Here is a 61,208-nt window from a genome sequence, read left to right on the forward strand (position 1 = left end):
TTAGACCATTTATGAGAAGACTTGTTCATGGCCGATGTTCTATGCCAGGTGTTCTACTCGTAGTTTCGAGGGTATTCACGTTTGGCATATACCTGCTTTGGCCGAAATCTTTGAAGATGATTCCATACTACAATTCGGTATAGAAGAACTTTAGAACACTCTTGGAAAAATGCATCAGGTGTCATAATTAATCGAGTAGCTTTAGAAGCATGTGTACAAGCTCGTAATGAGGGACGTGACCTTACTCGCGAGGGTAATAAAATTATCCACGAGGCTAACAAATGGAGCCCTGAACTAACTGCTGCTAAGAACTCATTGTTTATTTTAAAATTTAAATTCATTCTATACAAATTAACCCAACATGAATTCAATTTATACAATTAAATAATAATGTGTGTAATTGAAATTAGAAAAACTAACCCTAGACTACAACTCCTCACTTTCTAAAGGTTAAATCTTGACAATACCACAACACTAAACCCTTAATCCATCTGACAAATTGAAACGAATCAACTTCTTCATTCATAGTGATAAATGATTTTCCATTTTATGGTTGTGAATTATGCAACCAAAACTTTATTTTCTTTTAAAATGTTCATCACTAAGCTTGCACACGTAATTAGCATGGCCAGCAATGGAATCCGAGCCACGAAGGATGAAATTCTCTAAACCAATTTGGACTGAGCAGAAATTGCCCATGATTCTGGTGAATGAAAGATGAAACGAAATGTGAGTTTGGATGGGCGGTGTCTTTACCTGCGATTAATGTAAAAACAGCGGTGGAAGTAAGATTAAATACTGTAGCGATACTGTAGCATGAAACAAAAAAGTAAGTTAAATACACTGTACTACACCGCACCGCATCTAATCGTCCATCCAAACCCACCCGAAAGAAACTGAATGAGATGTGGATGCAAAGTGACTTGTGTTAAAAATAAAGTTAGGTAAAGTGGAAAAGTCAAAGAAAAATAAAGTTAAAATGAAGTTAGAGAAGATGGGGTTTCAACAGATTGAGGTTGTTGGCGGCTGTGGCACAGTTAAACTCCCATCATTTGCTGGCCCCGTACGAGGTAGGCGACCCCATCCGAAATCTACTTTTCTACAGAGGCAACCGCATTTAAATATTTTCAATGAATTTTAATTACACGTCTGCTAAAACCTACTCCCATCATTTGCTGGCCCCGTACGAGGTAGGCGACCCCATCCGAAATCTACTTTTCTACATAGGCAACCGCATTTAAATATTTTCAATGAATTTTAATTACACGTCGCTAAAACCTTACATGACTAGGCGCATGTTCTTTTTGTTTAAAAAAAATACTTCTGACTTTAAAAGAACTTTTAGAAGAAAAGTTATGTGGAACAAGTTATTTTTTGTTGAAATTTTTAGCATTTTAAAAGTACTTTTCAAAAGCATTTCTAAAAAAGAGAAGTTAAAAATTTTAATTTTTTCTCTCGTAAAAGCACTTTTGATGCTTAATTATTTTTTCACCCTCCAATAACGTAGTATTTTCTATTTTTTATTGGTGCTTAATTACAAATGTGTTAAAATCATTAATTAAAAATAAAAATATTTTTAAAATACTAATTACAAATATTTAATGATTATATTTAAATATTTAAAATATATTTTATATATTCTAATTAAATTTTATAAATAATTAATATTTATTGCTTAAAAATATTTAAAATTTATATTTCATATATTAAAATGTTAACAACAAGTTATAATAATTTTTTTTATATTCTTACTAAAATATAATAATATTAACTAATTTAAATATTATTTAAATGTATATTTGTTACTTGATAATAACATGTCTAAAATGGACATTTTATTTCTCAAAAGCACTTTTTGACAGCAATGCTAAACACTCACTTTTCAAAAGCACTTTTCAAAACTAGCCCTAAAGGTTTTCAATGACTTTAAATATTTTTGATGATTTTTAATATGCTTTGATATCTAATTTAATTTTTTTTAATGATTATGATGGATGTTAATAGATTAAATTTTACATTATATTTATTACCATTTTAACAAGTGATTTTTGTGTTTTCAGATTTAAAAGTTTACTTTGCTTTTTTCTTCTAAAATCAAACAAATATAAAGGGTGTTGTCATCTCAGCTTGTGCTTATGGTTTAAATAATGATTCATATCGTGTGGAAATTTTTAAAAGAAATTATAAGGAAAGTCATTTAGAATAGACTTCAATCTTCGATGTTACATAAATATTACAAAAGTGTGTTAATAGTTTGTGTATTAATTAAGTAATATTTTGTGTAATTAAATTCATATAAAATAGTACAAGATTTATAATAATTTGTGTAATTATATAAATGTTATGGATTTTATAATAATGTATTTAATTTGATAATGTTTTGTGTCATTTACACTTTTTCCGGATAAATAATTACACAAAACACTAAAAGATTTGCAATAATTTGTATAATTAGATCATGTCTGGTGTAAGTAAATAAAATATTACTAATATTGAAATAATTTATGTAATTATGTGATCAAACCAAACTTTACAAAAGTTGTAATAATTTGTGGAAGTGCATAATGTTGTGAAATTAGTATTCCACAAAATTACAAAATGATAATAATTTATGTAATTGGATAATATTTTTTGGTAATTTTGTAATTACACAAAATATTACAAATGTTGTAATAATTTATATAATTAAATAATAATTTGTGTAATTGAAACTTAGAAAAACTAATCCTAGAACGTCCCACTTTCAAAATGTTTAATCCAGCTTTAAACATGAGATCCAGGGGGAAAAAACTGCTTAAAGAAAGTCATATCAAAATGGGCAACCATTCAAAGTTTAGACTTTAGAACCGCAATGCCTGAGATTCAGATCAATACTACATCTTACCAACTAATAAATAAAAGAAGCATTTGGAAAATACGAAAAAAAAAACCAGAAATAAACATGGAAAAAGGATATAATTTTATAGTTATTAAGCAGATTCATCACTTACTCAGACCAACAGAAAAAGAAAAATAAACCATTTTTTTTAATTTTGTAACAGAAGCTAAAGCTGGATAAGAGAAAGAAGAGGGGAGGGAGACTTACTTTGAGTGTTGGCAGAAACAGATAAGAACAGAAAAGGAACTAATTAAAGAGAAGAAGAAGAAAAGAAACTCTCACCTGTGGAAGAGGAACAAAGAACAGGAAAGAGCTTTGAAAGTTTAAAATGGGAAAAAAAAAATATAGGTATACAGCTCCAAAGAACCAGCAGAGGGGAAAGAACGTTTGGGGGAGAAGAGAGGTTAATTTGGTCAATTATCAGCCAAAAGCACTTCATGCTAAGAAAAGGAGAAATTTTTAGCCTCTTCATATGAAGAAAAGCCCTTTTCTGATGGTGAAATTTTTATGTGAAAGGAGGCTGTTCTTTATTCCTTTTAAGAGAAAAGTACTTTTTATTGAAAAAGTCCTTCTAAAACGTACGGAAGAACGGGCCCTAATTGAAACAAATCAACTTCTTCATTCACGGTGATAAATGATTTTCCATTTTACGGTTATAAATTGTGGAACCAAAACTTTATTTTCTTTTAAAATGTTCATCTCTAATTTGTATTTTAGATATTGTAAAAAAAATATTATATTAAATATAAGGGTGAGAAAAACTCGATTCGATTAAAAAAATTTAATTTGAATAAATAATTTGAGTTTCGAGTTCTAATCGAGTTGAACTTTACAACTCGAATAATTTAAATAACATATTAATGTAAATACCCATCGATCTCTCTCTCAACAAAAATTACAAAATAAAATAAAATAATTTTAAAAATTCAAAATACTTATAAAAGTTCTAAAATTTATGCTTTTAAAAATTATAAGAAATTTTAAAATAATATAAAATAATAATTTAGGGACCTAAATAAGTTAATTAATGATGAAGTTTATCATACTAAAAATTTCAAATCGAGTTAGATAATAAAATAAGACTCGTCAACTCGACTAACTCGAAATTTTTTCACTCAATTCGATCGAACACTAACTTACCATCTACTCCGAATAATAGACTTTAATTCCCTAAAATATTTATATCCAAACACATAGTCGAATATTAAAAAGCTTAACCTACCATCTCATATACATATCATAGCAATGAACAAGTTCAGGAGACGACGACATAAACTAGACTGGATACCAAATAATGTTATTCAGCACTGCAATATACTGAAGAGCTTTCTTACAACAAAAATATACTCTTAGGGTTGGCGAAGAAATGCTCACCGTATGTTAGTTCGGATTTTGTTAAGTTGCCTCCGATTAGTGTTCCTAAAAATGCTGGAACTCCGGTAGATTTAGTTTGAAGTTTTTTCTTCACAATAAGGCATTTATTCCGAACCATCAACTTTAAGAGTTTCTTGCAGTGCTGTTTCTGTTTAAGAAACATAAAAGGTAAATGCATTAGTTATAAACTTAGGAGTAGGAGGTTATTACAAGAAAAAGCAAGCATAATTATGATTTTTAACTATATTGCTCTAACTCTTTTTTTTTTTTTTGGCGTTTTTTTTTAGCATTCTAATGCTGGACATCTATATTTGTTGAGTGTTGTTGTGTCTGTGTCCTTCAAATGGGGTTTATTTTTCTATTTATATGATACAGTTATTGTTCATGGATATGATGTCGTAGGTAGATCCCCATGCATACCAATACATACCCTATTCTAGAATTAACATGTGTTTTCTGGATGTGGGTACACCTACATGGTAGTACGAACTAGTGAGGAGATGCGAACACCCCACGTGCAAACCAGGATGCGAACTACGCAAGTCACGGGTCGGGACCCAACCGACCCAACCGGGCAGCTGGATAGCGGGTCTAAAGGGGGTACACCATAACAATATCAAATAGATACCTATATAAGAGTGTCGAAATTAGTTTCAAAAGATCCTTTAAATACATAGAAAAATTTAGAAAAAATTACGTATTTCCATCTCAGATACATTCTTATATCTAACACTCAAATTCGAATCTAAATCACATAAGTGTTTAGCTTGAAAATTTAGTAATGGGAAAAATTAAAGCCCCAACCAATCAATGCAAAAAAAAAAGGAGAGAATAAATATCTATGATTTTCTATTTGCTATTAACAAATATGGAATATGATCTAGGACCGACTCTCTAAATACATAGAAACCTTGAAAATACTTGTCCAACACTCGTGTCTAAATACTCATAACATTATACGTTCGCATCTACAGAAACAAGAATTATGAGCTACAGATTTGTATAAACTTATTATATATTTATGGCCTTAGTTAAATAAAACAAAATAAGAAGAGGTTAATGGATCTCTTGATTATAAATTGAATAGCACCTTACCTGGGAGTTTGACATTGGCAAGTCCATTTTATGAATAATATCATCCTGCATGAACAACGAGAAGAGAAATAATGAGAAATTCTGTTCACTACCAAACTCTCTAGATGGACATGAAGTGTTCGAACCTATGTTACCCAGACCATTCATATTTGGACATGAGTACGAGAGTATGATTTTTCAAAGATATTATAAAAAAAGGAAAAATATTGACCTACTTATGACAGATAAGTACACTTATTTGACACTCACCTCCGAGTTTAGGTAACAAAGGTCCAAACCTATCTAACTTGCCATTAGATACCAACCAAAAATAAGTTATCATTTATCAGTCACTTCAATTTTCCATTTCACACTCATTAAAACAGAAAGCGAAAGGTATGTTAACATGTATAAAACAATCGCTTAACTGGCTATATACCTGATTTTCCCAATGCAAACATACATAATATAAGATAAAAGATTGTGTACCTCCCGTATTCCTGGATTTTGCATGACAATACGAAGAACTTTACTAATGATCTTCTTAAGCATTTTCAGATGTGCAGCATGATCGACCATCAGTTCCGAAGGTGACTTGCAAGAATCCTTGAGTGTAGGAACTGTGTGTTCGAAATTGAGGTTTTCCTTAATAGTTTCAGAATGTGATGAATCGCTTTCAACTTCAAGAATTCCAGAATTATTTCCTAGATGATTTATATTACCAAAATGTTCCCCGTTCTTGAATGATGATCCAAGAGAAACAGCTCTCGGCGTTGGTGCTCGATGCACAGGTAACTTGATACCTGGAAAACCCTTTTCACGGCGATTATCAAAGGAGTCATCAACAAAAGGAGTGGATAAACCTTTGATAAATTCAGCTTCTCCAACACCTTCAACTGGAACAGAAGGAGAAATGAACAGTTCACCCGAAGAAACTAAGGCAAACAAATGAAAAGTTCCTCCACAATGTAAATCTAATGTGAGATCAAGCCCTCCTCTCATAAAATCTTTTTCATGTTCATCAAGCCACCTAGAAAATCTAGCAGCGCTACTTCCTGTGTGTGGCGGAAATTGAGAGCCACAAACATTTGCAGTTTTTGGGGCCTCCTCTATAGGCTCCTGCCTGCTCTGAAGAACTTCTTCCAAAGCAAATTTAATTTTTTCCATTGCTGTACCCTCAGGTTGTTTGCTAAGCATATTACAAAGGCTGTTTAAAGATTCCCTGAATCTTTTATTCTGCTTCAGGAAACGCATTCTTCTTCTACAAGCTCCTAGATGTGTGGGAAGGTTACCAAATGAGACCCTGTCTTCATCATATAGTTTTGCTCCAAGCCCCACAGTTTGTTTTACATATTGGATCACCAATTGCCTTAAAGAAAGACAAATATTCATGCAAAAATGAAGCAATTAGTAAATATACAAAGTGGAAAGAAAATTTCAAAAGGCAAAAAAGGCTACTATTTTTCCATTTTTTAAATTAGTAAAACATTTTTCAGCTAAGGTAGATACACTACTATTATTCGCATGCAATAATTAAATGCAAACTTCACCCAAAAGAAAATTCCCTTATACCATGGAGGCCCTTTATTAGGGGTTGGATTGCATTTTGCCCCCTCTACTCAAAAAATGGGCAAATTAGTCCCCATATATTAGATCAAAGAGTAAATCAGTCCTATTAAAATTTCCATCCATTTTTACCGTTATTAACTGGTCCACATATGTTTGCATGAAATACACTTGACGCGCCACATGTAACTGTTTGGTTATTCTGTCAATCACGCCAGTTTTTAATAGTAGAAATTGATGAATTTTTTTACAGAAAGGGCTAGCTTGCTCTTTGATCTAATGTACATAGACTAATTTTCTCATTATTTGAGTGAAGGGGCAAAATGCAATCAGGCTCCTAGAATATTTTACAGAAACTTCATTGGAAACATGGAACTGGCATTAATTAATTCATTTTCCTTACCTATCAGCGTTTTTTGTCCACTTAAAACTTCTTTGATGTGCCGACTTCAACTTGGAAAATGCCGAATCATTATTAGGGGAATGATACTTGTCAATATTTGCTCCAGGCCTTTCAGAATCCTTTGAATGATCTTCTTCTTGCTGTTCTTGCAACTGACTTTCATGCTCTCGAGGAAAGGCTAATGTAGAATTTTCTTCTCCTATGAAATCTTCATCACTGCCGGCTGATCTAGGAAGGTTTTGCTGAGAAAATGGTTCAGTTTCATTGTCAACTTTTCTATGCTTCAAAGCTCTACCTTTTGCAGATCTTTTCCTTTTTCGAGAAAAGGAACTAATGATCAGGGGTTGGCATTCTGCCCCCTGTGCATTTAATTTTTTAGCTCTTTGACGACGCCGGAGCTTAGAATAATACACACGAAGCACCTGCAACAATTTCAAGGGAGAAATTCTTTAAACAATAAAACAGGGAAGTGTTTTTTTTGTTTTTTTTTCTCAATAAAAATGAAGATTAGTTTTATCAAATTAATAAAAAACCATTGAGCAATGGAAAGTAAGACATCAACTAACCTGCTCCATGGTGAGATTTAGGTTCTTTGAAATCTCCTTACATTTTTTGTAAGGAAGTTTTTCATTGAATTTGACCTTGGCTAGAAGTTTCAGTACTGCTGCCTTCTGACCAACAGTCATTCTTCGAACTGAGGCCCATGAACTGTAACCAAAAATCTGTAAAACAATTATTAATAATTACCTTCCATATCTGGGATGTAAACTAAAGCAAGGAAATCATAAAGTCAAGGATAAAAGGGAAAAACATATAGAAGATTTCTATTTCCTTATTGATGAGGGTCTATATGAACATTTCTCATTTAAAAATTCCTGAGATACATCAGTCATATAAGTGCAAGAATAAAATGTATGCAAACCTCATGAACAGTAGATCCAGGGAATGCATGTGAAGCATCTTTTAAATCAATCCCAGCATAAGTATATTCCAAAAATTGCCAGTATTCATCAATGGCATCTCTGTTTGAGAGAACAAACTCATGTCTGATCATCTCATCCATAACATGTCTGTCTGGGCAAAGATCAAGAGATCCAAAATTTGAACATGCTATGAGTAATGTTGGTTCCTCTATATAAGGCTTAAGCTCCAGGGAATAAACAGGACTGGCATGCAAAGAAGTGACTCCATCATCAGAACTTCCGCTATTTACCCGCCGAATCAACTAGGCACAAGTATCAAAGTTTAGGCTTGATACTAGGAATATATATATATATATATAATATAAAAGAATATAAAGCAGTTGACTGAAAAAGAATTTGTAAATGAATGATAATTTATGCTTTCAAATCTAAGACAAGTGGTGTACAGCATGTAAAAATCTATTAATCATCATAGTATATATAGCTCTATAACAACCTACAGAATGTTTACTTTTCCATATATCTAGAAGTAGCACATCATTGAGTACTAGAATTGTCAAAAATGTTCATTTCATGAATCTAAAAGTAAACAGCATCAACATACATAATCATCTTAATGTTGCTGTCAACTAGATTTGATTCTGCTCTCTCCACAATTCAAGGGTAAGCACTCAGCAGTATGGTTTTGATGTTTACATAATCATCTCAAATTCTTTCATTGGTGAGTCAATCAAGCATGTGATGACCCAAACCATCTATTTAAGAGATTGGTTGGTATCTACACCTAGGCAATAGTATCAAATTCAGATATTCAGAAAGCTAAACCAAACAAGGTCCAATAATATGATACATGAAAAATATAGAAACAAAATATTAACATAATAAATATATTTTTAAACTTAAGCAAGGAGTTATACCTTCAGCCGCTGTAAAATAGATACAAGCAAAGACAGTCTCCTGATAGCTGAAGTATCATATAGTTCATTATACTCTTCATTAGAAAGATCACGTAAATATACTCCCTTCTCAACTATAACAGAAGATCCGACAACTTGAAAGAATAGCTCAAGTGGAATTCCCTTGATAGCTCCTTCAACATCAAACGTGACACAAAGATTATGTAGATCATGATCTTGTCTCCCATATGATAAAACATCATCCCTAGCAGATAAACTACATGCATAGTCCCAGAGAAAACCATGCAACAGCCTTGCTCGAACCATTTTTCCACGTATGTATCCATTAGCCCGCATGGCTTCCATTCTAAGAGTTAGGGAATTTGAACTATATCGAGTTTGAGTTCTTTGTGCATAATCAAATAGATGAACTGAGTTACTATTCTTGTTCTTGAATGGGTCATGAGTTCGCTTGTGAAAAGACTTGAGTTTATTACGAATTATACCAATTACTTCAGAAGATAAACTCAGAATAGATGGGTGCAGGACCACCTTAACTTTACGGTTAAAGTTAGTATTCATAATCCCATTTAAATCTAGGTGTATACATTTGCAGTGCCCTTCGTTTTCAAGTTTATACAGCATTTTGTCTACAGTTCTCCTGCCCATTGTAGTACCTTTGTCTTTCTCTAGATTCACAAGTAACTTATATAGCTCTGATCTCAAGACAATTTTTTCAACCTGCATTGGTTTACACACAAATGCACACAAGAATAGCAGTTAATTATATTAATCAAATTACAGGGAACAAAAACTTATTTCCCTCAGGTGGAGGAGATGAATACCTGTAATCGTTCGAGTATTCTCTGCTCTCTCCGTGTGCTATCAACTGTCGAAAACTGATAGAGTTTAAGCTTCTTCATAGAATGAATTGCTGTGCTTGAAAACGTTGATCTTGTTTCATGGATTAACTCTTGTGGTTTGCACGTATTGGAGATACTATAGCTTGCCTCACTATCTCTTGGAGAGGAAGAAGAGAGCTTTATTTCATTCTCATGGTTGTTTGTCTTCCAAAGCGTATCACTTTCAAAATTCCAGAGATGTGAGATTCGGGCTGATCCATCTAAAATACTAGGACTGCCACCCAAACTTGACTTTTTTCTTGGAATTGGATTAGAAGATTCACTGTTCCTGGATGTCCGAATTCTGTATTCATGGCTCTTATTATGAAGTTCCATCTGCATCGGCATCCCAAATCTACTGCTCACTGAAAAACAGTTTCTGTGATTCGTCTTCTTATTAATTCCAAACCTCTTGCCTACCTGTTTCACAACAAAATTTATGAAAAGGTCTTAGATTTAGAGTAAAACTTTGTACATTTGTAGGAATCTACATTGTGAGAATCTAAAAAGGAGCATAAATGTCACAGAACAGACTGACAAAGAGAAATTTCTGTTTAGGCAAATAGTTCAGAAAATATAGTAGATATAACTTATTGGGAGTATGCTTGCTAATTGAACTTTTCTATGATTCTTGAAATATAGAGAATATTAAATATAAGACTCTTTGGCAAACCTCTGTAATAAGCACGCCTTTGGATCCTGTAGCATCAATTGTGTCGTAAATCTGATGATCAATGGGAAGCTCCACAAGCTGGTTAGCTATTTGACATCTTCCAAATTTGAACTCTTTGCCTTCAACACATCTGGTTGTATTTCGCTCATAATCCAAAGGGCAAAACTTTTTTAGCAAATGTAAGCAAGGCTCATCCTGTAAGAACAAGCATGTTCATGCATAATTTTCAGAAACGGATATATCCATGAAATAGGAAAAAGTTTGTCGAAACATCGTAAGCAAAACCATCTCACAATTATATCATAGCATAATGAATGAAAAAATTATACTCTCGAAATAAAACAATCTATAAACTAAGCAACAAGAGTACTCTAAATCATAAAATGCAGAAGTTATCAAACTAACCTTCCCATTCACTTTTACAGTAGTCTCCTCTACTAAACCAGCATTTATCAATCTGCCATATATCTATAAGAAAAATTTGCAGATGAAGAAATAGATGAAAACCATTAAGAACAAATCACCAAGATAATTTTAAAACACACACAACATCAACAACAAAAACAACAACAAATGTACTTTCTTCCATTCATGCCTCGCGTTCCGTGACCCAAAATAGCCAAGGTCACGTTTAATACCTGAAATGAGAAGAGCCTAACATGAAAAAAAAAAGGAGAATGCAAACAACATCAGTATAATATATCAAAAAGAAAATAAAGCTATCTGTCAATGTTTTAAGCATAAAAGACCTTGCCATGAGTTTCTTCAAGTTTATCACAGATAGTTTTAATTGATGGTAAATAATCATTTATAAGCACATCCTCCGAATCCTCTTTGCCAATACTTCCTTCATCTTTGGTAACCTCGAATTTCTCTTGAGATCCCAAATGCTTTGCATAACGGTATAAATGAATTAACCTTGTAGCTAACTTTTGTTTGCTGCTTCCTCTTGTTTTCTCAACTGCTTCTTGTCTTACGATTAAGCCTCTTTTCTCAAGCTTCCTTACCACATAGAAAAATCTATTTCCTTTGATTCCAAATTCCTTGCTAAGCTGATTTTGAGTTATTCCACTTGCTCTACAAACACACAATTAAAATATTAATATAACAATAAAAGACATTCATCAGCAATGTCATATCATCCTTTTAATATACAAGATTTCAATCTACATTTGTTGTTTTTACTATCTGTTGTTAATATCACACCTATTTCAAATTTGGTATAGTTGGAATATATAACACAATGGAATATTCAACACAAACAGCTAAAAACGAGGATTTTATCATTCACAGACGCTAACTACTTCCAATTTTGAATTATTTTAAACATTAATAACTAAACTCTTTTTGTGATCTGTTTATATAGATTTTCAGCCTTTTATTTTTAAGAAAAATAAAAAAGAGTATCCAAACGGAATCACGGCTAATAAACACCAAAATTTAAAAAGAACCTGAAGTTAAAGCAAAATTTAAGAAGAATTAAAGGAACAATATTCAAATTAACCTTGCAGAGGCAATGCGTTGAAGAACGAATCTTTGTTGTTTAACCTCTTTTTCTCCATCTCCAAAAGAAAAATCATAAACTCCTAAAAAATTATCACATAATTTGTCCTTAGCAACAATAATTAAATCCAGCTTTTCCGCATCCTCAAAGCGTCGAACCAAAGGATCATTGTGATCGTAAACACGATCACGCTTTTGGAACTGAACCGCCGGAATTTCGAGTAGGTTAGCCCATAAGGCTCGTCTAATTTCGACGCTCAAACCGAGCTTCGAACAGAGAGAAGATAATGCAACGCCATCACGACCTTTTGAACAGATTTCTTCGAGAGCTGATGATATGATGGCATCCATCGATTGGAATTTTCGGCTGTGATCAACACAACAGTTTTTTTCTTTGAGGAAATTGAATTCAAAGGGCGAATGTAATGGAGAATTGGCGGGAAGTGACAGCGGCGTGGGAGAAAGCGGTTAAAAGGAGTGTAGAGTACAAGCTTTTTTTAGTACTTTACTCCAACGGGTACCCGAAATAAAAAATTAAATAACATTTTTATTTTTATATTAATTCTTATAATTAAAATTAAATAAAGGTTAAATCACTATTTGGGACCTGAACTTGGTAACTTTTTTCACAGTATGGCCTGAACTCTTTTTTTGTCTAAATTAAGCCCTAAACTTGGTAATTATTTCTATTTTGGGGTTTGAACTAGGCAACTATTTTCACATTATGGCTTGAACACTTTTTTGTCCAAATTAGTTCTTGAACTTAGCAATTGTTCCCATATTAGAGCCTTGAAATTGGCAATTGCTCGTCTGGACTTTAAGGTTTTCAAGGATTAACTTGAAAAAAAATATTCAAGCCCTAATGTGAGAACAATTGCCAAGTTCAAGGTTTAACTTAAATAAAAAAAGTTTAGTCGCAAAAAGTTATTTAACCCTTTACGTAATTCATTGGATAAAGAGCTGAAATTTTAAAAAAGTACACTCAAAATTCAAAAATTATAAAACATTAAAAAATAAAATGACTTCGAATTTCAAAAAGAAAATGAAAAGTTCGTAAAAATTAAAAATATATCATGTGAAAATTAAAAAAAAGTAATAAGGGTATTAGATTTTAGTTTATTTGAAATTTTGTGAAATTAGTAAATTATTAAAATTACATTTATTCAAACGGTGAAAAATATTAAAATTACGAAAAATAAAACATCTATAATGGTAATGTATCGCAAAGAAAATAAAGAACACATCGATTTTATGTAAAACCCTTTTGGGAAAAAAATCACTGGCATAGACTTGTAAAACCATATTCTAATACAATGAGTGTAGTAAGGTTGAAACACCTTATTCTAATCAATATTAAATAAATGGAGTGTAATAAGGTTGAAACATTATTCTAAAATAAAATAAAATAAAAGAAGTGTAGTTCTATATGAATTTTACTTTTATTTTACCACTGTATTTTATTTTAATAAGAACTCGGATCACTCAATTCTAACACAAACAAATCCATAAACTTTAAGGTAGAAAAATCTCAACTACTATTTCAAGAGAATATTATTTTATTTAGATAAAATCATAAATACATCTTTTTCTCTAAAAAATAATTTCACCCAACAAAAATATATGAGGTTTTGTGAAATCTACTAAGGGTGGGTTTGGATGGGCGGTTGGGTGCGGTGCGGTGCGTTTAGCGTATTTTTTGTCTCACGCTACTGTGTCGCTACAGTATCTAATCTCACCGCCACCGCTGTTTTTACACTAACCGCAGGTAAACGCACCGCCCATCCAAACTCACCCTAAAGTGGGTTAACCCAAATCACTTTAAATACAAGAAGCCAAATGGGCGAATTGATCCAAGTGAAGAGAAAAAGAAAAAGGATTGAATTGGTAATATCTATTTTTTTGGAGAATGAGATAAGATATTTCAACACAATGACATCTTGATACTAGGAGGAACAAGCAAAATAAACTCTAAAGAATAAAAAAAAATGAAAATTTGAATCTATGTCCAATGGATCACACCTACCAAGAAAAAAGATTTTATTTTGGTTCGACATGTAATCTCGTATGAAATATCGGACAGTCTAAACTTAACAACACTCTTCCCCCAAGATCCATTTCGAGAAAAAGATAATATGCAACTTCAAGCTGTCAATTATATCCTTTACGAAAATGGCAAATCGATTTGAAGAATTTTTGATACAATGGTTCAACTAGTGCGGACTTGTTTAGTGTTGAGTTGAGACCAAGACAACAAAAGTTCTTCTACCGAAGAGGTCTATACTTCCTTTGTTGAAGTAAGGACAAATGATCTAATTCGGTATTTTCTAATAATCAACTTAGTGAAAATTCTTTTTTTTTAAATCATAAAAGAAGTGATCCGTCAAGTTCAAAACTGTAAGAATTGTCTGTTTGTGGTGTGTGTTTAACTGTAATTCGTTTTTTGTTAAAGATATGTGATTTGTATAAAAAAATAAGCACTCAAAATAAATAAATCATCTTTTATAATTCGGTTCAACCAAGTCAATTTAATTAAAATATATAATATAAAAATAGTTTTATTTAACTATAAAACAAGGGTAAATTACACATAAGTCTCTAAACTATTAGTAATTTTAACTAAACTTTAAAAGGTTACAAAATGGTCATTGAATTATTTAAAATTTTGTTTGAGTAATTAGGCTATAAAATTGCCATGGTCTTATCCATAGAGGTGTTCAAACAATCGATTCGGTTATTAACCAAATCAAATTAGTATTAATCGAATTAATCGAACGGTATAATCCTTTAATAGTTAATCGAAATTTATATGTTTTGTTTTTTATTAAAACAAATATAAAACATATAAAAAAATACATTGATAATGTTCATTTGTCTTGAAAGTTAGCCGAATTAACCGAAAATTTAAGCCTTAAAACACTACATAATTATTAAGTTTGGTTAATTATCCGATTTCGAACAGAACTAACTGATTACAAAATTCCAAAAAATCATTGACCAACCTTCGATCAAACTAAGTTTGACCACCGACCGATTAACCGAATTAGATCGGTTCGGTCGATTAATTCGATTTAAACCGAAATATAAACACACCTACTTCTCCATTCGCACCACCAGTACCAATTGAAAACTTTCATTTCCCTCTTCTTCTATGATTTAGTTTTTTTTTTAATAGAATAACTTTGAATATCATGAATTGTGAACCAAAATTTGAATAGTTTTCTTATCCAATCTCCAACATTGACCGTAAGATCAACTTAAATTTAAATTATGTTTGTTTATTCATTAATAAGTGTCGTTTGTTGAATCGTCGCTTGAAACTCACCGATTAGGCTTTTAAGAAAAAAACTTAACAACCCAATAACTTAAATGAAAATTTTCAAATAATTTAATGATTATTTTATAAAATTATGAAATTAAGTAACCAAAATATAAACTTACACCCTTTAATTTAATTTACTTAAAAATTATATTTTATAAATATAAAATTTCAATGCAAAACTGGAAAGCAATTGGAATAGATGAATACTATCATAAAAATTTTAATTTAATTTGATGTGACTAATCAATTTAAAAATTAAAAATTATTAGGTATTTAATTTTGTATGTAACCATAAGATTAATTATATTTTTTTTTCTCTCAAAACAAACAGAAAAGCAATTAAAAAATTAGGTGACGTCAGATCCCTCGTGCCGCCAAACCCTAAATCTTCCCACTTTTTTTTTCTTCCTACCTAACCAAATAAAATTTAAAAAGAAAAAAAAACAAATTTCTATTTTTCTTGCTCTCTCTTCATCAATTTAGAACATAATTTATTTTCCTTCTTTTTTTTTTTCCTTTTTTATTTTCCATTGCTTTGAATAAATTTGCTGTGATCTTAGAAAATCATGGCTTACGCATCTCGTATCATCAATCACTCCAAAAAGGTACCCAATTCACGATTCGTTACTTGTATGTATGGATAATGGATATGTATGGATGACTTTGAGTCATTCCTAGATTCAAATTCGTTTATAGATCATGGTCGAATTATAGCTTTTTATTTATGTTTTTTTTTTTAGCTTTGTTATTTGTTCTGAATTTCTGTTATTACAGTTAAGGAATGTTCCTAACTTATTGCGGCATGATCATGCGGTTTTGGTTCGTTGCTTTTCCAATGGAGCACAATCCTCTGTTTGTAAAAGTGAAGGTACATAATGCTATCAAGATGGTTTTCTTACTTGTTTCTCATGTATGTTGGGGTGGAAAACTTAAAAGAATTGAACAGATGAATGTTGGGCATGTACCTGTATCTGATTCTCACACTTGAGTCCGAGTAGCATAAATATCAAGCTTCTACAATCATTAAGCATGAGAGCTATTTTGTGTTTTATTCAGCTATGTAGGCAATCAAAAGCCTCCCAGTTAGATGGTTTTATTGAAGGTTTTATCATATCTTGTAAGGTTTGCTTATATTTCTTGCTAGGTTCACTCGTGCCAACCGGCTGGTTTACTAATTTTTACTTTGAACTTGTAATTGTATTTAGTGAGAGGTAATAGTTTGTCAGTTTTCTGAAAGCATAATGGAGTGGATAAAATTTTGGTTATGCAGCTGCAGAAAGAGAGAGGGTATCCAAGTTTGTTGCATGTAACCATGTAAGTGCCTCCTCTTTTTATCATTGGTGGAGCAATAATTAGTGTAGCATTTTTGTTGCATATTTTCCTTTTTCTTTGCTGCAGACTATGCTCTGCTTGTGTATTGCATTCTTGATTGAATTCAAGACTTGGTTTGCCAATACTAACTGTTCCACATCTTGTTATGCAGGTATCATCTGGTTTACCTAGGAACAATTGTTCTAGGACAACAATGAGATTGGGAATTCCAACAGGTGGTGTGGCATACAGCAGAGAGCTCACATGGTATTCATTCCAGCATTTTTTGTGATCTTATTGGAAAGTTTTACTATTTCCTAGTAATGGCTTTAAAATCATTTCAAGCATCTAAACATTTTCCCTGTATCCATTATCAGTTCTCAGGTACAGTCAAGGAGAGGATTTGCATCAGATGCAGGTATAGATTATTGCTACAAATGTCATAGGTTGTACTGGTATCTTCTACTTTGTATTCTCTGAAGGAGCCTATTTTTTAAATTGTGAAAAGTTGTGCACTGACTAGTGATTACAACAAGAATGTGTTTAACTTATGAACCTACTAACCTCATGCCAAATGCTAATTTGTGACTTCATTGATGCGCTGTAATGTTATATTATTCTTAATTCCTTCTGTGGCTTGTTCAATACCCTTCTTTATGGGACAGCTCAGATGATAGGAATGTAGTTTATGGATAATAAATTTGTGTAATATGAAGCTTGTTTATCTGGTTTCTGAATAATAAGTAATGTGACTGCACTATATTTAAGAAGCAAGACATTATTTCTATAGTTCATTCTTCTTCTCTCTTTTACAAGGCATTGTTATAGAACCTTTCTTTATTACTATTTTTGTTGTTCTAGTTTTATCACTTAGGTTATGCTGGATTGATGTAGCATATTTAGATTTTTCAAGTTGTTTTCACCAGTATATAGGTTTGTTATATTTATGGCTGAGAACATGGCAGTTGAAATGATGTTTAAAAAGTGTTTTAAATTGAACCCTGTGCATCAGTTCAAGGGTTTTACATTGTTTATTAACTGTTTCATCATTTGTTGTTGCATGACATACTCAATATTGCTAATATTATAAAGTTTCAGGCCTCCCTCCTCACCAAGAGATCGGAATGCCTTCACTCTCTCCCACAATGACAGAGGTGTGAACTGTTCTAGATCTTTGCAAAATATCATAAAACATTCTATGGTTTTCTTTTAAGTTTTCCATTTATGCAGGGAAATATTGCTAGATGGTTGAAGAAAGAGGGTGATAAAGTGAATCCTGGTGAAGTGCTGTGCGAAGTTGAAACTGTAAGGTTTTCTCCTGTCCAGATAAAATTTCTTCATTTACTTTGCTCATATCAGAAACCAGTATTCTATTTTACAACTTTGTTTATTGTTCGAAGGATAAAGCAACTGTTGAGATGGAATGCATGGAAGAAGGTTACCTTGCCAAGATTATAAAGGGAGATGGGTCAAAAGAAATCAAAGTTGGTGAGGTAATGATTTTGTGACACTCATGTGCACATATTTATCTTTCTTTGGTCCTCCCTTTTGTGGATAGGGGAGTTTGTATGACTAGTAAATAAAGAAGCAGCATCTTGGCTTTGCATTAGATCTTCTCTCTGTTGCTCTTTTGCTACCAGAATCAAATACAATTTATGTCAATATTTGTGCAGTTAATATTATTTATTTGTTCTTGTGTAGATAATTGCCATCACCGTTGAAGAGGAGGAGGATATTGCAAAGTTCAAGGACTATAGTCCTTCAACATCAGATTCTGGTGCTCCTGCAGCAAAGGAGCCAGCAGCTCCTCCGCCTAAGCAGGAGCCTGTTCAACAACCAGTTAGTTCACCAGAGGCTAAGTCCAAGCCCAGTTCACCTCCTTCGGAAGATCGTCTTTTTGCAAGTCCTCTTGCAAGAAAAATGGCTGAAGATCACAAGGTTAGTTATATTATATATGAGTGCTGTAACTGGAATTTTCTTGTTGAGAGAAAAGTCGCTACTATAAGGATAGATTATAGAATCATTTATATCAATCTCTTTTAACATTTCTCCATTCCTTTGGATGAAAATATAGGTACCTCTCTCTAGTATCAAAGGAACAGGTCCTGATGGGCGCATTGTGAAGGCTGATATTGAAGATTACTTAGGTATCATATTTAAATTTCTGCAGCATTGGTCCCTGATAAGTAATGCTAAATAGTAAAGAATGGCTCTTCCCCCCTCCAACAAATCCTTTTGCCTTTTCAGTATCTTCAATAGTATTGGTTTCCGTATTATTGTCACTTCTTGTGATTACTGGGGCGTTTTCACTTTATTGTAGCTTCACGTGGGAAGGATGTTTCAGCACCAACACCTAAGACAAAGGATGGAAAACTTGAAGCTCTAGATTATGTAGATATCCCTCATTCTCAGATAAGAAAGGTTAGTTAAAAATTGTCATTATTTTTATAATTTTAATGAAAGTCCAAAGTTGTTAAGCATTTATGGTACATGGGCTTTATTCTATGCATCTACTTCTTAGTAGATGGTCCCCTTTATAGAATTTATGCATTTGATTTTGTTTTTGTGATAATCTGCATTAAATTTGAAAGGTAACCGTGCTACACGGCGGGATTTAGAAGACGTAATTAATTTTTTTCTCAATTACTGTTCTGTTATGATAGTATTTATTTGATTTATGTGACGCGTTTGATAAATGTCTATTTTCTGAACTTCAATTAGTAAGGAAAAGAAATAGGTATACTATTAACATTTTTTTTAACTCAGCAATGTTTGAGGCACAATTTTCCTATTTTTAATTTTTAAAATACAAATTAGTTGAGTTTTTGCTTCGACAAGAAGCATATGACTTTCCAATAAGTTTGTTATTATTATTATTTTTTTTGTAAGCTTTAGTAGAGTGTTGTAATTTTATTTTTTATTTTTTAATTTGAAGAATGGTTCGAATTTTTTTCTAAATACAATCCTCCCAGCCTAACCCCCAAGTACACCAAGGTCGGATAGGCGTCATCTACTTACAGATTGGTTTTTCAAATTTTTTGAAATCTCACAATACCCTTAGTAATTCTCAAAATACCTTTTCTTGTTCTTTTTGAAGATCATCTCTGTGCGAATAGTTTGACATTTGTAGGTTACTTTAATGGTATACATTAGAAAAATCAACATGTAGTGTTAAATTTTCGAAAAGTTTGAGGTAAATAAATCTGTAGGAAAAGTACCCAAAATATGGTCCCATGAGAATTCCAGTCTCACTGGTTCCAATGAATCGGGTAGAAGCACCCTCCAATCATAGGCTCAAGGCAAGAGTGTGTCAAAAAGGATTGGCAACTTTAAATAGCACAAAATGAGTGGGTATTGATATATAGAGGTTACATATTTTATTATCATTTTGCCTATCATTTATCACTGCTGTTTTTTCTACCCAAATCTCACAAAACTAAAAGCCGAAAACCCTTCTAAAATAACCATCCTTGTGGCACTCTTAAATGACCCTAAAATTGTCTAGGGTCAGAAATCAACTTACTGTTAAATAGCAAAGTTCCAAATTTGACCATTTTTGCATGAGAATACAGAGAAGTCGGTATCTTTTAACTTCTTTGTTGTCTCCTCATGTCAATGTCAATTACTTTGTTTCTTTTATAATAATGTGCTTTGTGAGTCTAATTTCTGCTATCATTTTTGACAGGTCACTGCATCACGCTTATTAATCTCAAAGCAGACTATCCCACATTACTATTTAACAGTGGATACATGCGTTGACAAACTTCTGGAGTAAGTAATAGTGCTTTGATCAGTAAAAGTATCATGGACATCCTTGTACTAAGAGTCAGATTGCATTTTTCCCCCTCTAATAAAAAAATTGACCAATTTGCTCTTTGATTTAACGTATAGGGACTAATTTGCCCATTTTTTGAGTAGGGGAGGCAAAATGCAATCCGACTTCAAGATACTTTTACCTGCTTTGATCTTTTAAATGGTATGCAATTATATGATATATCTGATGATTTTGAATTGTTTCTTTGTATGCAGTTTACGAAGCCAACTCAACTCATTACTGGAAGCTTCAGGCGGGAAGCGTATTTCTGTCAATGATCTTGTAATCAAGGTAAACAACTTTCCTTTTTTTTCTTTTGTTTTTCCCTTGAAGTTCGAGGTTGACAACTTTCAATACGTTTAATTGTTGAGCTGTTTGAAGTGGTTCCTCATTTGTTGCTTTTGATGTGGTCCAAGGTTTTTCCTATAGGTTTTTGTGTAATGGCAAGTGGTTATTATAATGTTGATTTCACATGGCAATTCTTGATCAAGTTCATGCCTTGTTATATGTATTTGCTTTTTCGTCCATATTAACCTTCAATCATTACATGAAATTACATAACCATTTCTCAAATCATTGTTTTCTTTTGGAAATATTTAATTCAAATGTAGTCTGAAATGAATGCTTTCACGTAAATGGTAATATACTGCTTCTGCAGGGAAGAAATTAGTGCATATTTGATTTTTCCTAACTGAACCGCCATTAGAATATTGCAATTTTCATTTAAGATACTTAGAAGTCTTTTTTGACTGCAGGCTGCTGCATTGGCTCTCCGGAAGGTTCCTCAGTGCAATAGTTCATGGACAGATGACTATATTCGCCAGTGAGTTTATATTTACTTACAAACCGATCAATTCACTAGTGATAAACCGATAATGCATATCATTATGACTCGTCTTCTTCTGCTTCTAACCCAGGTATAACAATGTCAATATTAATGTAGCAGTGCAGACAGAAAATGGACTTTATGTCCCTGTGATCAGGGTGCGCAATCATTTCAACTTATTGCTGTTTTCCTCATTCTGTCTATACTTTTCTAGTTTAACTGATCCCTTTATTTTACGTATTGCAGAATGCAGATAAGAAAGGATTGTCCTCAATTTCTTCAGAGGTCAAGCAGTTGGCACAAAAAGCCAAAGAAAATAGCCCAAAACCCGAAGATTATGAGGTAAATAATTATGGATAGGATAGTACGATAGTGTCATTGGATCTATATGGATTATATACATGTTGGGTTTTGTCTCTTTGCAGGGCGGTACGTTTACAGTTTCTAACTTGGGAGGGCCCTTTGGTATCAAGCAATTTTGTGCCATAATTAATCCTCCTCAATCAGGAATCCTCGCTGTCGGGTCTGGTAAGATTTTCCCTTAAATTTTCCCAACTCAAGTCATATTCACTTCTTCTTCGTAATCAGTGGAGTTCACTTCGTACAGCTGAGAAAAGGGTTATCCCTAGCTCCGGTCCCGAGCAGTTCCAGTTTGCATCATTCATGTCCGTAACTCTAAGCTGTGATCATCGTGTCATCGACGGTACATAGTTCTAGAGTCCCAGTAATATATGATTAAGCCAAGTTAAACATCGAACATCATCTCGGTGTCCTTTAGACAATCTAATTAACTCGACTTACTGTTCTCTTAGGTGCAATTGGTGCTGAATGGCTTAAAGCTTTCAAAGGCTACATTGAGAATCCGGAATCAATGTTGCTCTAAATCAACCGGTGATTGTTGCTTTTCTTTTTGGTTTTAGACATATTTCCCTGCTACGATTATTTTCACATTGGGGCATTGAGTGCATTACACATATTCCGACTCGATTTTTGTCACACCGAATTAATATTTTTCGGGAATAAGGAAGAAGGATCGATAGACAATCGAGGAACTGGAATTCACCTCACATAGAATGTAATAACCCCCATTTCACATAGGTCCCTTGTACTGTGAATAAAACTTGGAATGATTTTTCGGGTATAGGCAATTGCCAAACCCATCACATTTCTATTGCTTTTTCTTAACTATAATCAGAATGCTTCCACTTTGTTATGATTTTGCATCATTATTCTTTTCTTTGTTTGAATCAACAACTCCTAAGACCGAGAAATTAAATCGAGAAAATTGTATACTTATTCGAACAATAGTTTCGATATGAAGTATTATTTTTTATAATAAACAAAACTCGCAAAATTTTGTGTTACTACAAAATATTTCCCTCATTATAGTACTTACTATAAATTTTGTAATGCATTATGTAACAAAAATTACAATATATTATCATTTTTATTGCCTGCATAATATTTTGTGTAAAGTAGTGTTATTACAAAAATACCACCTTAAATATTACCTAAATACACAAATTATTACGTATCACCCTAATGTATGCTACACGAAAATACACATTCTATTTTAATATTTTATATAACATAAAATTACATTTTCACCCTTATTTTGGTAAGTATTAGTTCGAATAGTTTAATTATGTCTTAACTAAAGTTCAAGTTTAAAATTGATTCTCGATTGAGTTCAAATCGTGTATTAAATCCCAAATTTTAAGTCAAATTCAAATTTATAATTACTCAAGTGTAACTTGATTGTATATATTTATATGCTATTAAATTTTGAGTTGGTATTTGGTACGTTAGTATTTTTTTATAAGCAGCTTTGAAAAATTGACATTTGTCTCTTTTTAAATATTTTAATATTTTATAATATCCTATAGGACACTTTTCAATTTCCTCTACATAATCGAGTTAGAGTCGACAAGTATTTTATATGATTATAGTAAAATATTTAAAAACACAAATGATAATTTTTAAATTACTTGTAAAATAAAAAAATACATTAATAATGTATGAAATAGTAATTTTATAAAATTTAATAATTACCATGAACAATAAAGCTAGTTTTTTTCAACCGGTTGGACCTAAACTTAGGTAAGAGAAAGTGAAAGGCTCGGTTTGATCCGGCTGATCAAACATTTAAGTCATAGAAGTCAACAAGTTTTCCTAACCATGTGCTGGGACACACGCAATAATAACTCAGTTTCAATGGATATGGATTACACGTCATCAACACAGTCACCCTCACGGAAACCGGTTTAAATCCTCTGCATCACCGCCTACGTTATACAAAATACAAATATCCATTGGAATTAACAAAGTGAAATTAAATAAAAGGAAACAATCACTATTTGAATTTAATTTGGCTACAACTTTTATGTTAGAATTTGAAGTTTTTCGTCTAAATTAGTCCTTCAAATTTATCATTATTTTCATATTGTTCTTATATTGTTAAATTTTTTTCTAAATTAGTCCTTAAACTTGACAATATTAACAAATTGAATCACCAAAGCTTTCTTTAATAAAGTGTTGAAAATTAATATTTTCAGTAATTTAAACACATTTGATAGCCCATAATGAAAATTAAAATTACTGTTTTCTATTATAAATAGTAGAAAACGATAAGTAGATAGGCACTAATTTTAAATAATTTACCCAACAAATTTTATAATTTAAATTTGACACTTATTTTCAGTTTATTAAACACAGCTTAACAACGGTCAAGTTTAGAGATTAAACTAGGAAAAAAATTTAGATCCTAATATAAAAATAATTACTAAATTCAAACCCAAAAATATTTAACCTAAAAAAGATTAAATAAAAACCAAATCGACCTCTCGAATATCGAGACATAAACACCTCTAGTGCAAATTCACAAACCTACTAAGTTATCAATGGATGAAATTTGATTCATCTTATAGAACCAACCGCAGAGAATCAAAACCATACGGATAAAAGCTTTAAAATAAAGATATATACACTTACATATACCTAATCTATAACCGACACTTGTCAGTTTCCCCTTCTTTTACTGTACAACCAATTCTCTTCCTTCCTCTAATCTTTCACCGTTAATTTCCGGTCACCCACTTCTTTAAATAACCCTATTTTTTTCCCTTCAGTTTTTCTATTCTATATTTTTAAATTTCATTTGTCACTATTTTGCTTTCTCACTATTGCGAGATCCGAAGTCACCGGAGTTCCGTCGCCGGCGGGGACGACGATGGTCGAGTCTCCCGTTAGCTGATTAAGAAAAATCGTATATGTTCTAAATTCGATCGATTAATCAATCTCTTTTTCTTTTATCCCCGAAAGGAAATGATAGATCCCTGTGCTGTAATTCACGTTCGATCCAAAACCTGGTTTCGCAAGAGAAAAAAATCACATTCATAATTTTCATTGTGACGGTGGTGTTGGGCTTTTCTCAATTTGTATAGTTTCAATGTTAATTTCTTGATTTTTTTGTATATATTTCCGATCATACATATATAGGTAGATATATTGCTTCTTTTTTTTTTTTTTTTTGGGTTTTTTTAGGGTTAGGGCTTTTTCGAATCTTTGAAAGTGGCAAAGATGAATATAAGTGCGGCCGAGGAAGAATCGGCGCAAGAGATTCATATTCCGGCTGATATAGATTGGGAAATGCTTGATAAATCCAAGTTTTTCTTCTTAGGTGCGGCGTTATTTTCCGGCGTATCGGCGACCCTTTATCCCGTAGTTTTAGTCAAAACACGGCAACAGGTTGCTCAAGTTCAACTTTCCGGCATCGGAACGGCGTTTTCCATCGTTAAACATGGCGGTTTCCAGGGATTATACCGAGGTTTCGGCACTTCATTAATGGGAACAATCCCAGCTCGAGCTCTTTACATGGCTGCCCTTGAAGTAACCAAAAGTAATGTAGGGAGCATCACTGTTAAATTAGGGTTTCCTGAACCAACGGCAGCGGCGATAGCTAATGCGGTCGCCGGATTAACCGCTGCGATGGTGGCTCAACTTGTTTGGACCCCAATTGATGTGGTTAGCCAAAGGCTAATGGTTCAAAGTAGCTCATCACAATGTAGATATGTAAATGGGATTGATGCCTTTAGGAAAATAGTGAACTCACATGGTCCAAAGGGATTATATAGAGGCTTCGGTATATCAATTTTAACATATGCACCATCAAATGCAGTATGGTGGGCATCTTACTCAGTTGCTCAAAGACTTGTTTGGGGAGGCATTGGATGTTACTTAAAAGGCGGCGGGGATGAAACAATTCGGCCTGATTCAAAGACAGTAATGGCGGTTCAAGGAGCGAGTGCGGCAATGGCAGGAGGGATATCGGCATTGATCACAATGCCACTCGATACTATCAAGACCCGGTTACAGGTCTTAGACGGAGAAGAGAACCGGCTGCGCGGACCGACAATCGGGCAAACTGTGAGGAATTTGGTTAAAGAAGGAGGATGGCTTGCTTGTTATAGAGGGTTGGGACCAAGGTGGGCTTCAATGTCAATATCTGCAACAACAATGATCACTACTTATGAGTTTTTGAAACGATTATCAGCTAAGAACCAAGAGGGCTTGTTGTAAATGAAGAACAATAGGCTATGTTACTCAAATACGGGTAAATATTCAAATACAGAAAATGAAGAGTTTGAGCAATATATAACAAAAAAAAAATGGAAAAACAGGGTTTTTTTTTTTTTCATTTTTTGCTTTGGGTTCTTTGATTTTTGTCTAAATTATGCTTTGATATATATATATATATATATGTATAGTTATCTTTCTTTTAAGTCTAGCCTTGGTTTAGGTTGGTGAATGTAAAGTGGTTGCAGGTTTAAATATAAAATATACTTTCTTTACACTAGTTAGCCTTTGGATGAACTCATGGTTTATAAAGGATTTTAAAAATTGTGAATTTTTTTATGTTATTTAGATTTATTTGTTAATGTTTTTTTTCTGTTAAATTCAGGTTTATTATAATATCATTTTTTTAATTATATAGGTATTAAGTGAAATTTTTTGTTAATTTAAGTTGGATCTAAAGATTAAATTTCTATAAGTAAAAATTGTTATAACATAAGTCGATAATGACAATAGGAATGATCGTAAAGTAATAAAAAAATAAAAATCACAGACAAAAAAGAAAAATTCACTAATGTTGAAAAATAATAATGCAAGAGGTTTGTGACTATGTGCAGTTTTTAAGGGTTAATCAACTCATCTAATAGAAGAAGTACGGTCCTTGGACATTCGTCCACACAAATTAGAGGTGATAATGGATCGGATTGGGTCCAAATAAAATTTTAAGCCCATTTGCTAGGTTTGGGCCAGTCTGGCCTAAAAATTTGTCTAAGCCCGACTCGAATAAAAATGTTAAAACCCGGACCCGACTGGCCTGCCCATATTTGAAAAAAATTTATATTATATATTTTTTATATAATTTTTCAATATATATAATACATTAAAAATATTAAAATAAATATTTCCGAACAAATTGAAAATAAATTTTAAAAATATGTATACTTAAATAATACAAAGATAGATGCAACTTAACAAAAAATGTCTCTAAAATAATAACAAAATTAACAATAAAACAAGTGTTATGCAATATCCAAATAATAACAACAAAATAGTAGCAATATAATAGTGAAGTGGTAGCAAAATAGAGAGAAAACAACAAGAAAATATTATTAAAATAACAAAAAAATAGCAGATTTTTTTTGTCATTTAGTGAATTCGGGTCGGATCGGGCTAAAAATGTCTTACCCGAGGCCTGACCCATTTTTAAAATAAGCCTTATTTTTCCCCAAGCCCATTTTTCGAGCCTATAGTTTTGCCTAAACCCTCCCACTTTTCGAGCAGATCCTCGGGTTGGCACAGATCTCCAATTTTGTCTTTCTATTTTATTTCTTTAACAAATGAATTGCACATTGAACTTTTCAGACCGAATTAAACAAGATTCACATCACACAAGTCTAACAAAATATATATATATAATCTAAATTTCAAAGTTTTGACAAAATACTATAATTATTGGAACGAAAACTTGTTAGTAATAGGAATGACCAACGAGAAAGTAGATAAGTTGTCACTAAGCTAATAGTTTGTTGGCAAATTCTCGTGTTAATGTTAGATATCTATACTATTTAATAATTTGATTCACTGCCCATGGTTTAAATTTAACTGTAAAATTATCAAAATTCATTATTTAATTTTAAAAAACTGTAGATTTATGATGGAATTTAAACTTAAAATATCATTCTCTTTACTATGTCAACTTCTATCCTTTCAACCTAATCGGTATTTAATTAAATATATTGCATAATTTTTTTCAATTAGGTAAATCATAATTTAGTAAATATATATTTAATACGGAAATGCTTTTATTTTTTAAAATTTTATACATTCAAAGAAGTTTTGAAAGAAAACAAGGCTATTTATTGAATAGAGGTATTAAATAAAAATCGAAAAGTTTGCTCAATTTATTTCAAAACTTTCGTGTATTTGACAAGTATCTTATAAGATAAATTATATTTGGAAAGATATGAAAAATAAGAATTTGCAGAATCATTCAATATTTCACTAATTAGTTATTTGTTTTAGAAAGTAATATATATTATTCAAATTCAAGAGTTAGTACTCACACACATACGATAGGGACATGCCCGCATTACACACACTACATCCAAAAGAAAGCTACTGAAATAAAGAACTACCGGCGAAATTTTATGGATGAACGACCTATAACCATGAGACCAAATAAAATTTAAAAATCGAGTTCCATTATGACTATTTCTTTTACAATTACCTTATTTTTTTATCAAAACTTCAACTCCACTAATCCATCATTATCATGTTTATGGTTCACAGTATAATAAAATTATTGAAGTATAAAATCATTTAACATATTTATTAGGTATTATTATATTTCTTGAAATACAAATTTTATTGTTTGTTTTATTAATTTATACAAACATAACTTGGTTTTTGAATTATTATTATTGTTTAGTAAGCAAAAGTTAGGCTTGTTGTCTTTTATTTCACAGTTGCGTTCCTTTAGTGAATCAATTTCATATAATTTTTTAGATAAATAAAATAAAATTGTGAGAAACAGTAAGCAAGTAAAGTCTCCATTTGTCAAAGAGACAAATATATAAAAAAAAAGTAAATTCAACTAATATAACATTATTATCTACTAATTTCTATATCATATGTTAACCCATTAATCTAATACCCAATTATTTTACGAAATAATAATATACCTTGTGAGTTTTATCTATTTATTTTTATATAAAATTTTAAAAAATAAACTTACAATGAAATTTGGATTCAACTAATACTTCATTTAAAAATTTTTTTATTTTTTTACAAATATATTTGTTAAATAAAATTATTTCCATAGTAACTTAATCTAGTAAAAGAAAAGATATTGCTATTTTTTTAATTGACATAAAATACTCAGCCACTGATATAAATTTCATTTTGCACAAACTCAATAACATTACCAATAACCAATCAAACACATAATTCTTTTTTTAATTAAATATTAATTATATCTCGAAACTGACATCCAAATTCATCATCAAGAATGGGAAATTCAATCATCAATGAATGAAAAAAGGACAATAATATAATAATATAAACACAATACTATCTTTGAACCACAAATTGATCCAAAACTATCAAAATATTAAAAACAAACAATCAGAGAGAGAAGTTGAGGTTAGTTGAGAAAAGCTAGAAATTCAATGACATGGATGATAATGAAGCATATAGAGGGGTTTTATAAAATTATTTCCCATGACAGAGTATAAATATTACCCTGGAAGCTGGAAATATATGAGGTGTTCAAGAAAATAACCTATCCCATCTTTCTTGGGACGGCTACGGCTTTTGTTTCCACTTCATCGAGCAGTCACTTGAAACTTCTTTCTTATTCTTTTTTGAGCAGAAGCACGGCTCCATGAATGCTGTCAGCGAGCTACTACTGGTTAATAATCCCGTCCTTTGTATTGCATGTCCTGCCAAAACATAGTTCCAGTTTCTATTAGGATTCCCACAAGTAGTGGAATGTTTTTGGTACTAAATGAACTACCAATACTGGTTTTTTCGACGAAAAAAGATGAAACTAATCGATTCTTATCAGGATCTGAAAACCTAACCCCTATTGACCATAAAAGGCCGACAAGCCGAACAAAAATGACAAACCCAACCCGCCTAATTGACAGGTCTAGTTCCGGTGCTACTCAAACTCAGAAGCGAGTGCTAAACGGGAGTCCGTGCCCAAAAAGGATATGCCAAATATTTTCATGTTCCATTGCGTATTTTAAGCTAAAATGAAGAGTTGGAGTAACATACAATTTTCCCTTCAGAGCAAACAAATGAAATTTAGGACATAGTTTAAAGAAAATTCTCTAGTGCCATGTTCGGGAACAAGAATTTGAAATTTTGGATTTGGATTCGGTTTGCTATATAAATTGTAATAAAGAAATGCATACGTTATGAATAAATTAGTTGTGTTTCAATATAAATATATATTTGGAAAGTATAAAAGAATGAATTTGTGAAATAAATAAATTCCTTAGAAATTTCAAATTCACTACTAAATAGGTATCCAACAAATCCATGGACTTGAAAAGTATTCATGAATGCTACACTTGTATGTGTGATACTCAATTTATGCTATTTTTTGAAATCCTGATTCCCAAACGCTACCTAAAAGTAATTCTCCTCAAAGCATCATTTGCAACCATGCGAGTAAATGGGATTGTTTTCTAAAAATGCTAACTTGAGAGTGTCGTAATCATCGTGCTAAAGATAAATTAACCAACAAATCTACACAACAAAATCAAAGAATTTTCAGGACCACTTACCGGTTGGTAGTACATCACTTGCCGTTGCCCAAGAAGCATCGGTTGCCCATACTGCAAATTTGAATATAAAATAATAAATAAGCAAATCAAGATGAATCAATAAGATAAATAGTAAATTAATGTTAAGGTTGCCCACCTGAGGTCCAGTTGGATGAAAATAAGCTTGCGGTGATTGCATTGGAGCCACTTGTGGATTGAATACAACAGGCTGGTGCCCAGGAAAGGAGGGTCCAATCTACAAAAACCATGTGATCATCAACAACAATACACAGGTAGAGTAACAACAATACCAAAGTTTACCATTGTATTTACTAATATTTATGATGCTGAATCAAGTTACAACATCCTGTTAAAAATGACCGTATACAAGATTATTTATTAAAAGAGGTTACAGGTTTTAGTGAATATCCTATTGAGCTGAAAGAAAAAGATCACATGTACATGGCTATACCAGATCTAAGATGAATGTAGGTTGAATCCAAGTAGTACTTTTTCCATGCCAAGTCAATTCAACCTAACTTAACCCACATAAACCATTAACCCATTTCAACATAATAACAAGAAACAGGAAAAGTAAATGCTAACTTGCTACACTGTACCATTTACCATTCCCTTGACTCGGTTATCACACTGCAGAAACAAGTGCCATTAAAGAATAAAAACAACTGTGTCAAAGCTCCCCTTAGAGCTCAGAGGTAGCGAGTCATACTCAAGAGTTCCAGCATTGATTTATTATGTATCAATTTATATTAATCGAACTCAGTATGAGTGCCGAGACAAGTATGAGTCCGACACAGGCATGTTCAATTTTTCTAAGTTTTTCCATTTATTGGGAAGGTCCTTGGAGGGTACTCATACTCATGTTCAAATATGTATCAGACACAGCATCAAGCAAAATGAAATTTGAAATAACATAGGAATTAGTCATTAACAGATACATGATACAAGTAACCAAGGAAAACCTTTGGGAACAAGACTTAGTAATTTCAGTATACAGTGACATGGGGGAGCTTTTAGATTCATAAATTTGGTGGGGAAAAAAACCTAGGTGATGCCACAGTTGTAGGTCTTACTTGCAAAATCAATGGTCATAAAAATTGCAATTATTTTCAAGCAACTTACCCCAAAACTAACAGGCATGTGCATATGTGGTACAGGAGACACTGGTGTTTGATAGTAGAATGAGCCATCGGAGACTGGGGATGGAGGCCTAACAGACGTTTGAGATGGTGTGAAACTCTTTGCATTAGGGTTGAGTTTGAACTCCTGAGCATTAAGCACGTTAAATTTGTGAGAAGAAAAACCAAAGGCAAGCACAAATCATGTTAAAAGGTAAACAAGATAACTGTTAAGATTTGTCATATTATAGAAAATCTATATTGGAGTCATCTTATCACACACACCTGAAAGGAAAAAGGAGAGAGAACATACCTTTGCATGGGGGTTCAGTGTTGACTTCTCAGAGGATAATGAACCCATTGATGAACTTGGGGACAAGCCAGGGCCACTAGAAACTGAGGAAACAGCAACACAATCTGAATTTGATGGTTTAGAACTACCAGGTTGCCCACGGGTGTTTACAGAAGGTGTTTCACCAGTTACTTTGCTAGAAGCTGGACCTTCTGGGAGATCACCAGAAGCACTTGGTTTTTCACTAACCTTCGATAAAGAACTAGACTGGGCATGAGTAGTAGAATTCACGGATGGCACAGTTTTATCAGATCCATCTAACTTGTCATTCAATAATGACTGGGAATCTGCATTAAAAATTGATCTCATAATAAAATAACAAGCTGCAGCAGCAAGATCAAGTGCAGATCGATGGTGTATAAAGCAAGATTAAGCATACTCACCGATAGAATTTGACAACTGCGGGTCCTCAGATGGCTGCATAATAAGGAACAAGAATTCAAACAGAGAACATACAAATTAGAAGCAAATAAACTAGAACCAGGAGCACTAGAACAAAGAAATCCAATGGCGATATGGATTAGTCATGGAAGTAAAAGCAATAAAAAATAGCGAGTTCCACATTCACTGTACAAGATTTGCTTATACATGGAAGTTCAACTTACAGACAGCTTTTCAGTAGATTCTTTAGCATCCTTGCTTCCTCCATGTTCACCGAGCAAATTGTCTTGGATCCTATATTACAAGTGTTTAAATCAGGAAAAATAAATAGCTAGCACCTAAATTATGTCCAGAGAACTGATCATTATTACTATAAATTATAATATTGCCTTAAACTTAACAGAAAGAAGGAATCAAGAATATAATCAGCAAAATATAAATCATAGGCATATCAAAAGGAAAATTAAATTAAATACCTGCTTTCACTGTCAGATACAGAGAAACTTTCGGACGGAATTTCAGATGCCAGCTGTTTGGCCTGATCATTGAAGTCAGTATGGTTCAAATCTGCACCAATGGCTGCTTTGGAAGATGGTGCCTCATCCTACAATCCGAAAAAACAGAAGTTTGTTATAAAGGTAAAGGATCAAGAAAGGAGTTAATACATGCAAATACAAACACATTGGATGATATGACCATCTTTTATAGCACTTTGTACCTGGCATGGAACTAACATTTTAGCATTATATCAAATAAAAACCATTACTAGGTTTCCAACAATTAAATTGATCTAACCATCAAAATGCAGTCAGAGAAAATTATATTTAGGAAGTGCCATGATGTCTGAAAAGAAAAACATCAGAACAACGACATTGTTGAAGCAAGTACCCAAGAAAGTAAACCAAAAGACATAAACCTTGACCACAGTATCTACTAAATAAAATTAATCAAACTTGCGCAAAAGTATAGAAGATTCAAGCAACAAACTCCATGATCAGAAGCTTGAACTAAATACGACGTGTGATTCCATCTCAAAATGTACTCCCATGGGGTAAAGGCTCTCCCTACATGCCTAACACATACTTGTTGCTTCCAACAACCAAACTGAAGTCCTTGAACTCTCAACTCAGTCGAATTATCAGCTCCCTCCGCATTCAAATTCCATAAACATTTAAGCAGCTTCGCGCATGTTCAATCTACCCATTCTTGCCAACAAGAAAATTAAGATTCACTTTGTCTAAGTAGTAATTGAAAGAATAAAGAACGCCAACCAGGAATGCATGATAACCTTCTCAACTAATGTCATATATGATAAACTTCAGCAAGCATTCTAAAATTAACTGACCCCCATCAACCAACTAATCTACCTCCCAAACCAAATTAACATCAAAAGAAAATCCATTGAGATCAGTATTCTAGTAAAGAACCATTACCACCATAAGATCCAATACCCAGCTTCTTCATCAAGAAAATAAAAAGAGTTATGCTTCTAATCTTGTTTTTTTTTTTTTATCCTCTTTTAGTCTACTGACAGTGCATAAAACCTATTTAAGTTGCTGGTTTATTTTTTGAAAGAGAAGACACAACCTAAATATGATTTAGATGCAAATAATCACTATATATATAAATATATATGTGCATTTAAAGAAGAAAAAAACAAGAATATCCCAAATTCCAGACGCCAATAGTTACCACAAAAGAAGTGCTTGATGACATTCGAACTCCCTCATTTCTTTGCAAACTGGTCAAATCCACAGGCCCTCTACTGAGAGAATCAGAAGAATCTCCAAAGGTCTCAATATTTTGGGAATCCAACAAAATGTCCTCCTCTTCTTCATAACCGCTATCATCAAACTCTCTACCCCTATAAACCGAGGAATATCTCATCTCCTCGTCAATATCAAAATTATCATGAAGATCTAAGCCTCTCTCCTGTCACAAATCAAAATGCAAAGCATGAGAAAATTTTAGAGACAAATTAACTAATCAAAAAACTTAAAAGAGGCAAATAATTCATATTAGGCAAACCTCTGCTAAATGTAGGTCCCGGGTCTCCTCACCCTCAATCTCTCTTGCTATTCTCATTGCTTCCTTCTCCAACTCTCTCGTTTGAGGACCTCTCTCAAGTTTTGTTGTGTAAAGCTCCTCATTGAAAGTACTTTTTACACCAAATAGCTTTTGATTGGTTTCAAACTGATCCCAGTTCCTAATAGTGCAATTTTCTATGTATATCAATATGAAGTTAATATGAAAAAGAGGAATGTTATAGATATTAACTGGAAAAAAAAAGGAATTACAAAAAACACATGATCATCAAAGATTTGCTGCAAGTTTTTTTAAGCTCACAAAAATTCTAACATCAACAACAAAATCAGACTCCGCTTGATTATTGCAACAAGATCCATTGAGGATAGAAAAAGATAAAAAATTCTTGACACAATAGATTAGCACAACAAAAGAGATCTAAAGCAGCATCTCCTTAAACTAATCTCACAGATTCAAAAATCAATTTAGAATTCATGTTTTAGGACATCCTTGATTCTCTCAATGCTAAAACCACTAAAGAAAATTTCCCTAACACCTTGAAATTTCTAACATCTATTTTCCAGACAAAATTATTAATGGGGAAAAACAAGGTAAGACAACTGTAAACAAATGAATCTATTATATAAAAATATAGATCTAGTAGAAATAATAAAAACAAAATGGATGCAAGTGGGCAGAAGTAATTCGGAACAATAAAGCTATCACAAGACATTTTTGAAAGGAGAGAGCATTATTGCAACCTATTCCACGAGCCAGAAAAAATATTTTCTAGCTCAGGACATTGGGGATAATCTTCATCAGGAACCCAGGGCTCCAGTTCTCTCTCCAACCCAACATGACAGGATTGTGATATCACAGAATCTATCAAAAGTTCCTGCTGTTTTTCATGCTGGAGGTCACTTGCAAATCCATTACTGGTTACGGCCACATCCTGGAACCAAATTATGAACAAGCAAATTAATATTGAAGAAACGAAAAATAAAAATAAAAAAAAACTAGCAATATTTTGTCTTAGCCAAGTTCAAACATTTCAAGTATCATTCAGAATGATCTAACTGGAACATATTCTTTAAATCTTTTGATAAACTACTAGATAATTCATCTCTCACTGGCAACTTGACTAGGGATGGAACTCTAAAGATAAGAAAAATAGCAAAACCTTTGCTATAACTTGCACAAGTTCTTTGGCAGGTATAATTAAAATCTTTGTGGGTGCCTTGCTAATGAACTCTGTAACAGCCTTGTTTCCTTGCAAAGTACCATCCTTTACCAAGCGAGCCATTTTCAAGACTATTCCTGAAGTGGCAACAGAGTGGATGTTAACTAGATGAGCCATTTTTTCGAAGTTCACTTTATCTGCATATGAATTCTATGTGAACCAAGCTCAATTTGTAACACTAATTACAGATGCATAATATTTATAAAAAAAAAAGATGCCATACCAAAATCTTTTTCTGCATCAGTTGCATGAAATATTCCAGAGTAAATTGAACCATTTTTCACATGAACTTCCACCATATGCCCAATAAGACATGTGGTCATATAAACTAACCGATCACGAGAAGAACTCTCATAACCTCCAGTCTTCCCACCAGACAGTGAGCCTACACCAAGTAGCATTCTTAGATGAAGATTATAGTTCAATAATGAGAAATTCGCATAAGATAATGTTCACCTGTAGCCTGTATTCTTCCCTGATTAGATTTTCCTGACTGCACCTTACTCTCCAACCTAGCCCCACCCTCTCTATCACCCCTTCGACGAGCAAATCCATTAGAAGAAGATTTGGGCAAAAGTGCTTGTTGGATGTTCATCTCAGAAGGAAAAAGAAGCCCCTAAAGAACAAGTTTTTAGTATAAAATCAAGACTTCTAAAATCCAATTCTAAAACATAAGCACTTAATCTTTTAAATTTGAGCATTTTAGTGATAGAATTAGGAAAATAGCTTAAAACAAGAAACTACTAAATCTAAGATCAAGCCACTAAAATAGCAGATCTCCTGTATCTTGCCATTATTCCATGAAACCCATACATACAAGTGATAGAATTAGCAAAATGTAAAAGCAATGTGCTTTTCCTGGTAGCCACATCAATTATAAAATTCCAGGGCTCTCTTCCAATCTCATTGACCTTAAAACATTTATCTCTCAGACCAGTAGTGAATAAAGCTTTAACAATACATCGAATATACCCTATCCTCATACTGTTAATCTAAAGCTTTCCACCTATAAGTGTAGCATAAATCTCTAGGATTAACCAGCAACTCAATGGTCCATCTTCATATATTCTGCTAGTTCTATACACAGAAATCCTATCATTCATTCAAATACATAAAGAGACAGCTCCTGATCTTCTTAAATATGTTACTAGAAAAAATTATAGACACATACACCCTACAAGTAAACAACAGAGGAACCAGAGGTTATAGATTACTCGAAGGAAATTCATACAGCAATGAAAGCAGTTGAGAGAAATCAAGGTCAGTTTAACGTCAAACAAGCTTGCATGAAGCAAGACATGGTAAAATACACAAATAGATTTGGCTGAGAATAGAGTACAATTGTTGCAAGCAAAATTTCACAAAAACAGCAGGGATTTTAATCAGCTTGTGAAGGATATCAGACCCTGCTTCTTAACAATAGTTGGCTAATGTCCGAAATGTTTGCATAAGAACCCAAAAGTTTTGCAATTCAAATTTTCAAATATCTTTGGTTTGACAGATGCATTTTCCCAAACCAACCGCTCATTAAGATACCAAAACTAGGCAACACCACTCTTTAGTTAGAAGTTAACAGGTTGCTTTGTCATTGGCAAATATACTAGTTATATAGCCTCCTAAAACTCAAGCATATAGCGGTGACAAAAAAGTACAAAAGAATAGCTACCTTTTTCGTATTGTTCCACCCACCCACTTCTTAAGAGTTGTGATAAATACACCTACATGAAATAGAAAACCAGACTTTATTCATCGAATTAGCTAAGATCAACCACAAAGTCAAATAAATAAGCCAAAAATGCAAACGCCTAAACCTAAAGTCTACCCAATATTTCAACTACCAAATCAAAGCAAAGCAAATCCAAATAAGCATCAATTACAGAGTTAAAAATACAATTTACATAAAAATAACTACAAAACTTTCATATGTAAAACCCTAAATTAAATTCTATAATAGAAGCCAAAAAACCCTAAAATATAACTGCTAAGTGCATTCGCATTCAGATTTTTCACAATAAATAGAAAAACAACATTAGAAAACGAGAGAGGAAACGCGATCCTTACCTTAGAAAACTTAATTAATCGATAATTTCAGCAGGGAAAAAAAAAAGAGAAGAAGAAGCGGTAGCTTATCGGAGTTGAGAAGGAGGGGATTGGGAATCAGTGAGTTAGGGTTAACGAGTCAGGGTTTTTAAATAAAAAAGGATCCAAAAAGGGGGTAAAAAGAGAGAGATCGAAGCTCGAAATACAAGCGACGAGGGAAAGAGAAAGGAAAAGGGAGAGAGCTCTCGATTGTGATCAAGCGAGAGAAAAATGGGAGTTTCAAAAGAGTCCTCTTTTTTCAAAAAAACAAATTTTTTTTTTTTTGAAGAGAATCAAAAAACGAGAGAAAATAAAGAAGAAATATATATTTATATATATCTATATATATATATACAGGAGAACATTATGAATTGAAAATTATTTTATATTTAGGTCAAATTTCATAGAAAGTACCTGTATTATATGTATTTGACAGATTTAGTCTCTTTTACTATAACTTGATCATTTCAGCCCCATATCAATTTTTCTAAATTAATTTTATACAATTAATTGGCATAGTTTACTTTTTCTAACAATTGATGTTCATTTTGTATCTATACTACATTAAAATCCTTAATTAAGTCGGTTTTATAATCAATCCTTAATTAAGTTGGGTTCAAGTGTGTTAAAGCACATTATCATCCTATTTATGAGTCGGGGAGGGCTATAAGTAGTTTTAGATAATATGTTAAAAAACAAATATGATCGAACTTATAACGAGATTGTTCAAAAAAACAATTGATATTAAATGTATAATATTTGCCCAATAGTATAAAAATATCAATGTAACATATTTTTAAAAAATCTACATCGAATAATTTGATAATATTAACAGATAAAAATTTTAAGATTGAAAATACTCTTTTAGAAATTAGTAAAAGATCTTTCTAGTCTCTCAAAACTCGAGCAATTTAGTCCATGTCAAATTTGGAAGTGAATAACCAATGACATTTAATTATAGTGTTAATATTTCTTTTGTCAATTTCACAAAAATTGGATTGGTATAATAACAAATTTAGCTTTCATAATTTACACATTCTATTAATTTGGTCCTGATTTAACAAAATTTAGTCTGTAATATTTTTAAAATGCATAAATGTTGAGACTAAATTTGTTGATTTTTTAGAATCAATACCCAATTAACAAAATATGTAAATGTTGAGGGCTAAATTTGTTACGATATCAATCAAAATTATGCATAATTAACAAAAGACATCAACATCATGATTAATTATCCTTACTTACTCGTTTTCAAAATTGACAATGATTAAATTATTTCGATTTTTTGAGAGACTAATTTAATAAATTTCAAAATTAAGAGGATTGAGAGATTTTTTACCAAAAAATTATATAATTAAAAAGAGTTAGGAGGAGAAAACACTTAAAAAGTAACTTTTGTAATTTCACCTTATTTTTTGAGGATTTCCTACACCCAAATTTATGCTAATCACGTAGGTCCTATTCTCCTATTGGCTACTGTCATTTTCTGGACTCTCTCTTTATGGTCTCCCATTTTGCTCCGCTACTTCTTTTCATAAAAATAGGTTACATTTTTCAATAAATATCGTTTTTTATTAACTTATAAAATAAATATATTTAATTTCTTAAAATTCAATATAAATATAAAATGTGAATATTTTAGAAAAATTAAAATAAAATGCGATTATATAAGTTTTTATGGGCAACTTTCTAAGTAAAGAGGACTATATTGATCAAACAAAAGATTTAAAATGTGTTTGATAAATAAATAAAAAATTAAGCATTAAATTTATATTATAGTATTTTTTATAGTAAAATTTAAGCACGAAATATAGTTATTTTATTTGATAATATTAAATTTTGGTTTTAAAATTCATTTTTTCATAATTTTAATCTAATTAATATGATAGTATTTATTTTATTTTGGCTGGTTTTGGATAATAATCAAAAGATAAAATTTGAATATTTTAATTTTAATAAAATGATGAAATAATTTATTTTAAAAATAAATTTTCACAAATAAAATTAATTTAATATTTTACACATTAAATGATAAGTATTTATCTATTTATATTATTTAAAATAATTAAATATATATTAATGTGTACAAATAAATTTAAATAAAAATACATTTATTTTCCAATTAAAACATAAAGTAGAATTAAATCATAATAAAATAAATTGAAAAATATTTTATTCAAGTCCAACCAGAATTTAAATTAAACATATTCAGAGGGACTAATAAGTAAATAACCCAACATGTTTAACACCAAAAATTCTCTTCTTTTTCAAAGATATGGGGAAAATCATAAAGGCATTTGTTGCTTAGATTCCATTTTTTTCCCTTAAAAGTTGCATCAATTCATTATTATTCTCTAGACTAATCTTTTAGGGCTCAATGATTAAAAATTCATTGCGTGCTAAAATATTGTTTTTTTAATTATAAAGGGTAAATTACATAAATGGTCATTAAACTATTTACGCATTTTATTTTGGTCACTGAATTTTAATCTTTCCAATTTAATCATTAAATTATTCGAAATAATTTTTATGATCATCGAATGTCGACAGCATTTGATATTTAACAAAAATGCTTATGTGGACATTTTTATTGGTTTAATAGTAAATTTAGCCCTCTAATATTAACATGTTCTATCAATTTGATCCTAAATAAAAATTAATAAATTTAATCCTTAATATTTACAAAATTTATCATATTAGTTCAAATTCTAAAACAATCAATAAATTTATCCCTTAACATTTGCAAAATGATGAATTTAATTTTTTTTTTAAATTTTGTAAACCTCAAACATACATGCACGAGTAGATTTTGATGGATATGGGAATCATGCGTATGAGAATAACGATGAAAAACAAATGTCTACTTACTGCAAGTTTAGTCTGACTATTCAATGTCATGTTCAATCACAGTATTGATCAGATAGTGAAATAGAAACGAAAAATAGAGAAGTAAAGAGAGATTTTGCACATGGTCGTTTGTTAACGCAATTCGGAAACAATCTTATTTTGCGGAGCCTCGTTTAGTGAATGATTCTTATTAAATAATCTTTTGGATCACTTATTGGTTCAAGCACAATCTACCATTATACAAAGAAAGAATCGCAGCCTCAACATCGACCCCAATTATTACAAATAAAGCTTATTTGCTTATTAAAACAACATTCAATAAAGCCCACGTGAAAAAAAGCCAACATGTAAATATGTCCAGGTTGTCTCGTATCTTGACTGATAACAAATATTATTAGATATCCTTAGCTCTAACAAATGGTAAAGAACTATTTATAATTAAATTTTTTATAAATTTTGTAAATTCTTCGTTTTGTAATTTTACAAATTTTAAAAATCAAAATTTGTCATTTTTAAATGTTGAAAGATAAATTATTATTTTTTAGAATTTGAACTAAAATAACAAATTTTATAAACATTGAGGGCTAAATTCTTTTAATTTTGTATATTTAGGATCAATTTGATAGAATATGTAAATATTAGAGGGTTAAATTTATTATTAGACCAATAGTCCGTGTCAACACTTCTATCAAATTTCAAACCACTGTTAACATTCGGTGACCAAAATATTTTATTTGAATAGTTTAATGATTAAATTGAAAAAATTAAAAGTTCAGTTACCATAATAGAACGCATAAGCAATAGTTTAGTGATCATTTTAATAATTTACCCATTATAAAAATAGTGTAAAGATTAATCATTTATTTGAATTTTATTTGACTTGAAATAAGTTTGACATCTATATATATATATATTTATATATTAGAATATGGATTTTAGAAAGATATGATTTTTAAATATATAAATTGATTTTAGAAAATAATAATAATAAAGAGTAATGCCTTTTTTTTTTTTGCTTATCAAGTGTTTCATTTAGCTGCAAAGCAGAGAATACTTTTAAAAAAGGGATTGATATTCCCTTATTCTAATATACTTTTAAAAATAGATGAAATTACTCATTGATCTAATTTACAGAGGCTAATTTACCCATTTCTTTAGTAAAAAAATACAAATTGCAGTCTCACACTTTGTACAGGAGCCTCTATGGTACTTTTACCATGGACAAGGATTATAGGAAGCAACTAAAGCCGTTTCCAAGTTCGAAGGGGGTTGATGTTGATGGTCAGGAGAAAACTTTTGTGGCAAAACATGTTGAAGAAGAGCGCCTCGTGGTCACTGAACCGCAAGTCGAAGGCAAGACTAAGGAGGAACTGAAAGCCAAGGTATCCCAACCGGTTCGCGATCCTCCACTAGATCATCTATAAAATTCAATACGACCTGCAATCTCCCTACATATCATCTTTGCTTTACTAGCTAACTTTATGCTCTTAGAAATTACAAGCCCTGTTTGCTTGTGTCTGGATGAAGGTTCATATCTCTTGGCATCCTCTTCCTTGCCTAGTGATAAGGCCTCCTTAGCAGGCATTACGTTTCCCCACCAAAATTCCTGCAAAATCCCGTGCATAAGATCCCAATAACTACGTTCTCTACACACGCGGAATATCGTGCTTCTATTTGGTGTCCAACAATACAAATCAACCCATTCTCGATCCATTATCTCCATTTGACCCTGAACCTGAGGCATATAATAGAATGGCATGGTTGACCACGGTAGAGCAGTCTGGGGTTTACCTTTGTTGTAAGGACACTTCACTTCCAAGATACCACCTCCAGGAAAGCAACCAAGACCATCCGGTGATGCACCAAGCCAATCAAACTTCTCTTTTGAATGGATAGCGAATCCTAAAGAGCTAACCTCACGACCTGTGATCCTTTTGTACCTCTCAATAGCAGTTACTTCATTGAGCACACCCCATTCCATAGCACACCTAATAGAAGATTTCAGAACCTGTGTTTCAGCTGCGAAAACTTTTTCGTGCCAGAGTTTAGAGCGGCGCTTTCCTTTCCAAAAACCCAAAGCTGTAGTAAAGGTACTTGTGGTTAGCTTGTTCCTACGAAGGGCAAACCATTCATCTGAGCGTTGAGGTGCATCAAATGGGGTAAGGTTGACAGCCAGCACAATCGATGTTGGGGCACGAACAGTAAGTGAAGTGTTTCGAGAGAAATGCGTAGAGCTGGTGGAAAGGGTTCTTTGACATCCCTTTCTCCACCTGTCCATGGACCAAGGAACCATAGCTTTATGATGAACAGCACGAAATCTAGTCATGTAGCAATTGCTCATTGTGAAGGAGGATAGCTGCTTCATTTTGACATGAGATCCAATAAAAGCAATGCAAATTTTAGACAGATTTCAGGACCAAATGAGAGAAAATAATTAGATAGATTTCCTACATGAAGTTCTTTTTACCATAAATATAGACAAAAATGAAAAGCATACAAAAACCCATGTAATAAACTTATTCTAAAATGGTAAAGATTAAGTTTGGTTACAAATCCATGGTACAACAAACACTACTAATGAAGTTTCAAACCGACTTCTTTTCTTGCAAGTTGTGATCAATATACAATATATTTTAAAGCAAGTTAAAGTGGTAACGATAGAGGCCCCTATACTAAGAGTCAAATTACATTTTGCCCTCTCTACTAAAAAGATAGGCAAATTAGTCTTTGCAGGTTAAATCGAAAGAGTAAATTAGTTATTTCAATTAAAAACTTCATCTATTTGTACTTTTAAAAACTGGTGTGGATGACGGAATAACCAAATAGTGACACGTAATGTGTCATGTGTACCTCATGCTGAGGTACATGGACCAATTTTTAATTGTAAATATAGATGAAAACAGAGACTGGTTTGCTCTTCGATCTAATGTACAGGAACTAATTTGCCCATTTTTTTTTGTAGAGGGTGCAAAATACAATCCGACTCCTAATACATAGGCCTCCATGATACTTTTACCAGTTAAAATAAATTGGGATATCCCTGACATTTAAGCATACATAATTGGAGAAAAAAAAAAACTTTCAATTAGCCATAGACATCAAACATGAAGTTTAAAAAATGATAAAAACTACTTTCAAAATTGGTGGTTTGCACTTTGCAAAACCAACTAATTATTTATTTTCTTAACAAAGCAGTCCTTGAGGGCAATTGCATCCAGAAAGTAACTATGTCGGCGCATAATTGTAAATTGGGAACATTTCACAAATGACCCAACAATTCTCTTTCTTTTTATTTAGATTAGGAGCTAAATAAAAACTTTGCACACTACAAGCTAAATAAAAAAGGACACAAGAATAGCTACCTTTTTCCTATATGTGCCACCCACTTCTTATGAGTTGTGATAAATACACCTACATGAAATAGAAAACCAGACTTTATTCATCATATTAGTTGAGATCAACCACAAAATCAAACAAATAAGCCAAAAATGGGTAAAAGTACCATGGAGAGACCACTATACTAAGAGTCAGATTATCTTTTGTCCTCTTTACTTAAAAAAAAATGGGCAAATTAGTCCCTGCATTAAATCAAAGAACAAAAAAGTCCTTTTTGTTATAATTTTCGTCCATTTATACTCTTAAAAACTAACAAGACTGACAGAATATCCAAACAATAACACGTGACATATCATGTCTACCCATGCTGACGTACAAAGACTAACGTATCCATTTTTTAAATAAAATAGGCAAAATGCAATTCAATTTATAGTACAGGGACCTCTGTGGTATTTTCTTACCACCAAAACTGGCAAACGCCTGAACCTAAAGTCTATCCAATATTTCAACTTCCAACAAAGAAATCAATGCAAAGGGTTATCCAAATAAGCATCCATTATAGAGTTAAAAGTACAATTTACATAAAAATAACAACAAAACTTCCATATGTAAAACCCTAAATTAAATTCTATAACAGAAGCCAAATAACCCTAAAAAATATCTGCTAAGTGTATCGGCATTCAGATTTTCCAACAATAAATAGAAAAACAGCATTAAAAAACGAGAGAGGAAACGCTACCACTTATAGGAGTTGAGAAGGAGAGGATTGGGAATGAGTGAGTTAGGGTTAACGAGTCAGGGTTTTTAAATAAAAAGGAGCCAAAATGGGGTAAAAAGGAGGGAAATTAAGAAGAATGTATATATATATAGATATAGATAGATACATAGATACATAGATAGATATACAGGGAGAAAATTATTAATTGAAAATGATTTTATTTTGGGTCAATTTTGTATAAGAAGTCCCTGTATTATATGTGTTTAACAGGTTTAGTCTCTTTGACTATAACTTGATCATTTCAGTCTCGATGTCAAATTTTTAGGTTAAAATATACCATAAGTCCTTGTACTCTTCTCAATTTTAGAATTTAGCCTTTATACTTTTATTTTCAGGAATTTATTTCCTCTATTTTTCAGATTTCAAAATTTAAATAGCTATTTGTTAACACAATTAAATTTATTGATGCGACATTTTGAAATAAAAATAATACTTACTTGATAGTCATGTACCTTAAAAATAACATTTTAATGAATTTGAACTTAGCAAAATAATTTTAATAGTATTAATAATTGGACCTAAATTTTGAAATCTAAAAATAGAAGGACTAAAATTTTTAAAATAGAAGTATAGGGACTACATTTTAATTTTACAAATAGTATATGGACTTATGCATTGTAATGAAATAGATTATATATTTTTAATAATTATCGTTTTATTTAATTCTAATTCTCAAAGTTAAAAAAAGTTTAAAATTGTAAATGTTCAGGGCTAAATTTATTGAATTTTTTAGAATTAGAACTAAATGATAAATTTTGTAAATATTGGAAGGCTAAATGTAACACCCCTTACCCGTATCCAACACCGGAATAAGGTACGAGGCATTACCAAAACACATACACTTGTAAACGTATTTAACCGAGTTATAAAATTTCATCTAAATAAAAACTTTCAAAATAATTAACATGTTTCTATAACTTTTCACAATATATCCTCAAAATATTATAATCATAATAATTAGGGCCTACGAGACCCGGTACATACTCATACAATTCAATGCTTCATTTCCATTTCATTTAATTCGCAATTTCTCATGCTCACAATTTAGATCATATCACTAGCAATTTCCATTTAATTCACGTACAATTCAATGTCACTAAGTTTAACACTAATACGTATTTACCATTTAACTCAACGTTTATCGATTATATCATTCAATAACACATTTATGAAATTCTTAATTTTGCAATGAAAATATCACTTTAGCTTAAATAACAACATCATCCTGGTATAAATACACTACCACTTATTCATTTACTTTAATTCATTTGGGCCCATTTGTCACTTACCATCCTTAATCAAATTAGGGAACGGTTACGGAAAATTGAGTACTTCACTTTCACTTTGCCATAATATAACTATGGTCTTACATATGATCACTTATCACTTGTCCCTGATCAGATAAGTGTAGCTAGGCTACCACTTATCACTTTGTCACTTGATCAGATAAGTGTAGCTAAGGCTACCACTTATCACTTTGTCACTTGATCAGATAAGTATAGCACTTATCACTTTCTCACTTGATCAGATAAGTGTAGCTAAAGCTACCACTTATCACTTTATCTCTTGATCGATAAGTGTAGCACTTATCACTTTTCACTTGATCGATAAGTGTAGCTAATGCTACCACTTATCACTTTATCACTTGATCGAAGTACTCAAATCCGCGTTCCGCTCAATTTGATCATTTATTCATATATCGGGCTTACCAACATGTGTTAATTCATAAACCATTCATGACATTATTTCATGCCACATCATATATTGAATATACCATACACACATACTATGAAACTTTCTTTTCACACATGCCATGACCAATAATGCACAAATATAAGTATAATTCATATTTCATCGTTTATCAATTAAAATCAAGCATATGACCAATTATACACAAATCATTCATATATTTCCCAATTTTCCTCCTCCTCCTCTCCATTCCACATCCTTAATGTGTATAACACACTTAAACAACATTAACCATAATTTCAATATTCACTAACATGTATATTCAAAGCTGTTTATCCGAGTCAGAGTCACTAAATTATTTTTACCTAGAGCTACAGAGCTCCAAATTAAGATCCGTTAATTTTCCCTGAAACTAGACTCACATATATTCATAGCATAAAATTTTCAGAATTTTTGGTTGAGCCAAATAATACATTTTATTCTTTAAAGTTCCCCTGTTTCGCTGTCTGACAGTTTCGACCACTCTTCACTAAAAATTAATTATCTCATTGTACAGAATTCAGATGATGTTTTCGTTTGTTTCTTCTAAAAATAGACTCATTAAGAATTATAACCATATAAATTATAACTCATAATCATTTTTTTACAATTTTTACTGATTTTCCAAAGTCAGAACAGGGGAACCCGAATTCATTCTGACCTTGTCTCACAAAATCTATTATATCTCATGATTTACAATTCCATTGCTCACATCGTTTCTTTTATAAAAAACTAGACTCAATAAGCTTTAGTTTCATATTTTATTCATCCTCTAATTCAATCTCTACAATTTTTGGTGATTTTTCAAAGTTACACTACTGCTGCTGTCCAAAACTGCTTTAGTGCAAAATGTTGATTTCCATTTTGCCCCAAATTTCACAGTTTATACAATTCGGTCCTTTCTCAATTAACCCCTCAATTAATCTAATTTTCTCTATTAGTACTTTACTAGGCATTATAAGTTGTTACACAACTATTGAAATTCAGAATTTCCACATATAACTCTATCTTCAAACTCTTTTACTATTAGGTCCCAAACATTCACTTTCTATTCAATTCTTTCAATAAAATCAGCATATGAACAATTTAAAGCTCTAATTTCATGATAAATCATCATATACTTCCAGCACATATTCATATCAACTTTCAACTTCTTTCATAAAATCAAAACTAATGAATTTAACAAGTGGGCCTAGTTGTAAAAGTCATAAAAATACAAAAATTTCAAGAAATAGTCAAGAATTGAACTTACTTGTAATAAAAATATGAAGAACCAGCTTGAAGAAGCCCTTCCATGGTGTTTTAGCTGATGAGAATTCAGAAAATGAAGAGAAATCTAGATAATTCCACTTGGGTCCTAACTTTATTAAGCAAATTTTGCAATTTTCCAATTTTGCCCTTAATTCTCGTTACTTTCTTGCTGATTTCATGCCTCTGTTGTCCAGCCCAAATAGACCTTGGGTCTATTTGTCTTTTAAGCCCTCTTCCTTTTATCATTTAAGCTATTTAATCATTTCCCAAAATTTTGCATTTGTTACAATTTAGTCCTTTTGTTCAATTAATTATCGGAACTTTAAAATTTCTTAACGAAACTTTAATACTAACTTTTTAACACTCCATAAATATTTATAAAAATATTTATGGCTCGGTTTAAAATCCCCGAGGTCTTGATACCTCATTTTGATTCTAATTATTTTAATATTTATTTCTAGTGCACTATTCACTATTTCAAAAATTTTTCTAACTTCACATTTAACTTATACTTACTAAATTAATAATATTTTCTACCCATTTGTCGAATTTAGTGATCTCGAATCACCGTTCCGACACCTCTGAAAATTCAAGCCATTACATTTTTTTTTCGTCGGATTTGTGGTCCCGAAACCACTGTTCCGACTAAGCCTAAAATCGGGCTATTACACTAAATTTGTTATTAGACCAATAAAAATAACCTGTTAGCTTTCTATTAAGTATTTAAAGGTGGGTGACTAAAATTTTAAAATTTGAAAATATTGATGATGACATTGAAAGTTTTTAAAGTCGGGTGACCAAAATAAAACCTACCCAAAAGTTAGGTGACTGCCCACGTAATTTACCCACATATATATATATATATATATATATATATATATATATATATATATATATATATATATATACTGAAGTCACAGCTCACAATCTCCTGCATGTGTGCAAGAAAAGCTTCTCACAGAGTGGAAATATATGCTCACACACAGCAATGCATGTAATGAACTTGGATGTTAGTTTTTTTTTTTTTCAAATGAAATTTAGGAGACCTTATTAAACTAACGAGATTGATTATCTCCGTCGAATCCGAGTATACGTAACGGAGGATCCGATTCAGTTTAGAGCTCGGAAAAATGTTGTGACAGAACATTTCCAGACATGGAAGTTGAAACTTACAACAATGATACGGTCACGGAATTTTTTTTTTCCGATGACAATTCGAAGACCGTACTAAAACGCCGAGATCTTTTCGTGCCAACAAATTCGAATATACATGTCGGACGATTCGAAGTGGGAAAACAATGCAGGGGAGAATATGTATGTATGTATGTATGCATGCATGTATGTATGTATGCATGCATGTATGTATCAGTGCAGGCTTATAATTGCAAGTTGATCTTCTCGGACCATTTGAAGATATTTGAATGAACTCGATTTCCTCCCAGTTCTTCACCCGAAGCCCCAGCCGCGATCCTTATAACATCCTCGATTACTGCAAAATTTCTCATTATATCGACGTGAGCACAGTTAAGAGTGCCGCATCCTTCCAGTAAGGTTGTCGGAGGAGAATGACGGTATTCCCTAACGTATGTTCGGATTCCAGAAGGATTGAATTTGGTTTTACCGTGCCAAGCTTTGGCGCACATAAAACCAGCACTTAGAACCGGTACAGTCCCATCTCCATCGACAGAATACGCACCACCCTTCAGGCAGGTCTCTTCATCGTTGGCGGATGAATCAATTTGAAACGGAATATGACACTCAGCAGTAGGGGATAACTTATAAACGTATGATCTTTCAGTCGGTAGGCCGGTTCCGTAGAAAGAAAAGATTTCCATCTCCGGAGCAATTGGCAACCTGCAAAAATCAAAGTGACGGTGAATAACTATATCGAACGAGCGTATGCCTACATATTTCAATTGGCATTAACTAAACCGATTAACCGAAGAACAAAATGAACGTAGGTTTCGGATTCTCACGTCGTTTCCAAGGGGTTCGACCAATACTTGTAGTGTTTATACTTAGGGTCATCCATATTATCGGCAATCCCATGGGAGAAATGAGCAGTACTGCGTGCCATCATTTTCGGAGCAACGAAATGAAGAAGTTCAACAATTGATTCAGCAGTGTATGTTTTATAATCCGCAACAGCTTTAGTACCTTCAAACCCCATGCCATGGTACTCCGCCCACAAATCTCGACAAGTCCGGTTTTCAGCTCTATGACCCTTAACAGCACCCTGAACACACCAATAAGGCAATCATAAAGCACATTATGGTGAACATCTCCACTCTTTTCCATGTAAAACCAGAATTACGAGCACGAACTCAAGTAAGCTTGGACACGGTTTTGAAGAACGAGTGATATAAGTTCATACCTTGAAGTCTATTCGATCAATATCATTTGAAGGTGCCTCAGCAACATCTTTACCAAAGGATACAATCCTTCCAAAATTTGCACTTCTTGTGAGAGAAATAGCACTCTTGGCACGTGCTGGGTTTGTGACCCGGGTGCTGTTCTTCATTTCTCTTTTCTGGTCACAAGAGTAACCTTCCTCGGGTGACCAATCTAGACTGCCCCATATCGTGTCGCCGCCTCTCGGTATCATCGACACGGTTGAATCCCAAGAGTGGCTCAGCCTCATCACATGTTGCAATATTTGAGGTTGAAATATATCATTCTCAAGAAAACCAGGTGCTATAGCCCTGCATTTTAGGTGCAGTTATAGTGCAATTGTGAGGAAACGTTGTATCTATGTATGTATGCAGGAGCAAAACCAAAAAAAAAAATTTTGGGATCAAAATTAAATTATAAATTTTGATAAGAGTTAAAATACAATTTCACCAATATATTAACTAATATCTTTATAATTTTTAAAGGACTAAAATCAAAATCTTATTATTTTAGGAGTCAAAGTACAATTTTACCAATATTAATTTATACTTTTATACATTTTAAAAAGTAAAATAATGCAATTTTTCAATTTTAAGGTCCCTGTATTTATGTACACATCAACAAATAAGTATCTTACATACTAACCAAATATCCAATTAGTCCCTCTATTTTAGCAGAATTAATATTTATGGTTTAAAAATTATATAAAATTACAATTTTATTTTTTTGTTTAGAGTTTAACTCCAAACAAAAATTTCATTTGTAAAAAATAAAAGCTTTAAGAATATTAACCTTATTAAATCATAAATAACGTAGATATTGAGTACCTGACAAGTGAAATATCCTTAGATTCAGCAGACAAAAACAAGGGTATAGCTTTCGGAACACCGAGAAACGGCGCGGCAATGTTAACCACGGCTTTAATATACTTAGAACACCAATAGGGACCACCACCGCCACCCATCGGAGGCGGTGCTTCGACCCACTTCATGAAATGCAGAAAAAATAAAGCTCCAGCCGAATGCGGAATGATAACAGCCTTTTGTCCTCCACTTGTAGCTACCATCAGTTCTATATTTTTCTTGATACGGCTCAATGTCTGGTCTCGAACCTGATTATTCAAAAGATTTTTAACAGTACGTAAGAAATTTGTCAACCTAGAGACTAATGTTGAAAAAATGGAATCGAAAATCAAAAAAAAAAATTAAATTTCGGTTTTCAATTCGATTGGTTGAAACTGGTTTTATATTTTCTTTATTTTTAATACAATTCCTATTATTATTTATAACTTTTTCAAACCCATAAATCGAAAGAAAATATACACTTGTTTCACTGAAAATGGCTTCCAGAAAATAATTTCTGAAAAATGACTTATTTTTCTGAAAAAACTAATATTTTTGGTGTTTGGATGAATCTGTAAAATATTTTCTTTTATTTGGCAGATTCTTCAAAAATATTTCATAAAAGTCGTTTTCAATTAAACAAACATACATTTGAGATTTTTTATTTTTTATTGTTTAATTGAGTTTATTTTATTTCTATAATTTTATAGTTTACATTTTTTACATATATTATAAATATTTTGTTAAATTTAGGTTCATTGCAATGATCATTTTTAGTTACATGACTACCAACTGAGTATTTTTTATTTAAAATGTGACATTAACAAAATTGACAAAAAAAATCAACAATGTCGTGATTGGACTTGATTTTTAAATCGAAAAGTAGATGAACTAAATTCTTAAAAATAAAAGTACATAAACTAAATTGCAAATTTGTGAAGAGTATATAGACTTAATGACATATTTTAACATTTATACTACAAAACCTTTATTATTAATATATTTATAATTATAATAAATATTTAGTATTAAAATATTAATATTGATATTTTCAATAATATGTGAATAATATTTTTAAAATTATTATTTTAAAACTTACTATTAAAATAAAATTTAAATATTAAATAATTTATTAAAATAATAAATTATATTAATTATATTAATAATTTATTATATGACTAAATATAAATAATTAAATACGTAGTTTAATAATATTAAAAATATAATATTTTATATTAATATTTTAATATATTTAAAAATAAAAAAATTATTATCAATATAATAATATTAAACTTGATTTAAGTTAATTTTTATATATAAAAGTAAAATTATCTATTGATGAGCTTTTTTCCGAAAAATGACTTACGCTTTTCAAAATAGTAAGTTATTTTACAAGGAAAAAAGCTTATTTTCCGTTGACCTGTAAGTCATTTTCTGTTGACCAAGCTGTTTTCTGTGAAACAAACACAGGAAAATGTAGAAAATATTTTCCGTAAAACCTTTTACATGTAAACAAACGGACCCTTAAACGTGTTTAAATCTACATCTTTCTAATTTCTGCAACAATAACACTACTATTTGAGCTGAGACTTAATTGACTATTTTCTTTATTTTTTTAATGCTTAGATACTTTAAACACAAAATAAATAATATAAAAATATTCAAACAACAAATTTTTTAAAACATATTACTATTGATAAGATAATTAAGAATGTAAATAATTATGTTAATAAGATTTTGTTGTGTTGATTTTTTTATTCAAAAATAAATAAATTATCTATATAATGCTACTAATATATTTATTTTTGTTATATAAATCTGGGTTATTACTAAGTTCGAATTAAGATTGTTCTGGGTTCAAGACATTTGGGTTTTTCGAATTAGATTATTACGATTTTGGATCATTTTGAATTTCGGTCACTTTAGGTTCAAGTTATTTTAATTTGGGTGAACTTTGGGTTCCAATCGTTTCGAGTTCAAATTATTTTAGGTTTAAGACATTTGGGTTTGAGGCTCAAGTTTTTCGAATTAGATCATTACGAATTCAAATCATTTCAAATCACTCTGAGTTCAGGTTATTTCAAGTTAAAATTAGTATCGGATAAGAATTAAATTGATCATGTCGTGTTTTTAAATTCAAATATCAACCTCCGATATCGCTTTTAACTTTCTCAAAAAGCAAAAAAAAAACAAAAATCGAGTTCGGGAATACGGTTACCTGTGTGTTTTGAAATGAGAGTCTCCAATCATAGGCAGCCATAAACATGGTTTTCTCTTCATATCCAATGCGTGCCAAGTTAGAAACCAGAGTTGTCCACACAAAGCAGCCTGAACCCAAGCCATCAGCAGTCACAAGTCCAGAGATAGGCCTCACTCTTATACCACAAGGATCCATACCAGTTTCATTGTCCAATGACATGTGCTCTACCCAGCACTGTGGTCTGCATAATCAACCATGGAGCAACACCAAATAGTTCAAAGCCCTAATCATATAACTATGTTGAAAGTAGGCAAACTTTTTTCGAAAAAATTTCGTAGTATTGTTCATCGAGAGTTGATAGATTGTTCTTGGTCAAGTTTTTAGAATTTATTGAATTACATAGTTAGTTGAGTGCTAAATTTATTGAATTTTTTAGAATTTGAACTAAAATGACAAATTTTGTAAAAATTGAAGGCTAAATTTATTGAATTTTTATGTTTAGGATTAAATTGATAGAATGTGTAAGCATTAGAAGGCTAAATTTATAATTAGACCAATAAAAGAAGCATGTTCGGCAAATGGTTTAGTGATTAAATAAAAAATTAAAAATTCAATAATTTTTAATAATGTATAAAAAAAATTAAATACAGTCAAATTATTTGACGTTTGACCTGAAATTGCAAATATCCATTTTTAAAAGTAAAAGGTTAGAAATGACCAAATTATGATAGAGGGATTAAATCCATAAAAATACATAGTGCAGGGACCATTCATACAATTTGACGTAAAATTAAACCTAAAAAGATTAAGCAGAAAATAAAAGAATTAGATACCTTTTATAAACATCACCAAAAGTGCCACCCCAAAGTCGCTTCCTAAACAGTCCTTGAGCACATTTCCGCCCTTCCCACAACTCAAGCCCGCCGGTCACGGCCGCCGGCACGAACACCACCGGATGTTTAGCTGTCAATCCCAGTTTCCTCAGCTTTACGCCCGGTGGGTCCAGCAACGGCCCCGTTATCACCTCCGTCACGTACTTGGGAAACGAAGCCGGCATTGCGTTATAAAGGAACAAGAGGAACCACCACGTCACGCACACGCAACCAATCAACCAGCACCACGTGTCCAAACACGACCACTTGGACAGTGGTCTCTCTTCTTCGTGTTCGTATGGGATTTTCTTTCTCTTGCTTTCATAGCTGAAATCGCCATTTTCGTGTTCCTTTTCGGGTTTTCTGAAGGATTCATTAAAAGGGTGTTTTCTTCTTCGAAGCAAAGACATGCTTTGATGTTTCCCAAGAAAATTAGTCGATTTTTTAAATGCACGTGAGATGTTTGATAAAATGTCTAAAAGAACACTGTTGTTTGTTTCTAGGGAAATTTTTATATTAAAAAAAACACATGAAAACATCAAATAGAAACCTTCTCATCTTTTTTGGATTGAAGAATGAATATTTTTATTAAAAAAAATACAGAAGACAATGGAATCACAAAAGGGCCAAAAACAGCCTTTCCCATCAAACTAATTTACAACATTCTTTAAATGATTTCATAATCTGTAGAAGAAGGTAGTAGCTGAAAAAGAGTTGAAATTGGGGGAAAACCCAAGAAAAATAATACTAATAATAGAAATGGATTTTTGTTGTTGTTCTGACTATTGCAGAAGGGATCAAAAAGACTGCTTCTTCTGGGGATTGGATGTTTAGATGAAGCAAGTAAAAAGCAATTGAGTGTGGAAAAAAAATGAAGAATTTTAAAGCAACGGGTCAATGAAGCAATTGAGGGAAGGTAGGTGTATAATCTCACACTCAAAATCTAATAATAGAACCATTTCAAAAATCATTTAATTATATTTTGAAAAATGAAAAACGAGCATCAAGTTTTAACTCGATTGGCATTAGTGTTACTGTTACTATGAGGGTCAGTTTAGCATTATTTTTAAAAAGTGCTTTTACAAAGTGTCATGGAAAAATAATTTTGAAAATTTTTGTTTAAATCCTGAGTTAATCGAGTTGATGAGTCTAATTTTATCATTCTAATTCAATTTGAAAATTTTTTGAATCGAGTAAAATAAAATTCGAGTGAAAATTTCGAGTTGATGAGACTTATTTTATCATCCTAACTCAATTCGAATTTTTTTCAAATCAAGTCGAGTAAAATGAAATTCGAGTCGAATCGAATCGAGTGACATTGTTTGAGTTAAATTAAAAAATGTAAAATGTAAAATTAAAATCTCGTTACAGATAATTAATTTCATATTGGAGCACAAAAATTTTAGAGCATATATATTTGAAACATTTTTCAAAGCAAATTAATAATAATAAATAAAATATTTTACTATGATAAACTTAAATCAATAATTAACTTATTTAAGTCCCAAAAAGTACCAAATCAATTAATCAAACTTGGTAAAACAATGGATTGACGGGTATTGACACGTGTTCTTCCCTATTTTGTATGGGCTCACTTTATACGACATAAGGTCAAGCTTTGCCAAATTATATCTTGAAGTGAGGTAGGTTGAGAAGTACTACTATGGTCAATTTTACTTGGAGATAACAAACAATAAAAATATGATTTTTTAAAACCCCTCCAATTATGGTAAAAGTATTACGGAGGTCCTCGTATTAAAAGTTAGATTGCATTTTGCTTATCTATTAAAAAAAGATAAATTATACTAATAGTCATCCAACTATAAAAAATTATAAAGTGATTACTCAACTATTAGTAATTTTCTTTTTGGTAAACCAACTATAGTGGACTAGTGTAAAAATGGAAACACCAAAAAATCCAAGATAATCGAGTGAGCAAAAGAGACAAAATTAAATTGTTGATGGTTAAATTTATTGATTTTTTAGAATTTGAACTAAAATGACAAATTTTGTAAACATCGATGGTTAAATTTGTTAATTTTTTATATTTAAGATCAATTTGATAAAATTTGTAAATATCAAAGGCTAAATTTGTTATTAAACCAAAAAGAAAAAACTCGCGTCACTTCCCATCATTCAACTAAAATATGTAATTTCGAAAAATTGATTAACTAAATCAGAAAAATTAATAATTAATTGGCCAAAATAGAACAAGGTAAATAGTTAGTGACATTTTTGTACTTTACCCAAATATATATATATATATATATATTCGAATTTGAGTAAAACGACGCCGTTTGGCATTGGATTTGAGGCCCAGTCATTAATGCCAAGATCGTTGGGGGAAAAGCATCCACTCTATCCAAGATTCATGGGTCTCAACTCAACTCTAGAAGCAGTACAAGTTATTTATTACTATATAATTGTTATGTATAAAATATAGACCATACGCGTCCTAACCTGACCGAGTGTTTAACCAGGACCCTAGATTCAACCTTTCACCATCGTTTAGCTCATCCGTTCGCTTATCTAGGACATGCGTACTCGCCATTCATTTTAGCCTACAACGTATAGTCCAGATAACCAATGTTCTGCTCGTCCTCCTCTGCTCATCAACATCTTCTCGAGACACCTAAAGAAGCGTGTCACCCCTAAGGAAGGGCAACGTGTCACCACGCATGGAGATATAGAAAAATTAACACTCAACCATAAATATTTTTGGTAAAAATTAATATATAAATTTAAACTTAGACCTAAATATAATGTCATATTAATTATATTAATTAATACACTGAAAACCAGTTGTGCAAATAAATGGCAATTACAAAAATTCTCATCTACCTCATATCAATGCCTGCAAACAAATATTTACGTACCACCTTTTATAACAAATAAATTTATATAAATATATTTATAAAAATTCGATATAAAAAATATATTTATAAAAAAATATTTAAAATATAGATATTATGTGTATACATATATTTTTAAAATTTTATATAAGACATAAAATGATAAAAATATCCTTATAGTAATGTTTGTTATTTTATTAAAGAAATGGGTTTTAGTAATTTTTAAGTTAATAATCGTATAGATCAATATCAATATTCTGACACTAACAAAATAAGCTCAATCGTGGCCGCCAAAATTTAGTTGTAGCAGTAGTTAGAACTCTCAGTTATTTCGATAACACATGTTCAAATTTTGCCATCTAAATATAAAAAATAAATAAAATTACTGTTTGAATCTAAATATAAATTAAATAAATTATCCCATAAATATTTGAATATATTAAATACTCTTATTTAGAAAGTAAAAATAAAATAAAAAACATTTAAAAAGTAAAGGAGGGTGAAATTAGATATCTAAATCTAAATATGATATTTTAAAAAAATTAATTATTTATAAAAGTAAAATAAATTGAAATAATAAATGGATTAATATTGGGTATATTGATAGTATATATTTTTTATTCACATGAAGTCTTTAAAAATTGTTGTTTCCTTTACATATATATATAATAATAATAATAATTTACTATACTCTTATAGTATACTCGTTATTAGGGGTGAGTATTTGATCGGATCGAGTCGAATCGAGTAAAAAAATTTCTAGTTAGCCGAGTTGACAAATTCTATTTTAGCAACTGAACTCAATTTAAATTTTTTCCGAATCGAATCGAGTTAAAAAATTTTGAGTCAAGTCAAGTCGAGTAAACGAATTCTATTATTTATACTCAATGTTGCATTTACATGGACCGGTTATTTAACTAGTAGACGAATTACAAGATTATTCAACTATATAAACAATATAATGGTTTTGCCTTTTAATTTAATGAGTAAACATTTATCAAAACAATGTAGTTTTGCCTTTTCTTATTCAGATAACTCGAATTGTGTAATTCATATTCGAGTTAAACAAAAAAACTTAATTTTTTATTCGAGTTGATCCGAATAACTTGATTAACTCAAATAACTCGAACTATTTAATTCAAAATTTAAATTTTTTATCGAATTTTTCGAATCGAATTGGATTTTACTCACCCCTATTCGTTATCATCTTGAACCTGCATACGGAGTTGAAAAACTTCACTGGTAGTGTACCAAATATTTTCTCATAATAAATATTTGAAGGTGTCTGTTTTATGTATACTTTAGCTAATAATGAAAATAAGAGAGGGGTTCGGTTATACTAGTATAAAATTAAAATATTTTTACACACTTTTGTATATTTTTTGTAGAATTAATATTTTAATGATCCAACCGTCATATCTTATATTCTGTTCATATAGATTGTCCATATCAAATTTGACGGAAATTAAAATTTCTAACAGTTCGTTTTATATAGAAAAATTTCAATCGTTCAATAAATATTAATTTGTATATTTTTATATCGATATGATAGAGATATCGATCAGTTCAAAAGTTTACATGTATGACAAGTAGAATTATAACGATCATTAATATCTTAAGCGTACAAAAATATATTAAATAGTAAATTTACAAATGTGTAAGTTTTTTTTTTTTGAAGATTAATGTCATTATAGGTCCTTATTATATCTATATTTTTGACACAATGTCTAGAACTTTTCCAACCCTTAAATAGAAAGATAATATGTTTAAATGCACTCAAACACACGTACTTCTACATTGACAATAATACTCAATCGGCTACACTGATGTAAGTTAGTTAATGTCTTTCTATTAAAATATTTTAATTCAAATATCACTCAAATTAAAAAATATATATTTGTAATATCTAAAAACCATAAATTTAAAAAAACCCAAAGTCTTCCAGTCAAAATGGGCTGGATTGGACCACTTACTTTTTTGTAATTATTGCAAAATTAAAGTCTCCCTTTGACCCATGCCTTGAAGTTGATACGTAGGACCAAAGAATCACATTGTTTTTTTTTTAATTACAATAATAAGCTAACATGATTCGAACTCAGGCCACATTCGAGAGGATGACACACTTGAAATCAATGAAAATATATTAATATTAGAAATATTTTCCAACAACCAAACTTGTAGAGAAAAAAAAAAAGACTTGTTGTGGCAACACCAACAAAAGCTCAGAAGACAAATTGAAAGCAACAATGTCGAAAAATAAATGCTCACAAGTTAGTTCTCTTTATGGGTCGGCTTATCCGCATAGACCCGAATATATGTGAGGGTTTGGGTAAAAATATTAAGCTCGAAAGGTGGGCTTAGACAAAAAATTAAACCCATTTAAAATACGGGTTGAGTTCAAGCTTAAATATTCAAAGCCCTAGCCCGATCCATCTCTAACTGTTTTAAGTTTACAGTACCTTATATTATGTAATTTATAACACATTAAAAAAATAAACTTATACTAAATATATGATACTCTAATGTTATATAAAAAAATTCAATAAATAAAAATATATATTTTTAAAAAATAATATGAGCAGGTCTAAAATAGAGTTAAATTGGTATTTTACGAATATTGACGGATTTAGGTGAAATTTTATACTTATATTTCAAACAGAACTAAACTTAAATAAACATAAAATATATTAATATTATATTTAAATCCTGCTCGAACCCGACCCGATCCAACCCGACTTATAAATACCTTTACCCACAAGCCTAATCCGTGTAAAATAAGTGAGAGATACATGGGTTATCATTCCTTAGCTTAATAGGACTCTTAACTCTTCAATCATATTCCCAGCCTTTCCATTCCAATAATGAGAAAGTATGGCAATAAAGGGTGACTTTGATGGATGGGATACCCATTCACATGTAAATTGTCCATTTTAAAAGAATTGCATGCCGAAACCTCACATCCTTAATTTAAAGAATCACCAATGAAATCCCAACGTATACGATTATAGATTTTCTCTAAGTTAATGAGGTGTCGTAAAAGTAGCAAGAGATCGAATATCTATGATACGACACCTCATTAAGTTGATCGTAATTTAAGTTTGAAGAGAAAACATACTGATTTATATCAACCAACATGAGAACAACCATTGACAATCAAATTAATCAAGGATAATTTTTGTTAATAAGATAATTAATTGATTTGATTTTTAGTGTGAAACAAATTCATAGCGTGAGCAAAATACGATTCGATTCGGAAAATTCGATAAAAAATTTAAATTTTAAATTAAATAGTTCGAGTTATGTGAGTTAATCAAGTTATTTGGATCAACTCAAATAAAAATTAAGTTTTTTGGTTTAACTCGAATATGAATTACACAATTCGAGTTATCCGAAAATTCGAATAAGAAAAGACAAAACTACGTTGTTTTGATAAATGTTTACTCATTAAATTAAAAGGCAAAACTATTATATTATTTATATAGTTGAATAATCTTGTAATCCGTCTACTAGTTAAATAATCGGTCCATGTAAACACAACATTGAGTATAAATAATAAGATTCGTTAACTCGACTCGACTTGCCTCGAAATTTTTTGACTCGATTTGATTCGAAAAAAATTCAAATTGAGTTCAGTTGCTAAAATAGGATTTATCAACTCGACTGACTCGAATTTTTTTTACTCGATCCGATCAAATACTCAAGCCTACAAATTGAGTTCAAGAAATTAATTGATTTTAGAAAAGAAAAATCGGAGAAAGGCTTCTCATACTTTTAGCCTATTATTTACTGGTTGCTATCATACAGTAGAATTCTTGATATGTCATATTTCCACAATCGTGTCTAAATATATATGGAGTAAAATGTGTATATATAGTATCATTGATTTTGTGATATTGGTAATGCATAATCTTATTGGAACTTACATTTGTGTATTTCGAGGATTATATTCTTGTACTCAAGGGTGGTGTCACTGGGCTCGTTTATGGACTGGGTTATTCGTCCAAGGTTGAAGGTCTATCCAAAATTTGGAATGTTTTGAAAAAAGTATTAAGCTTGGAAAATGAGTTTGGACAAAAAAATGGACTCGTTTAAAATATAGAATAAGCTCAAGATTGAACATTCAAGACTCGAACCCGGTTTGACCTGACCCATTTTAAAATTTATAATTACTTTATATATGTTATTTTTATATATTCTGTAATTTATAACACATTAAAAAATAAACTTATACTAAATATATAATACCACTCTAATGTAAACATTAAAATAATGGTAAGATGACTATATAAAAATATTAAATAAATAAAAAATATTAAATTTAAATAATTTAATTTTAAAAAAATTAAAAATAATATGGACGGTTCTAAAATAAACTTGGGTTAGTCTTTTGCAGATATGGGTGAACTTAGGTAAAATTTTAGGTCCATATTTCGAGTCAGACCAGACTTGAATAAGCATAAAGTATATCAATATTATGCTTGGTTCGACCCGACCCATAAGAACCTCTAGGTGCTAAGGACTGACAGAGGCCCCGGTCCCCCCTAAAATGAGAAAATTAACTTTTGGCCTTTACAATTTATAAAATTGTAA

The 61,208-nt window shown here is 31.3% G+C and overlaps 6 protein-coding genes across 14 annotated transcripts; 2 read left to right on the forward strand and 4 right to left on the reverse strand.

Moving 5' to 3' along the window:
* Positions 1-5,178: 5,178 nt before the first annotated feature.
* Positions 5,179-10,429, reverse strand: LOC105773635 (uncharacterized). Its single transcript, XM_012595674.2, has 7 exons — positions 9,960-10,429; positions 9,136-9,855; positions 8,218-8,520; positions 7,862-8,017; positions 7,296-7,717; positions 5,816-6,695; positions 5,179-5,392 (listed from the first exon to the last, which is right to left on the reverse strand). The coding sequence occupies exons 1-7, from the start codon at positions 10,362-10,364 to the stop codon at positions 5,309-5,311; spliced, it is 2,970 nt and encodes a 989-aa protein (XP_012451128.2). The 5' UTR covers positions 10,365-10,429; the 3' UTR covers positions 5,179-5,308.
* Positions 10,430-15,947: 5,518 nt separating this feature from the next.
* Positions 15,948-22,675, forward strand: LOC105773636 (dihydrolipoyllysine-residue acetyltransferase component 2 of pyruvate dehydrogenase complex, mitochondrial). Of its 2 annotated transcripts, none has more exons than XM_012595676.2 (19): positions 15,948-16,116; positions 16,286-16,379; positions 16,782-16,825; positions 16,995-17,089; positions 17,200-17,240; positions 17,915-17,976; positions 18,053-18,127; positions 18,223-18,315; positions 18,524-18,760; positions 18,897-18,969; positions 19,143-19,243; positions 20,508-20,593; positions 20,852-20,927; positions 21,392-21,459; positions 21,554-21,620; positions 21,709-21,804; positions 21,888-21,990; positions 22,070-22,165; positions 22,275-22,675. In XM_012595676.2, the coding sequence occupies exons 1-19, from the start codon at positions 16,078-16,080 to the stop codon at positions 22,343-22,345; spliced, it is 1,617 nt and encodes a 538-aa protein (XP_012451130.1). In that variant the 5' UTR covers positions 15,948-16,077; the 3' UTR covers positions 22,346-22,675. The 2 variants fall into 2 exon arrangements, with proteins under 2 accessions (XP_012451130.1, XP_012451131.1); XM_012595677.2 differs by having other exon boundaries at positions 17,921-17,976.
* Positions 22,676-24,594: 1,919 nt separating this feature from the next.
* Positions 24,595-26,312, forward strand: LOC105774132 (uncharacterized). Its single transcript, XM_052631928.1, has one exon. The coding sequence runs from the start codon at positions 25,042-25,044 to the stop codon at positions 26,038-26,040; it is 999 nt and encodes a 332-aa protein (XP_052487888.1). The 5' UTR covers positions 24,595-25,041; the 3' UTR covers positions 26,041-26,312.
* A 2,755-nt stretch (positions 26,313-29,067) lies between these two features.
* LOC105773279 (polyadenylate-binding protein-interacting protein 3) lies at positions 29,068-37,812 on the reverse strand. Of its 3 annotated transcripts, XM_012595029.2 has the most exons (16): positions 37,504-37,812; positions 37,109-37,160; positions 35,899-36,058; positions 35,666-35,827; positions 35,383-35,519; positions 34,964-35,154; positions 34,206-34,383; positions 33,870-34,109; positions 32,654-32,781; positions 32,402-32,471; positions 32,180-32,213; positions 31,758-32,083; positions 31,449-31,592; positions 30,463-30,561; positions 30,327-30,377; positions 29,068-29,474 (listed from the first exon to the last, which is right to left on the reverse strand). In XM_012595029.2, exons 3-16 carry the CDS (start codon positions 36,035-36,037, stop codon positions 29,445-29,447), a joined length of 1,929 nt encoding a protein of 642 aa, XP_012450483.1. In that variant the 5' UTR covers positions 36,038-36,058; positions 37,109-37,160; positions 37,504-37,812; the 3' UTR covers positions 29,068-29,444. The 3 variants fall into 3 exon arrangements, with proteins under 3 accessions (XP_012450483.1, XP_012450482.1, XP_052488437.1); XM_012595028.2 differs by lacking the exon at positions 37,109-37,160; XM_052632477.1 differs by lacking the exon at positions 37,504-37,812 and having other exon boundaries at positions 37,109-37,182.
* A 3,674-nt stretch (positions 37,813-41,486) lies between these two features.
* Positions 41,487-44,578, reverse strand: LOC105774526 (uncharacterized). 6 transcript variants are annotated; one of them, XM_012597044.2, is made up of 4 exons: positions 44,444-44,541; positions 43,871-43,946; positions 43,731-43,779; positions 41,487-42,727 (listed from the first exon to the last, which is right to left on the reverse strand). In XM_012597044.2, exon 4 carries the CDS (start codon positions 42,707-42,709, stop codon positions 41,783-41,785), a length of 927 nt encoding a protein of 308 aa, XP_012452498.1. In that variant the 5' UTR covers positions 42,710-42,727; positions 43,731-43,779; positions 43,871-43,946; positions 44,444-44,541; the 3' UTR covers positions 41,487-41,782. The 6 variants fall into 6 exon arrangements, with proteins under 6 accessions (XP_012452498.1, XP_012452495.1, XP_012452496.1 ...); XM_012597041.2 differs by having other exon boundaries at positions 41,487-42,724; positions 44,444-44,540; XM_012597042.2 differs by lacking the exon at positions 43,871-43,946 and having other exon boundaries at positions 44,444-44,578.
* A 3,930-nt stretch (positions 44,579-48,508) lies between these two features.
* Positions 48,509-54,678, reverse strand: LOC105774265 (phospholipid:diacylglycerol acyltransferase 1). The gene is made up of 6 exons (XM_052632141.1): positions 53,728-54,678; positions 52,913-53,135; positions 50,680-50,963; positions 49,836-50,163; positions 49,438-49,697; positions 48,509-49,315 (listed from the first exon to the last, which is right to left on the reverse strand). The coding sequence occupies exons 1-6, from the start codon at positions 54,303-54,305 to the stop codon at positions 48,838-48,840; spliced, it is 2,151 nt and encodes a 716-aa protein (XP_052488101.1). The 5' UTR covers positions 54,306-54,678; the 3' UTR covers positions 48,509-48,837.
* Positions 54,679-61,208: the final 6,530 nt, after the last annotated feature.

Source organism: Gossypium raimondii, chromosome 6, assembly GCF_025698545.1.
Source record: "Gossypium raimondii isolate GPD5lz chromosome 6, ASM2569854v1, whole genome shotgun sequence".
Lineage (NCBI taxonomy): Eukaryota > Viridiplantae > Streptophyta > Magnoliopsida > Malvales > Malvaceae > Gossypium > Gossypium raimondii.

Excerpts from the sequence above, each read along its gene's own strand:
- LOC105773279 (XM_012595028.2), bottom strand. The coding sequence starts at position 36,037 with ATGAACATCCAACAAGCACTTTTGCCCAAATCTTCTTCTAATGGATTT. Across the intron at positions 34,110-34,205 it reads GGGACCTACATTTAGCAGAG|GAGAGAGGCTTAGATCTTCA; the intron begins GTTTGCCTAATA and ends GATTTGTGACAG. Across the intron at positions 29,475-30,326 it reads AAGTGATGTACTACCAACCG|GACATGCAATACAAAGGACG; the intron begins GTAAGTGGTCCT and ends ATGTTTTGGCAG.
- LOC105774265 (XM_052632141.1), bottom strand. The coding sequence starts at position 54,305 with ATGTTTTCATGTGTTTTTTTTAATATAAAAATTTCCCTAGAAACAAAC. Across the intron at positions 53,136-53,727 it reads TTTGGTGATGTTTATAAAAG|ACCACAGTGCTGGGTAGAGC; the intron begins GTATCTAATTCT and ends TTGATTATGCAG. Across the intron at positions 49,698-49,835 it reads TTGATCGAATAGACTTCAAG|GGTGCTGTTAAGGGTCATAG; the intron begins GTATGAACTTAT and ends TGGTGTGTTCAG.
- LOC105773635 (XM_012595674.2), bottom strand. The coding sequence starts at position 10,364 with ATGCCGATGCAGATGGAACTTCATAATAAGAGCCATGAATACAGAATT. Across the intron at positions 8,521-9,135 it reads CTATTTTACAGCGGCTGAAG|TTGATTCGGCGGGTAAATAG; the intron begins GTATAACTCCTT and ends ACTTGTGCCTAG. Across the intron at positions 7,718-7,861 it reads TAAATCTCACCATGGAGCAG|GTGCTTCGTGTGTATTATTC; the intron begins GTTAGTTGATGT and ends AAATTGTTGCAG.
- LOC105773636 (XM_012595676.2), top strand. The coding sequence starts at position 16,078 with ATGGCTTACGCATCTCGTATCATCAATCACTCCAAAAAG. Across the intron at positions 18,970-19,142 it reads TGATATTGAAGATTACTTAG|CTTCACGTGGGAAGGATGTT; the intron begins GTATCATATTTA and ends ACTTTATTGTAG. Across the intron at positions 19,244-20,507 it reads CTCATTCTCAGATAAGAAAG|GTCACTGCATCACGCTTATT; the intron begins GTTAGTTAAAAA and ends CATTTTTGACAG.
- LOC105774132 (XM_052631928.1), top strand. The coding sequence starts at position 25,042 with ATGAATATAAGTGCGGCCGAGGAAGAATCGGCGCAAGAGATTCATATT.
- LOC105774526 (XM_012597042.2), bottom strand. The coding sequence starts at position 42,709 with ATGAGCAATTGCTACATGACTAGATTTCGTGCTGTTCATCATAAAGCT.